Source organism: Triplophysa rosa, linkage group LG1 (assembly GCF_024868665.1).
Source record: "Triplophysa rosa linkage group LG1, Trosa_1v2, whole genome shotgun sequence".
Classification (NCBI taxonomy): domain Eukaryota; kingdom Metazoa; phylum Chordata; class Actinopteri; order Cypriniformes; family Nemacheilidae; genus Triplophysa; species Triplophysa rosa.
This window is the reverse complement of record NC_079890.1, coordinates 39944597-40005745: the sequence shown is the minus strand read 5'-3', so window position 1 is coordinate 40005745 and position 61149 is coordinate 39944597. Positions and strand designations below refer to the sequence as shown.

Genomic DNA, 61149 nt, shown 5'->3' with positions numbered 1-61149 from the left:
GTGTGTGTGCATGTTTGTGTGTGTGTGCGCGTGTGTGCATGTTTGTTTGTTTGTGTGTGTGTGCGCGTGTGTGTATGTCTGTGTGTTTGTGTATGTGTGTGAGTGTGCATGTGTGTCTTTGTGCCTGTGCGTGTTTGTTGACCCGATGCGTCATATAATGCGTGTACACAGTGGTATGACAGCGATGAGGACGGCTTGTTGAGCGCCGATGACCTGTCCGCTCTGATGGGGGTGCTGCTGGGCGTGCCTCAGTATGACATCACAGAGATGTACAGCGCACTGACCAGCAGAGGGCGACCAACAGAGGGTAACATTCCTTCAGTTCATTATCGCAATATATGGGTGTTTGAAAAGAGATTTTCAGCATTGCATTCTAAGTGTAAATGTATCTCCCAAAGCTTCTCTTCAACACATACTGATGACGCATCCGGTTTATCGTACACTCCTGACAGACTATCTGCGCTTCAACGGACTCACGACAGCCGACGGAAACCACAACGGTATTGTGAACGGAAAGAACAAGGGCTTTTATAACGGCCATAAGACTACCAATCATCTCCTGAAGTGAGATGTTATGAAGTCTTTCGTGAATGTTTGCACATGTTGTTAGTATTGGTTCAGTCATGTATTTTCACATGACGAGAACACGCATCCATGCAGGACATACGAGTCTGTATGTCATTTATTATTTGACTGGTATTCCTGTTGAAGATATTGTGAACGTATCACTACTGTATGTGCCTTGAAGCATAAATCTGTATTTTTTTAAATGGCGTTTGAAGGATTTGTATGTACAGTATATTTAATTGTTTTATTTTAAGCTATGTTCACTAGAAAACCAAGAAACTTTGTACCACCAAAGAAATCAAGCGACATATTACATTTTATACTTGAAATATTAAAATTTCTAAATAATAATCTGATGTTTCCTTTGGTCCTTTCTTATTTTATATAATTTATTCAAATGATACAAATGTGTATCAAATGTAAGTATTGGCCAATAAATAATAAATAACCATATTTTTATATGTAATACTTGAACCCCCTTTTGCAGGTGAGTCTCATCTGTGATTTCAACCTTTAAATGAGTGTAACTCTGGAATGCTTTGGTCTAGCCGCCGTGGTCTACGTCTTGTTTTAAAGAAGACATTTTATAGTTTATTTTAGAAGTGTCAGCAGTGGACAAATATCATAACAAAGTTGTAATGGTTTGTCTATTAAAAAAAATGTTTTATTTACCAAAAATCTTTTTAAAAAATTGCCAGAATATTCAAGCCACACTTCTAACCAAGTTGTTTCAAATTTCAAGATGATATAATACAAAATAATGTTTCTTTGATACTTTTAACCGCTATACCACCAATGGCCAGTAGGTGTCTTGTTTACACTCCATTGGTTTTCTGCATACTCCTTTACAAATGAATAAATGACTGCCACTACAGCAGCGTTTTGTGTGTGTGTTCATACGTGAGCTTTCCAATGACATAGGTTGTTGGGTTTTTTTAGATTTACAATAATACATTTGTTATAAATATAACGCTACGAAATAGGTCCGCCTGTATGCATGTCAGTGAAGATTAATAAAATTACTATTACTGCATCATTTCTGTCGCAAAAATTGATCTTATACTTCAAATAATATAATACTTTGGTAACACTTTACATTAAGGTACCCTTTATAAAGCATTTATAAATGTGTTCATTAATGATGAATAAGTCGTTTACAAATGCATTATAAAGCAGTTATAACTGCATGAATAAAAAAAAGAGCGATTCTAATGAAATACCTGACAAAAACATGTTATAAATGCTTAATAAATGTATTTATTCATTATTTATTTGACTCGAAATCAGATTCATTATTATCTTGATGTTGTTTGCAATATAGGCCGTCAGACTGGACACTGTAGGGTGTTTAGGTGGTTTTCTTATACCTGCTCACTATTTGTCAGGTATTTCATTAGAATCCACCTTTTTGTTCATGCCGTTATAACTGCTTTATAATGCATTTGTAAATGACTTATTCATCATTAATGAACACATTTATAAGTGCTTCATAAAGGGTACTTTAATGTTAAGTGTTACCAATACATCAAAATAATAAACGTGCTTCAAATATAAGTATTGACTTTGAATATCTTAAAATGAAAGAGCATTATACTTGTCACATCATTTATTGCTTCATGGGAAGATTTCTGATGTTTTTATCTGATGTCGCGTGTGACCTGCTGCTGGTGCCTCCTCACAGTCTGGTGTAGTTTTGTGCGGTTAGTGAAGCTCTTCGCTCTGTGAGCTGTGAGAACATCTGAATCCATCATGTTCACTCGAGGTGTTTGTCTCATGCGCCTGTTCGGCTCAGGCTTTCTTTTCACTCCTTTCAAGATTTTCTCTCCGTCAGGTATGTTGCCGGTCACCTGGCGCACGTTCTGTAAGGTGTGAAACAACAGTTTGAGTAAACTATTCCTTTCGTCAACCACGTGTTCTCAGAGAAATGATTCAGGCAACGAATGTTATATTCTGATAAAGACATGACAGAATATGCACAGACCTCTCTCTCACGCGCTGTGTTTTGGCGTTTGGAGAACAGAGAGCTCATGTTCGTCGTCTCTATCTCTCGTCCAACCTGAACGAGCACACAGATCTTTAGAAATACAGCAAGCGTAAAAACGGACTGTGATTATAGAGCGTTTCATTGGACGCGTGTGCGTCTGAGCCCCAGTTAACTTCCGGTTTGTGTTCGGCTAGTGTCTGATAATATAACTATTTATATTTTATTTCATTTATGTTCATGCTCATTTGTATTATTACTTTACTTTATAATCCTTGTTTTAAATAAACGATTCGTAGAATTTTGTTGTATATTGATTTTATTAAATGAACGGGTCCTGTAGTTCGGTCGCATTTAAAGAATCCGTACGGTACACTGACATCTAGCGGTTGAGTTTGGTATCGCAGTCTAAAGTCAAAATATTGGCGAGACAAGTTTAGACGAGTGACGCTTCTTCTCAGTTTCTTTTGCTTGTTATCAGAAATAATCTACAGGTGCTCTATTCACTGCAAAAAATGACTTTCTTACTTAGTCTTTTTTTCTTGTTTTCCACTTCCAAAAATAATCTTGAATTAAGGTTGACCTTTTTCTTAATCTATCAAATCAAGATTATTTTTCTTACCCCATTGGCAGATTTTTTGCTTGTTTTAAGCACAAATTCACTGAAATTTCATATGTTTTTACTAAAAACAAGATTTATTTTCTTAGGTCAGTTTGCTCATCAAGAAAATGCTTCTTGATTCAAGAATGTTTAGACATTTTTACCGGAAAAAAAGACTTGGTAAGAAAGTCATTTTTTGCAGTGTTGTTTGTGAATGTGTACCGGAAGTTCAGTTGGGGTCACAAAAGTGCGCACGCGCAGTAACGTTTCTTTATGTTATTAAGATGAAACCGTCTATAAAACCGTTATTAGATGATGAAAATCCATTCAAACATTGGCTGCGATCTTTATCTTTACATGTGTTCTCAAACTCACATTTCCTTCGGATCTAACCTCACAGCTCAATTTAGCAGCATGGAGTAAATCTTCAAGCTAATTATTATGTACAGTGGCATTAATTCATCTTTCCTTTTCTTATTAGTTGTTTGTAATCGCGTGTTTTTGTTGTGTTCACTTCCGTTTCCTTTATATCCGGTGTGTTCATGTGTTTGGGCAGGTGGAAGGGGGTGAGCGACAGGATGGCCAACTTTCTGTTGACCGTACAGCCACGTAGAGCCAAACGGTTTGTTTTGTCTGTTTGAAAATAAATTTGCTATGACGTGTAGAGAAGTGTCTAAGGCCAAGTTGTACTGGAAGCCGATACAGTTCAGTTTCTCTGGCCGAAGAGGTAGCGCACACGTTCTTCAGTGTTCACCTCATTGACCCGTCACTGACCTCTGACCTGTCCTTGACCTCCAGAGCGTCCGTGACCTCTGGGTTCTCCCACAGCCCTAAATGCTGCCCTCTGGGTTTGTTTGTCTGGAAGCGGTGCTGAATGAACCTCCTCTCCTCTTCTTCCAACTTGATAAACCTGAAATCACAAAGCACACGAGTGACAGCGCTCACGTGAGAGGACACGTACCGTTTATGACAACAGGTTTATGAGATTTCCGTCTTCTCACATCTTAGCAGACGTGAAATATTTTTCTCGTTCAGACACTGATGTTTTATCCCACTTGTGAACGGCCATATTCACAGCAGCATCAAACCGAGAGCCTGAATGAAGAACTGTGAGAGAGTCGATCTCATGCCTGCAGAGGAGCGAGACGACAAACACACACTTGACACCGCTGTATCACAACATATCACACACAAATGCCATTTTTACTATTACTGCATGTCATAGAACACCCTTTTTGTTTCCATAAAGAACATCTGAAGAACTCTTTGTGGTGAAACAAGGTTCTTCAGATTATAAAAAGGTAAGAAATTGAAGGTTCTTTAAAGAGCCTTTGTCTGAATGCTTCTTTCGTGAAACCAAATATGCTTCGTCGATGACATATCGCTGCGAAGAACCTTTTAAGCACCTTTCTTTTTAAGAGTGTATTTATTCTTTTCACGTCTGAATGCTGGTCTACGCGGTTAAAACCCTGTAAAACCATCAGTCCAGACCAGACTGGCCAACAGAAATCTGTATATGATGTATGTGATATATGATGGCTCATGCTGGGTTCACACTCGCGGGAAAAGTTCGTTATGCGAGCTGACAAATATTTTCATCTTGTGCGGCAATCGCGCCACCCGATTCGCGTCATTCGCATCTCCTGCTGCGAATTCACGCGTCTTTGCATTGACTTTTTGTGTAATTTACTCGCACAAAACGCTTCCTTCGCGTTTAGTGTGAACCCCCATAAGTTTTTAGGCTCAATCAAATTGGTCGTTTCAACTTACTTTAAAAAATAGAAGATAGCAAATTGAAATTAGTTTGACTGTACATAAACAACATAAGACCGTGCTAGAAAATACTCGATTTCTGAATGCTGTTTTATGACATTAAAGGGACAAAATTCTGTCATCATTTACTCACGTAATGCTTGTAACCAGACAGATTTTGCCCCCCACTGACTCCCATAGTAGGAAAACACACGTGATCATTTTCTTCTGTTGAACACAAAAGAAGATATTTTGAAGAATGTAGGACAGCAAACAGTCTGGGGCACTTTTGACGACCATTGTATGTTCTTCCTACTATGGGAGTCAGTGGGGGCAAAATCTGTCTGGTTACAAGCATTCTTCCAAATATCTTTCTCTGTGTTCATCAGACCAAAGACATTTAGACACATTTGAAAGGACTCGAAGGCGAGTAAACGATGAGAGAAAAAGTCGGGGTTCTGTTCGTGTACTCACATAAAGAAACACGTGAGAGCTTGGACATGAGGACTCCTGGAGTAAAACTCTTTGGCTGTTTCACAGAATCTCTGCCACACGCTGAAGTTCTCATGAAGTGATGCTGATGATGTCATCATGTGTGCGCGCCAGGACTGATCTGTGTCGAGGGATTCTGAAGGACGCTGAGCGTTCGTCGGTTGGTTTGAGTTCAGAACACACAGATGAGGTGGAAACACACGTGAGGGAGTGAAGGGGTACGGCGGGGTGGCTTGATGCATTGGACAGCTGTGATTGGCTTCTAGAGGAGTGTAGTTGATGCTTAGTTGAGATGATGTGTGGTTTGGTTGAGGTACACAGATGAAGTGAGGGGTGTTGGCGCGGGTCACATCGAGCACCAGAGCGGGGCAGTGTGGGGTCAGATGATACGTGACGTACGGCTGATGAGGGGAAGGAAAGATCTCAGACGGGTCTTTTGGAAGATATGGCTGGGGATCTCTGATGGATGGAGACGTTGGAATAGATTGAGCGTGTCCGTGCTTCGCCTCCTGATGTCCTGAGTAAAAGTTGGACGTGTCGACAGGTTTGATGTCACGAGTCTGATCAGAAAGCTGAAAGAACTCAGGAAAACACCCAGCAATAAGATCACTGAGCGTCTCTTCACATGTTGCTGATGGAGCTTCAGACTGATGGAGAGGAACGTCAGTGCAAACCTCCGGAGCGTTTGCTAGAGATGCAGCCGTCTGATTGGAGCGCCACATGACGTCCTCTTCAGTACTGTCAGGAGATCTCAAACGTGAGAGAGATGGAAAAGACATCTCTGACGCCAGGTCTTCACAGGACTGCTCCAGTAAAGACGATGGACATAAACCCTCTTCAGACGTCTGACAGATCTCCAGTGACGGAACGTTTGCCATCTCGACAGAAGGTTCTACACATTTAGAAAAACACGATGACGTTAGGACACCTGAAAAGAAATTCAAGTCCATTGCGGTTACATTGTCTCCTCAAGTGCAAAAATGATGGGTTTCAACTCATGGTTGGATAAAACATTTTAGATTATATTTAAGTACATATTGGACCCAACACTGTTGCACAGAAGATTCTCTGTAGTGACAACAAGAAATATTGTTTTCTCTAAAAACACTTTGACGTAAAGACTGATGTGCAAAGAAACAATTAAATAAAATGTAACTGAATAGCCAAACATTTTCTTTACTATTAAAAAACTTTATAATAGCACCAGCACACAACTTGATTGCAGTATAAAGTGAATTACAGCATGGCCCTTTTCATCGCCTGAGCCCCAGTTCTTCCGGTTTGTGTTTGGCTAGTGTCTAATAATGTAACTATTTATATTTTATTTCATTTATATTCATATTATTTTACGTTATGATCCTGTTATTAAATACATTTTGTTGTATGTTCATTTTATTACATAAACAATTTGTTGACTGAGCCCTGTAGTTCGGTCGCATTTAAAGAAAGTGTGTGCTACACTGACATCTAGCGGTGGCGTTTGGTATCGCAGTCTAAAGTCATAATATTGGAGAGAAAAGTTTAGCCAAGTAACGCTTCTTCTGGGTTTCTTTTGCTTGTTATCGGAAATAATCTAAAGGGCACTGGTTGCGTCCGAAATCGCCTACTTCCATACTATATAGTAGGCGAGAATGAGTATGAGTCACGAGTATGTCCGAAACCTCAGTGTGCAAAAACAGTAGGCGAGAAATACCCGGATGGTCTACTGCTTCCGCCGAGATTGGTGAGTGTGGATCGGATGGACACTTCTATCCCATGATGCCACAGAAGCTGGTCAACGGTCACATTTCAAAAGTAAACCAAATAAATATAGCGGAAAACTTTAAGGCGGACGTCCGTTTTAATGTAAGTGCCAATAAATGAATTTCTGGTGACTAAATTATGTTTGATCAACTCTCACGTGTAGGTCGTTGTTAATACGTCATAGGTCACAGAGCATACGGGTCACATGACAATAAAACATGGCGGACGCAGTGTGTCCGAAATGTATTCATACTACTCCCACTCATACTATATAGAATGTACTGTTTTAACGGCCGATAGGGAGCTACTTATTCACATTCAGTACATACGTCAAAAGTGCGCATGCGCATTAACGTTTGTTTATGTTGTTAAGATGAATTAAACCGTCTATAAAGTTGTATTTAATTTAACAGCATTTCAGTGGTGCGGCATTGTGCAAACTAAAGTATTACGAAGAGCAAGAAATAAATTGAAGATATTAAAAAATACCACTCGACTGATGCAGCGTTTCGAGCCGTTTACATAAAATCAACCGCGCGACATTATAGTAAATGATTATACACAAAATAAAATGAATATGACGAATATGATAAATAGCTTCTCTTTAAAACAGTTCCTTTCATTGTAAACGGTTTTGGATTCGACTCAAATAATTTGATGTGACATTGTTTGTTTTATATATACAGCATTGGGCAATCTAGTAAATCGTGCAGAAATGATGTAAAATAATAAAACATGAAGGTTAAACAAACCTTTTTCAACGCGGACAGATCCAACACAAAACATGCGGATTTAAAACTGAACAAGTTCAAAAACAAACAAACAGCACAGAGCCCTCGTGACAACACAAAAGAAATACTACTATTCAATACTTATTAATGGTAGACATTATGTATAACTTATTTAATTACGCACACGTGTTTTTACATCGATCATGTTGTTTTTTTTACCGTACGGTAGGTGGCAGTCGTTCTTAACGCTTGAGTGTTGAAAGGTTAAAAAAATCTATTTCCCACAATCCTCTGCGTTTTAGCCACACATCCGGTCAGCAGTGTGTTGTGTTCGGCTGTACACGTGTGATTGTAAGTTGCTGTGGTATTTATAAGTTTGTTGTTGGTTTGGATCAGTAGTTTACGCTATTACTTACATTGTAATCTCGTGTGTGACAGCGAGAGCGACGCGATGTTTCTGCAGTTTTATCTGAATGAGAGCGGCGACAGAGTTTATACTCTGAAGGTGAGTCCGGGTAGACTTCTAATTTATCTACTGTAAACAACGCTGTGTACGGTTATCGCGCACATTCATACCGTACAGGTACACTGGCGCCGTGATAATCTCATGCAATACTAGAGTATTGACTACATTCACGTGGCGTGGTATTTATATGGTACTTCAGAGATTACCGTGGTATAGCGTTCGGCGCATGGAATACCGTGATGTGCAACATTTTGAATCGTGTTTCTCTTCTGTCCGTGCAGAAAGTGGACCCGTCCGGTCAGCCCACGAGTTCGGCACACCCGGCCCGTTTCTCTCCCGACGACAAGTTCTCCAGACATCGCGTGACCATCAAGAAACGCTTCGGGCTGCTGTTGACACAACAACCACGACCTGTGCTCTAAACACAACAATGGGCCTTTATTACCCATTAACATTCTGTGTCTTTCATGCCTATTGTTTAAAGTGTGCCATCATTTGTAGATAGTCAAATGTGTTTTTCTTTTCAGCGTACCACGAACCTTCATGTAAAGTAAAATGTCTTGTTTTGGGTCTTTGAATTATTAAAGATGGTAAAAAAGATAAATAAAACGTGTGTTTCATGAAGGTTTTCCTGAAAATTCTGAACTACAAAAACAGGGAACTAGATTTCCCACAATGCACGTGGCCTAGCGCACGCTGTGACGTGACGGAACGCGGCTGTCGGGTGTGCGTATTCCTCCGCAGACAGTTAAACGTTTTGATTTGGTTCGATACCGGAGCAGACAAACGTGCCGAACGGTCAAACCGGCAACCAGAGGACCAGGAACCGCAGTCTGGAGGTAAAAACACTCCTGAACTCATGAAAATCTGACGATGACGGCGATCGCGTGTAAACGAGGAGGCTGGTTTATACTGGTTTACATAAACGCGCGCGCGTTTATTCACTGACAAACATCTGCATGTGCGCTGAGGCGACCCGGTTTATAGTTTATTGGCAAATGTGGCCCATTTGGCTCGTTACCCAGTGTGCGTGTGTGTGGTTATAATTGGCTTAATGGAGACACTCAGGTGTGTATTTGTGTGTTTGACAGAAAAGGTGCGTTGGACTTTGACGCTTCGCAGCTCGATCGACGTGTGACATCGAAATATCGCGAGAGCACTCCCAAAGCACATAGTTCTCGCGATGCTTCAAAGTAATAGTGCGATCGGGCTGCGCAGCTCCGCGTGAACTCGAGCACGCTTCAAAGTGTCGCAGGATGATCTTGTGCAAAATACACTACAGTCATGATATTATGCGGCTTTGTACATTTTACGATACTGAATAATGACCATATTCACGCGCTGTGGTACTTTTATAACACTGTGTGGTATAAGAAGCTCGTGAGCCGGTTAGCCAAGCATCGTTTAAGGGATTGTGATCTCAAAACCGTTTGATCGGTCTAACTAGACAACATTTCTGGTCACTATAGTCACCGACCTAGTCTGAAGGATGTTTATCATCAGTATCTAGAGATCAAGTTAGTGTTCCTCCACAGATCTGGGTCTCTTTACACTTTATCTGCCTGTATGTGTTTAGGAAGTGACGTGATTGACAGCTGTCAGAGAGTGGAATGATCGCCTGTCTGTCAGTCAGTTCGCAGGTGTTATCTGTTTCTTTTGCTCCAGTGTACATGTTGTGTTTGATGAAGCTCTCTCTTGTTCAGGGCTGGATGAAGTAGTAGTTGGTCTCTAAACCATCTTGACCAGTGGGTCCTTCAGCCGGTCACTGGTGTAAACTGGTTTATAACCAGCTAGAACCATGTAAACCAGTCACCAATAGAAGCCTGATATTTTTAAATGTTTGTTCTGTGTGCGAATTTTTCTGTGTTTTGTCTTTTCTGCTTAAGATTGTTGCATATGTCATTGACCACAGTCTGTGTCCGTCAGGGTTGTTTCGTTTAGAATAACAGTAGAAGGAACGTCTATTTCACATGAGTCCGATGGTTTCATTACGGGCAGACGAAGGAAATGTCCTGTTCTGCCAAAGCCTTTGCTGACTAGACAGAAACCAGGTTCATGACACGCAAGATGGTATACGTAACTCTTTTTGAGGAACATTTGCTGTATAATTTGTCAAACTTGTGCCAAAAACCAACTCCAAGAGTTCACAGCTACCTCTACACAAGTTCATCAGCAACAACTTGCACTAAATTTCATTGAATCTTGACGATTTATGTCAACCGTTAATTCATTAATCACAGATTCATTTGAACCCTTTCCAGCTTCACTCTGCCGTCTCCATGGCGACGTGCCGGCAGCATCCTCGCCGCCTCGCATCCTCAGCTGATTGTTGACAGGTCATCGCCTCGGGATCCTTGAAGCTTCACGCTGGCGGAACCCCAGCAGCAGCCTGCGGCGCAGGAGGCCACGGCATCGTCCGTGCGCTTCACCGTAACGCCCATCAAAGCCGAGGATCTCCCAGACACGTCGCCGGACGTCAGCTCGAGCTCCAGCGGCAGGGTTCGATTCGGCTCCAGGGAGAGTGTGTATCGGAGCGAGGCGTACAGCGAAGCGTCCGGAGGGTTCACCACATCCGCAGGGGCCGACACGCCGGACCGCAGCAGCACGGAACGCGGTGAGTTTTCATGGTGCTGTTTTAATCTTGTTTTTTTTCTGATCTCAGCCGACACACACACACACAAAGTGGAACATCATAATGTAAAACAGGAAGTTCCTCGCAGTAGTCGCAGCATTCTGACACACACACACATTCACACAATTATTTGGAACGTAATTCTTGCCTGTATGTGGATGTATGTTGTGTGTGTGGGGGGGGCAATGAATCACCCTCAAAATACGAGTGTAGGGAGACAAAGAGAGAGTTTGTAACTGTTTATAAAATGTTAATAGGTGTGGTGGTTTGAGGTTTGTGTGTCCCAGGAAGTTGGCCCTTGTGTGTTTGTGTTGAGGAAGTGAAATTGTGTGTGTTCGGGGTGTTACTGGTGGTCATGTGACACTAGGGCTATCATCAGCTTTTCTCTACACCACGGCCAAATGAATTCACGAAAACAATATTATTACAGTACCATCAAAATTTATGTAGGAAATAACAACGCAATGTAACAATTTATTTTTAAGTTGTGTTTTGCTTTCATTTTTACCATATCTTTATGAAGTTTAACATGCTGAAAAGTTCAAGACTTAGTCACCCGTCATCGCTTCATCCCACCTTCCCTGTGCTACAGACATTTCTAGAACTTTCTGACAGTGACAATTGGAAATTAATTGTCAAAATATGTGAAAATTTGTACAGTTTTTGTTTATTTGCAATATGCCGATATATCGTAATAACTAATATGCTCAAAATGTACTTGAGCTAAATATACACGAAAACATAGATGCTACAAGAAAATAAATATTTCCTCAATAATTAGCGCCGCACAATTGTACAAGAACTATAAAAACGTCAGGCGAAACAACCATTTGTTACACTGTAATGGCCAATGAATCACCCTCAAAATACGAGTGTAGGGAGTAGACATGTGCCGGTATCAAATTTCCATGCTGCGATTAATTGATTAAGGTTTCGTTTAAGGTTTCGTCGCGGTAAGCGGTATCATCGCAGTATTCAATTCTATGAGAAATGCAGGTTGAAAATATAAACCAACTTCAGTGTTTTCCTCTTGATAACAACTTTATTTTAAATAATAAAGAGAACCTCAAACATTTAAATATAAATAAAACAACACACAGTAATGATGTATAAAGTGAGTTTATTCAAACAGAATAAAGTGCAAACCGCAAAAGAACAACTTTTGTTAACTGCTTTTAAATATACTTATGTCTGTACAATGCTAGTACTACAATTCATGTTATTATTATTATTATTGTTTGAATGCCAAGCCAGTGTGTTAACTATTATAGCAAGCTAAACATTTATAAACAGCAAATTCACTCGCACTTTGAGACAGTGTATGACTTTATTGCGTTCCATCAACGTATAATTAAAATAATTATTCTGCCACACTGTCAAATTTCATTACTCGGCTTACTTTTAACCCAAAATATTTCCAAACCTCAGACTTCACCCTTTTAGAAGGGGGATAAACCGTCGGCAGCGCTCCTCCTTCCGACATGCTTCCTCTCCGTGTGGTACTGTTTACATCAGAGTGCGCACGCGTCTTTTGCTCAGCAGAACACACACACACACACACACACACACACAGGCTTTGGTTGACTATCCCCGTGGGGACAGTCCATAGGCGTAATGTTTTTATACTGTACAAACTGTATATTCTATCCCCTATCCCTAACCCTATCCCTAAACCTAAAGATCATAGAACACTTTTTGCATTTTTAGATTTGTAAAAAATATTGTTTTGTACAATTTATAAGCTTTTGTGCCCATGAGGACCTCAATTTTGGTCCCCACGGTGACATGAGTCCCCATGTGTTGGTGTGTATTCATGTTTAGGTCCCCACCGGGATATACAAACATGAACACACACACACACACACACACATAAGCATCTCCACATGGGGAACGGGATAGTTTAGATCAGAGTGCGCATTCCTACGCAGCATACACGCAGTGTACTTTTATCCAAAAAATAAAGAAATACGCATTCTAAAAATCAAAATGCTGATCTATAGATTTTCACGGTATTTGAAAGTGCCCGCGATAACAACATCACACGAATCCATTACCGCGGTTAATCGCATTACCAAATATCGGCACGTGTAGTAGGGAGACAAAGAGGGAGTTTGTAACTGTTTGTAAAAGGGATGTAAAAGTGCCAAACACAATATCAATAATCACAGTTCTTATAGGTCCCATTCCCTGTGATTCCACTTTTCAACCTTTAGTTTGTGTGTAGTGTTGCTGTTAGAGCATAAATAATACCTGCAAAATGATAAAGCTCAAAGTTCAGTGCCAAGCGAGATATTGTCTTTAACAGAATTCACATTTCAAGGACTACAGAGAACGGCTGGAATCGGACTACAGCCCTTCACTTCCCAGGTATTCAGTTTCTGAAAAACCTCCGCCCAAAGGAATACGCCAACAAAGAGAAGAGGAAGAGCCGCTGGAGTAGTGTTTGGTTCTCAGAGATTGTAATCATTTGACTGAGCTACGCGCTAAACTACTTTCACTTTCATCACAGTCCTACAGCTGGTCATGAGAGTTCAGTGACACACATTCTCAGAGAACCAACGCTCAAATAACAGCTTCATGACTTTAACATCGGCTGTGAAAGCTGTTCTGTGTAACACACTGATATTGTGTGTGTGTGCGCATACCTCTAAAACACTTCTATGAAGCGTCCTGCCTGCAAATGTCTCCTGGTCCATCTGCTTGTTTTATTATCCAACCCGGGTCCGATATAAAAGGCAAAACTAACGCTAAACTAAGGCTCAAACTAGCGGTTTGATGCCAATCGGTCCGGTGTCACATCCCTCGCCATAGTAGAAAACAGGGGTGAAACATGGGAGTCCTCGCCATAGTAGGAAAAACAATCACGATCTCTAACAAAGATAGACGTTTGCACATGCACTAGCAGACCTCCGTTACACTTCGATGGATCCGCATGTGTTTAACTGATGAAGTGAAGTTGACGCCATTGTTACTGTTTATTGCTAAAAGACAAAGTTTATGAATACACGACACCGACCAATCACAAGAAGCAGAAGCTCACTGATATGGTGTGGGTGGGACATCTTCAGACACGCTCTCTAAGTGAAGAACCAATCACGACAGACTGGGTCAGCTTTACCAATCAGAGCGTTCCGGAAGGAGGGACTTCATAGAAACCGGAAGAAATCCAATGGTTTTGTGAGAAGAGGGACAGCGGTGAACAATAGACTATGAACAGATATGTGAAATATAAAGCGTTTTTGAAACTATAAACATGAACATCCACTGTTAAACCCCCAGAAAACGTCATTAACAGCAAAGAATGGCTCCTTTAATGTCACAATTATTGTCAATAATGATATGTTGTGACACAGTTGTGAAAACTCTTGTGTTTGTGTATCAGGTGACGTGAAGCTTTCCAGCGTTTACATCAATAACTCTCACGCTGCGGATGATGATGATTTCTACGACAGGAATCTCGCTCTCTTTGAGGTTTGCTCTTACACTTCTTGAATGTTTCTCGTCTGAATCTCACATATCAGCCCGACAGAGAAAGAACAAATGTGATGATCTTCATGTTCCCAATGCACACCATCATCTCTCTTTATCTTGTGACGTATGAAGGTGAAACATCAGCTGTATGAGAATGATTTCATGAACAGCCGTGTCTCTCTCTCTCTGTAGGAAGAGATGGACACTCGTCCCAAAGTGTCATCTCTGCTCAGTCGTCTGGCGAACTACACAAACCTCACGCAGGGCGCCAGAGAGCACGAGGAGGCAGAGAACATTGGCGAGAAACGCAAGGCCAGCAAGGTGACACGCACACACAATGTCAGCTATTACAGTAACACACTGTGACACACAAACATGAGTTGTGTCCAGAAGGTCCGTGAGATGTCAGGTGTGGTCTTCCTTCAGCGACTGTAGCCATCTGAACGTACTCTTTACAAAAAGGCAATCCCAGAATGCATTGCCACAATGTTGCCGTGTTGATTAAAAACAAACTTGTATGTAAATGTAATTATCAGTGTGTGAAGCCATCACAACTCATTCACATTCCTCTGAGAGTCGCACGAGGTCACACTTCAGCGTGGAGGTGCGAGTGCGTGTGTTTTTGAAGGGTGGCTTGTGTTTGCTGTCAGTCTCCTCAGATGGGCACCTTTATGGGCGTCTACCTGCCCTGCCTGCAGAACATCTTTGGAGTGATTCTCTTCCTCAGGCTGACGTGGGTCGTGGGTACAGCAGGAGTCCTGCAGGCGCTGTGCATCGTCTTCATGTGCTGCTGTTGTGTGAGTCACATCTGTTTGTTGAGGAAAGCCTTCACGAGACACGAGCCAATACAACACACTGGGCTCATGGCGCAATACAATGGTACCATCACCATATTGAAAGAAATGTAAAACGTGAAATTGAAATGGCAGATTTCAAAGTTTTTTGTTGCACATAGAGCTTGCTAGAAGATGACGTTAAGCTTTCTGTATGTGTAAACCAATCAAACGTCATGGTTTGTTAAAGTACTCAGCGCATGTTTGTGTGTGAACAGACGATGCTGACAGCGATCTCTATGAGTGCCATAGCTACTAACGGAGTTGTGCCAGGTAACGCTTCACTCTCTACTTTCTCTTTTCTGATCACTTCACAACTGCTGTCACATCCTGGAGAACTGTGGCTTTGTGTTTAGTTTATGACATGTGATATTTGAAGAACGCAGTTCTGTCCCAAACCCAAGAAGTTTAGCAAGAGTGGTTCTGCTGTAGTCATGGTAACATAGTGAGTGACTAACACTTTCTCTCTCTCTCTCTGTCTCCCGTCCTCCAGCGGGGGGGTCGTATTTTATGATCTCCCGTTCTCTGGGTCCGGAGTTTGGGGGGGCTGTGGGCTCATGTTTCTATTTGGGTACGACCTTCGCTGGGTCCATGTACATCCTCGGTGCCATCGAGATTTTACTGGTGCGAGTAACTTCATCTTCATCACCGTCATCTCCATCAGATTTCCTCTGTTAAAGCTCATGTCAGAGACTGAACAATGTTTACATTTGCTTTACACAACAATAGAACACATCAAACGTTTGTGCATATTTCATTTAAAGAAAGACAATTAGCTTAAGCGCACTTTTACCTTTGCTCTTTATAGTTGTACATCGCTCCTGGGGCCGCCATCTTTGATTCTAACGGTCAAGACGGCGGGGCGGCCATGTTGAATAACATGCGCATCTACGGTTCCATCTTCTTAGTGTTGATGTCGCTGCTGGTGTTCGTGGGAGTCAAATACGTCAACAAGCTGGCGTCCGTTTTTCTGGCGTGCGTTATTATTTCCATTCTGTCCATCTACACTGGAGCGCTGGTGTCCGCCTTCAAGCCACCGGATTTCCCGTGAGTAGTTTATTCCACGTTCACTTTGACGAGCAGTTTCTGAGCTGCGTGGACACATTTCCTGTGAAAACAGGAAGTTAAGAGCTCATCATTTTCTGTTTCCATTAGTCTCGAAGGTTTTACGATGATACGCGTATTGTTGATTTTCAACATGAATTAAAGTCGGCATGAAATTGAAAAGGATGGTTCTGATGGTTTTACAAAGCGGTGAAGTATTTGTGATAAATGATTTATCCGTGCACATCATTATTTTTTACAAATTCATTTGCACTTGTCATCTTTAAACAAACACGTTAAGCTCCTCCCCCTCTGGAAATGACCTCACTTCACTTCTGGTCACGAGGGCGGGGCTGCAATGACTGACAGATCTTTAGCCTTTTAACGACCCAATCAGTCGTCGGTTGGTCAAATCAAGTCCCGCCCTACATGTTTTCCTCATTTCAGAAGTCGTTTCTCTCTATATACTGTATACAGTATATATATGTGTGTGTGACGATACGGAAACAAAGACAATCGCTACTTCTGTTTCATGCCGACTTTTAGATGATACGTGTTTCAGTTTTACCAGCTGTATTTCCGTCTCTTACACGAATGTGTGACGTATGCTTCACTTGCAGTGTTTGTATGTTGGGGGAACGAAGCATCTCTCAGCTCAAACTGAACAAAAGCCCGTGTGCTAAAACGCAGCGAATTCCGACGGTGCCTGTTAACATGTCCTCCAGCGACACGTTCAACATCAGCGAGGCTCCGCCCATTACCCCGTCGGTGGAGAAGACGACGGAGCTCTGGTCGCAGTTCTGTACGGGCTGGGAGTTCAACGCCACGTGCGATGAGTATTTTGTCCATAATAACTTCACACAGATACAGGGAATCCCTGGACTGGCTAGCGGCAGGATGGCAGGTAAACACATTCTGCACAGGCGCAAGCGCGACAGCTGCGTTCAGACGTGACTTGACTGGTGTTTGCTCTGTCCGTGTGTTCAGAGAACATCTGGAGTTCGTACTCCAGTAAAGGTGACGTCACAGAGCGTGCCTCTCATCCCAGCACCCACGGTCCTGCGGAGTCCAGTAGGCATCCGTACGTGTTTGCTGACATCACCACCTCCTTCACGCTGTTGGTGGGAATATTCTTTCCTTCCGTGACTGGTAATCCTCACTTTCTGTCCTTTGTGTTGATCAGTGATGTGTTGGAGGTACTACGAAGGAGCGAAGTCAATCACGAGTCGTTATTTGATCGGATTGTGTTTTGTTTCCGTGCGTCAGGAATCATGGCCGGCTCGAACAGGTCCGGAGATCTGAAGGACGCTCAGCGGTCTATTCCCATCGGGACCATTCTGGCCATCCTCACCACGTCTGTCGTCTGTATCCTTACACACTGCTTCTCCAAAGCATCTGTGAGCTTCTCTGTCTGTTTACATTGAGTCATTCAGCAGTGTTTGATGTGCGATGGCGTTTCCTGAATGCGAGCTTCATCAGATCTCAGCTGTGTGGTGTTGTTTGGAGCCTGCGTGGAGGGGGTCGTGCTCCGGGACAAGTGAGTCTCGTCCTTCCGTTAGTTCTGTTCTTTCCTGTCGAGGTCTGACGTTTTCTCGCTCTGTGATTGTGTCTGTCAGGTTTGGCGACTCCGTGAAAGGAAATCTTGTGGTGGGCACGCTGTCATGGCCGTCGCCGTGGGTCATCGTCATCGGTTCTTTCTTCTCGACGTGCGGCGCTGGGCTTCAGTCGCTGACAGGAGCTCCTCGACTGCTGCAGGCCATCGCTAAAGACAACATCATTCCCTTCCTGCGGGTGAGAGCGCGCAATCAACTTCCAGTTAGCGTTTGGGATCTGTCAGCAGCCGTGTCGCTCAGACAGCTGTTACTCTTCTTCAGAAGATCAAAATCTTTTATTGGAATAAAAACAGAAAGAGAAAGACAAGGAAAAGAAACGTATTAATGGTGTAGGTGTCCTGTGTCTGTTTTAAATGCGGTGGTGTGGGTTTATTGTGATGTGTTTGTCGCTGCAGGTGTTTGGTCACGCTAAGGCGAATGGAGAACCCACATGGGCTCTGTTACTCACCGCTGTACTGGCTGAACTGGGAATCCTCATCGCTTCACTGGATCTGGTTGCTCCGATACTCTCAATGTAAGTGTGTGTGTGCGATGTCTGTATTGTGATGTTCGCTCATAATGTCTGTGTTGAATACAGTTTCTGTTACCTGACTGATTGAAAAGACTTCCTGTGCTTGATATTTTCATCCCTAAACCGAAAGTTCGGTCATCGCCCTCAAGTTGTTCCAAATCTGTATAAATGTCATTGATTGTTCTGTTGAACACAAAGAAAGATATCTGAGAAAGTGTTAGCCGTTTTCAGTTCTGGGACATCGTTCACTACCGTAGTAGAAAAAATGATTGTACTTATTTTTGATTTTGTTCTGTTTAACGCAAACTGAGATATTTTGAAGAATTGAGGAAAAGAAAACAGATCAAGGGCACTTTTGACTACCATTTTAATCTGACCTACTGTGCTAGTCAATGATGTCCCAGAAAAGTCAGTTGCTAACATTCTTCCAAATATCTTTCTTTGTGTTCAGCGTAACAAATCAATTTATACATGATTGGAACAACAGAATTGTCACATTTTTAAGTGAACTATCGCCTTAAAACTCATCCTTGCTCATCAAAATCACATTTTTAAGGATTTGTTCTTGTGAAAAGGGTTTCTTAATGACTGAAAATAGGTTGACTGTAGCTCTGCACCCTTGCTTCATTTAGCATTCACAGATTCATGAATATGCACATTTTTCACGGCCTCCACTTAGTCACACCAGCTTGGACTACATAATCCGTGCTGATGTAATTGTAACAACAAGCTCGCGACGTAAAAACGAAAGGTTTTTAAGATCGTCTTTGGTAATCTGACTGACTGATGGATGTGCACATGATTAAAACATCACACACACACAACATGACAAATTCTCATCTGCAGTCTGTGTGTTGCTTACGACACGGCTGGTGTGACATTATAAACATGAATCAAGTACTCACTGAGTGATGAAGTCTGTGTGTTGTCACTCATCCTCAGTGTTTCTCTCTGGCTGTAGGTTTTTCTTGATGTGTTACCTGTTTGTGAATTTGGCTTGTGCTCTCCAGACGCTCCTCAGAACTCCAAACTGGAGACCTCGATTTTCATATTACCACTGGTAAAACACAAACACGTTTGCCACTATCATAGAAAGTTCTACATTGAATTAACCCATATCTCTTCTGCTGTGAAGTATTGAAATGACTGTAATTTCTCTAAAACCTCTGGGTATGTCTGATGATGATGTCATTTCCTTTCGCTCTCAGGACGTTGTCATTTCTAGGAATGACCATCTGCCTGGCTCTCATGTTCATATCGTCATGGTACTACGCTATCGTTGCCATGCTGATCGCCGGAATGATCTACAAGTACATCGAGTATCACGGGTATGTTGCCATGGGTCCCTGAACACAGATTTGAGCTCGTGTGTGCGCTCTGAGGTTATTCATACGAGTGATTAAACATCTCGCACGTTTAGTGCTCATCCTGCAACATTCTGACCGATGAAACCTCAGATAAGGGATTTGGGACACTATCGTTTATTTCTGAATTCTTGGCTAGATATACAGGTATATGTTGTCCTAAAGGGCTTTGTGTGTGTGTTTCAGAGCAGAGAAGGAGTGGGGCGACGGCATCAGGGGTCTCTCTCTCAGCGCAGCTAGATTCGCTCTGCTGAGACTGGAGGAAGGACCACCACACACCAAGAACTGGAGGTACACAAACGCACACAGACAGACAACACGTTGAGCTCCAGGAATGTCACGCGTTACGCTCCGCTCTTCTCACAGGCCTCAGCTGTTGGTTCTGCTGAAGTTGGATGAAGACGCTCACGTCAAATCTCCACGTTTACTGACGTTTGCCTCTCAGCTGAAAGCAGGAAAAGGTTTAACCATCGTGGGAACGGTCATAACGGGAAACTTTCTTCAGACGTACGGCGAGTCTCTCGCAGCTGAGCAGGTCTCTTGTTCCGCACACACAGTCATCAAGTCATGGCAGCTTTTCATGACATATACTGTACGTAGACGTATATCCAGAGTGACTGATGTTTCACTGATCACAGAGCAAAAAACGACAGCCACGATAGATAGTTGCATGAGTATAAGCTCAGTGTTGTCCCTCCTCATGTCTCTGCATCGTGTCTGTGTTATCCTCGGCTTCTGCTTTTACAGCGAGAGCAGAAGTCACAAGAGAGATTTGAAAGAATGTCAGTAACCGAGCAGATCTCGTCCCCCATTGACAGCCATAGTAGGGAAAAGAAATACTATGGGAGTCAATGGGGCACGAGATCTGCTCGGTTACTGACATCAAAAAGCTAATCACTGGAACCCAAAGTCCAATGATAAATAAATGGAGGGAGGGCCAGATCTCCTCTGACGTGTCCCAGCTGCACTCGGTGACTTATACTGTCGATGTAAAGAACGTACCGTGTCTCTCTGCGTGTCTGTAGACTCTGAAGCATCTGATGGAGAAAGAGCGCGTGAAGGGTTTCGTACAGTGTATCGTGGCACAGAAGCCTCGCGAGGGCATCAGTCACATGATTCAGTCCAGTGGTCTGGGCGGCATGCGGCACAACACTGTGGTTATGGGCTGGCCTCTCGCCTGGAGGCAGAGCGAAGATCCACAGAGCTGGAAAACCTTCATCAGTGAGTTTCTGCGGTTATCAACTATTTCATCATTCCACTCAACATTATTATGAGTTTATCATTCAAATCTCCATTAGACTCCAGATGCGTCATTGTCATTTATTTATATATACTGTTCTCACTCTTCTTTTGTTTTGAAGTGTATTCGTATGTAATAAGGAATCTGGGTTTGGTTTCACATGAAATGATAAGGTACTATTAGTCATGACACTCACAGGAGAACATTTTCTTCCAGAACAAAGTTTCTTGATGTCGTCTGTTACCGAAAGACTGCACAGATTGTGTTCGTTATCTTATGACGACATCATCGTGCGTCTGATGTCACGAAGCAGCATAACTTCAGATCCAGCCGTCTAGTTTGAGGTTTTCAGATACGTTGTGTTGCTCACAGGTTGTTTTTGTTTTGCCCGCTCCGTGTTTCTTCTCTCCAGACATGGTACGAGTCACCACCACCGCTCATTTGGCTCTGCTCGTGCCGAAAAACATCTCTCTGTTTCCAAGCAACAGCGAGGTGTGGACGGAGGGCTACATCGACGTGTGGTGGATCGTTCACGACGGCGGCATGCTCATGCTCCTGCCCTTTCTGCTCAGACAACACAAGGTGTGCCTTAAAGATCCGTCTCACTCTCCTGCTGTCGGTCGTGTCGCTGTGCTAATGATGCTGTCTGTGTCAGGTGTGGCGCAAGTGCGGTATGCGTATCTTCACCGTGGCACAAATGGAGGACAACTCCATTCAGATGAAGAAGGACCTGGCCACCTTCCTCTATCATCTGCGTATAGAAGCTGAGGTGGAGGTGGTGGAGATGGTAAACATCCGATTCAATGCACGCACACGTACTTTTGAGCGTCAGATCATGTGACATGTGACCGTCGATCTCTGCAGCATAACAGCGATATCAGCGCCTACACGTACGAGAGAACGCTGATGATGGAGCAGAGATCTCAAATGCTTCGCCAGATGCGTCTGTCCAAATCAGATCGTGAGAAAGAGGTGAGTGACGTGATGTTGATATAACGGTGAATGCTCTGAACTTCAGGACCTCATGTGTCTTTTTATCTCGACTTTAAAGCGAGTTCGCTGGAGTTTTGACGACGTGAGTCCAAGCGTTCATTCATTCGTTCGTTCTAGCTTCTGGAACGTCCAGCGCTGTTGTCCTGTTATAGAGAGAGAGCTTGTGTATTTGTGTATAGTGAGTATTTTTGTCTGCATTGTTTCTGAAACCCCAGGTTTAGATGCTAGCGGTCTGTAGCATGTGTATAAACTGCAGCAGAGAACGCCTTTACATTCTGCTCAACTAGATTCTCCAAAGCTGTACACGTCTGAGCCGAACACTTTCTTCACACCAAGACTCACAAAGATGAGGGGCAGATTCAGATGTGCTGTGATTAGCTGGAGTTTTCGTGAAGGTTTTGTGTTTGTGTGTGTAGGCGCAGCTGGTTAAAGACAGGAACTCTATGCTGCGTCTGACAAGCATCGGCTCAGATGATGACGACGACACAGACGCTGCCGAGAAGAGCGTGGATAACAAGCGCGTTCACATGACCTGGACGAAAGACAAAGCCCTTCAGATGCTGAGCAACACTCAAACCAACACGGCTTCATGCTGCAGCACGCCGGAGGGCTTCAGAGACATGCTGAACATACGACCGTGAGTTGCACCACTTAAGTGCGCTTTTTACTTCTGCGTCAGACCTACGCCGTAGCCCTCAATGCGATGCGGACCGCAAGCGCTGTGATTGGTCTGCTCGAAACCCCTCCCTTCCGAGGGGTCAAAAAACTCTGCTCGAAACCCCTCCCTTCCGAGGGGTCAAAAAACCCCGCGATAGCGTCGGTTTTATTCATATACACATAAAAAATGGACTGTTTACTTGCCACTATCACTGCTAAATGCGTCTCAAACAGCGTACACAACAAACCGCTTCTTCTTCGGCTCTTGTCTTGGTTACACAAGCAACACGCCTGTGGACACGGACACCTACTGGCCATGGCCTGTCAAGGCGGACAATGACGCACAAGTATAAACAAATAATGGCACGTTGGTCTGACGCAGAAGTAAAAATCCGCCTTTACACAGCAAAATAATCATTTCATACATTCAACTAGTGCTTACAAAAATGTACAAAACAAGTTTGATTTTTTTCAGTTTCGTTAGTTACTATTTAGTTTTGTTGTGTAATGGAATCTACCATTGTTGGATTTCGAGTAAAGTCTAACCCTTATTTATTCAAGCTATTAAAGTGAATGATGTGAAAAGCTCAGTTTAATCACGAGACACTGTCAGATTGATTTAACACACGACGTCAGTATGAACACAAGTTTGATGGTCTCGGTCAGTTCCGAATGGGATTTATTGTGTGATTTGTGTGTTTCAGAGATCATTCTAATGTACGCCGCATGCACACAGCTGTAAAACTCAATGAGGTTATTGTCAATAAATCCCATGATGCTCGGCTGGTCCTCCTCAACATGCCCGGACCTCCTAAGAACCCGGATGGAGATGAGAACTGTATCCTTTGACATTGACTTGATTTAAAGACGTCCTGAATATACTTCTCATGTTAAACGTTCCCCTGCTGTCTCAATTGAAATAATATTACATCAGTCTTCAAATGATCTAATAAAGAAACGGAGACTTATTTTATTTAGTGCCTGACAATGTCTGACATGCTCATATAAAGAAAGTTACATATATTCTCATTCTTAAGTAGTTTCTGATGTGAAAGAGTTTCATGAGTAAACTGAGGATTTATGTGAAAGGACTGTATTTCTTGACTCGGAGGTCTCACAGACATGGAGTTTCTGGAGGTCTTAACTGAGGGGCTGGAGCGCGTCCTGTTGGTCAGGGGTGGAGGAAGTGAGGTCATCACCATCTACTCCTGAGTGAGACGTAAATCCGCTGAGATGAGCGAGTATTACAAAATGAAGAGTGGCCAACTACACTTTTTTATTTTGGTTTTGGTTCAAATTTGTTTTTATTATCATTGACTCAAGAGAATTTCGTCCACACTGTTCTGCTTTGATTTTAGTCTGACCAAAAACAGTGTTTGATTTTCCATATTTGGCAATGTGTGTGTCTGTTCGTGTACGAGCACTTACATTCTCGTGTGTCGTGAAGGCAGAAGTGTGATAAACTTGACCAGTGGATCACAGTGCAGTAGAGAGAGAGAGAGAGAGTTCCACAGACTGACTCAGGGTTTAAGCTTAATGCGGGACGGTGTGTGTGTGTGTGTGTGCGTGTGTGTGTGTGTGTGTGCGTGTGTGTGTGTGTGTGTGTGTGTGTGTGTGTGTGTGTCTTCAGGAGAGTTCTGTTTATGGTTGAGCAACGTGTTAGAGGATTAGTTCACCCAACATGTTTATCATTTACTTGACCTCACACCACTCCAGAATGAAACTTTTCTTTCACATGACATGAACAGTCAAGAAATGAATATTGGAGTGACGTGAGGATGAGAAAACGGTTTTAGTTTTAGTGGGAACTGTTTCTTTAAATGATGTTGGCGTTGTGTACGCGATCCCTCTTGTTTCATATGTTCTGCATGGAGAATTTGGATTGAGAATCAACATTTTAGACAATGCAGTAGCAATAGCTGTTTGACATTCAGCCTGTGTAAGACCAATAATTGAACCATTCATCGCTCGGATGTTTTTAAATGTACACACAGGTTTTCATTGGTTTTCTCATCTGAAACACTGCTTTGCATATCCTCAATTCCTCAAATGATTGTAGTTTTGAGCTTTGCCTTATTTGTGCGAGTTTGAGTTCTCAGATGTAGTGGAGGATATTTATATTATCCTTTTATTTTTTACTTTTTCAATGATTGCTTGTATGTCTATGTGCAGTGATTGCTGCTCATTTTGTAAAAACAAATGGTTTTTTTTGTTGGAAATCCCAAGTGTCATCTGCTGTTTCTATCACAAATAAAACGAACGAAGAGAAATCTCGTTTAACAATCTGTCTGGAAAACAGTTTAACAGGACAACCACAATGAGTCAAATAGCACCTAATCGTTTCTATGCAAAAATAACAGAAGATTAGTTTCAAAGCAAATGACAGAAACATTGGCTAATAAATGTGGTTTAAAATATCACAAAAATGTATATAAATATTATGTTTCATATTTAAGATTTAGAACATTTAGGCCCGGTTTCACAGACAAGGCTTAAGGCTAGTCCTAGACTAAAATGAACGTGTGACCTGTCTTAACTCAATATAACTCACCCAGAAATATCTTAAAATATCTCAGTGCCATTGTTTTGTCTCCAGATGCACACCAGTAATTTATCCTTCAGGTATTTTTATAAAAGCGACATAAATAACTTAATTCAACTAAGGCATAGTCCTGGACTCCTGGCTTAAGCTAAACCGTGTCTGTGAAACCGGGGCTTAAAGGTAAAATTCACGAAATACTGAGTCAACAATTGAAGACTTTATTTGAAAAAACAAAACAGATACCTCCATATTTCTCGTTTTATTGTGTTAGTTAGCTGTATCTATTTTTTTAGTTTTTATTACCTAACTGCAGTTTGCTTGATATTACTATTTATAAAACGGTCAGTTCTGGTCCTTGATTCTGATTGGCTGAGCGGAGTTCTAAGCCGTTATAAAATACCTCAATATATAACGGCTGACCGCACCACATAGCCTAAATATCATTTTATTTACTTTATTTTATGAAACCTTGCTAAGCATATGGAATAACCGTTTTATAAAAGCAATAAGCCCCGCGAAGCAGTGGGTTACAGTGCATTTTATAACAGCTACAGGGGTTTTCATGACTCCGCTTCGCGTCGTGCCACAACGCCCTTAGCTGTTATAAAATGCACTGTAACCCACTGCTTCGCGGGGCTTATTGCTTTAATATAAGCACAATAAAACAATTGCAAAGGAACTCTTCAGTTATTAACGAAGACAATAAGCCAAATCACGGCTTCACAAGTGTAACTTAATAATATCACTTGTTCATTTTCAATGTCTAACTTTTAATATTATAAGGAGTTTTAAACTAGTGATGTTAGCTGTGACACCAAAGCTCCGATGCTTGTGTCAAAAAATGAAGCGATTTTGCGATTTTCAGTGAAGCTTAGTATCGATGCTTGATTCGTTCTATCAAAACCACGTGACCAATGACGTCCGAAGCTTCGTTTCACAGGAATGACTGCTTCGTACTTTGATTTAAAAAAAGGTTTGAAAATTCGCGACACAGGCCACGCCCTCATGGGTTTCTACAGCTACAGATTTACTGTAATCGTATGCATGTGCATGTGTATGTTTGTGTGCATGCACCTGCATTTATTTACTTCCTCTGTTCATGAATTTGACTTGTTTACAAACAGGAAAAATGTCCACATCCACAATACAAAATGCTATGTTTATTGTTACCAAGTATGCGAAACAGATTGTTGTCATGTACTTAATATACTGATTTATTAATTTACTAGTCTACCCATGCATTCGTTCATTCATTTATTAAATCATTATTGATTCTAAAATTAATGCGTCGGTCCATTGTGAAACATTTTGCACACAGCGCATTCCAACACTTTCACCAGCAGAGGTCATAGTCGAGCTCTGATTCAAAAAGCTTCAAGTAATGAACCTTTCTCCGATACAATTTTGTTGAAAGCTTCAGTGGTTCAGAAAGCTTCACTTCGCCATCTGTTCCTCCGTTCACATGAAAATGTGACCTTTCCAATATGGCGGCGACGCTAGCACACGATTCAGCGGCCGATGCGTCACCGGCGACTTTCGTAAGGGGCGGGGCGCGCCGTTGCGTCACTGCCGCTCATCTACGCCACCCGGAAGTTCGGGTGCCATGATTGGTTAGATGTTTGATTTTATTCCGCGAGAATCGCTTTGATCGGACACATACATACAGAGAGAAGAGTCGTGTGGTTTACAGGGCGGTATGGAGGTAAGAAGACGCCGTTGGCAGTAGAACTGGTTAATGTGTGTAGAACCCCCCATACACACACCCCAGTGAAACTCAAAAATCTCCCAATTTAAGAATCTACTTACAGTCCCAACGCACGCCTGTCACTTTAAATGACCAAACACGTCTGATTTCATAGATGCAGAACCACTGAACTAATGTAACGTCGATGCACAGGTCGGCCGTGTCATCTGCATTTAAGTTAAAAGATGACTTACTGATACAATGAAAGACTTTATATTGATATATATGTATACTGACCGATAACTTCATTTACATAAAGGGAATAAACACGCCATGGTTTTTAAATGACGACAACACAAGTGTTTACTATGTCGTCGTCATATGGGCTACTTAAAAATTCTTCTCAAAGGGCCTCGGGTCGTACCATTATGGCGTGTGGCGGGGGTTCCGAAGTGTTTCGAGTTAATAAAACATTCGTGTCTGTACCGGTTTGATCGTGTTTGTGGCATTGAGACATTTTTGTGGCAGTTTTCTTTCCCGTGTCTAACACAAACCACTCGTGAAATATGAGATCGATCAGATTCTTGAGCTCCCCTCAACGCGTTGTCCTGAAGTCCAGCATCCACAGATCCGAGCTCCGTGCGGACCGGTCGCCAGACCAGACCAGACCAGACAGAAACGCGACTCACGTTTTCGACGCTCTTTCAGTTGTCTTCACAAGAACGTCTAGCTGCGTAGTGTTTTGTCTGTGAACGCATGGCGCATTTCCCACGTGCTGTCGTTCAGATCGATGTAGATCGGAGCCGCTGTGATCAGACGGGACTGGGTTGGTTTTCACGTCGTCTTTGCGCAGTATGTATTTTTGGAAGCGTTGTTAAGGTGAAGTGCGAGTGTCTGATCGCTACCGCAGTGCGCGTCAGGTCGGATCTAGAGGAGCGTCTGACAGATGACGTGTAGCTCTTCAGTTCACAATCACAGCTCTGCAATCTTCTGTCGTTCGTGATGGATCTGAATTTTTACGCGGATTTATCGGACGGAACGGGGCGGTCCGATGAGCCGGAGTTTCTGGATGCTCAGGCGTTTCAGAAGGTGACAGGAACACTAAAGCGTCAGATATGTGAACCCTGCACACAATGACAGCATCGGATGATAATGTATATGTGCACGTGTGAGTGAAGGTTGTGTAGCACCTCATGTGATTGTGTGTTTGTGTCGATCAGTTCCCGGGAGGCGGTGAGAACTACCTGACCATCAGCGGAGAGGGACATCACTTTCTGTCATCAGCGGAGGTAACACACACACACACACACACACACACTGTTCGTGGCATGACTTGAATGTGCTCATAACAGCTGTGGATGTCCCTGTAGCCCTTTCACACGCCCAACCTGGGCGATGAGGAGTTTGAGATCCCGCCCATATCTCTGGACCCCGACTCTACGCTGGGCGTCTCTCACTTCGGAGAGCTGGGTGATGCTGGTCCATCGTCCGGCGTGCCCGGGAACGCCGTGGTCGGCGGGAACGATCCTTCTTTCGCCTCTATGTTTGTGAACGCGCCCTCGCAGGGCCTGGAGCATCTTGGTCTGATGAGTCAGCAGGGGGCCGGACCCATGCTCGGATCCACGCTGGGAATGGTAGCACTTCAGTCGGACTCGATATACAAGGACATCTGACCCACGCAATGTTTGATTTGGCTTTTTCTAACAGGTCGCTGTGGTTTTTACCTGCGTTCTCTCTCCGCAGGATCTCGGCCATCCCATTGGTTCGCAGTTCAGTAGCTCTTCGCCGATGACCATTGACGTCTCGCTGGGTGACATGAACCACGGCCTATTGGGGCACAACCAACTGACCACCATCGACCAATCAGAACTCAGCGCTCAGCTCGGGTTGAGTCTGGGTGGCGGTGCCATCCTGCCACGCCCACAGTCACCTGACCAGCCGCTGTCCGACGCCGGCTCGCCGTCCGATTCGCTGCAGGACGATGACATGGACGATTTCAGACAAGTGGGTGTCGTTTCGTTTCACTTCGGTTCTGTTGTTGTCTCGATGTGTACGATTGGTGGTTAGTTGGCCACGCCCCTTAAATGTGTCGTTTCCTCTGTAAACGTGTGATGGCTCCTCTCCTCTGTTTCCCCCCCGTCTGGCTCAGAAGAGCGTGCTGGTGGATTCACCCGTCTCTCTCTCCGTGTCCTCGGGCGTGGTCTCTCTCTCGCCCTCTCTGCCGGATCCGCCCGTGGCTCCGGCGTCCTCCGGCGCTCCTGTGAGGAAAGGTGTGGGAGGAGGCGGGAAAAAGGGCAAGAAGAAGAAAGACCCGAACGAGCCGCAGAAGCCCGTGTCGGCCTACGCCCTGTTCTTCAGAGACACGCAGGCCGCCATCAAGGGTCAGAATCCGAACGCTACGTTCGGAGAGGTGTCGAAGATCGTCGCCTCCATGTGGGATAGTTTGGGGGAGGAGCAGAAACAGGTAGACGCACCCCTGATGAAGAACAACTTACACCGGATGGGATGCCATTGATGTCTTGACTTTGTTTGTTTGAACTTCTTCAGGTGTACAAGAGGAAGACCGAAGCCGCCAAGAAGGAATATCTGAAAGCACTGGCTGCTTATGAGGCCGGTCAGCTGTCACAGGTCAGTGCTGCTCGTGCACGTGTGTGAGGTCAGACAGACACCTGAAGTGCATTCTGGGACAGTTTACATCATGTGTCACAGCTAGTGCTTGATTGATATGCCTGTGTGGATGCAGGAAACATCGTCATAGCGACTAATCGCATCCAGAATAAAAGTTTGTCTTTACCTAGTATATGTCTGTCTCTGTATTTATAAACACAAAGCCATACATGCATATATTTCCTAAATGTACACATGTATGTGTTTATATATACAAAATAAATACATACCGGTCAGACGTTTAGGATCGCTTGAAAAAAATGTTTCTTGTGATCTTAAAAGTCTGTTTATGTGAAGGTGTGTTTCAATGTCGAAATCACTTTTGTAGACAAAATATAATTGTGCCTGTCAACATATTCATTTATTTGATCAGAACACCTCTCTTTTTTTTATTCAAAAATATCTTTTTGAAATGGATGATTTGGACCAAATGATAAATGAAAAGCAGTCAATACGAGTCCAGGTGGAAGCATCCGGGTATTTCTCGCCTACTGTTTTATGCATACTGAGGTTAGTGACTCATACTTATTTTCGCCTACTATACTGTATACGTTGTATGGAAGTAGGCGATTTCAGACGCACGGATAGAGTTCATTTATTTAGTCACAACATAACTCCCGCAGCTACATTTGTGTGATTTCATGGTTTTGATATTATTCTAAACGGTGAAAAAATATGACTAAAGAGTGATCCTAAGCTTTAGACCGCTAGTGTATATTATGTGTAAATAAACTTTTATTCTGGATGCCCATCAGATGTACATTAGTGAATAGCAACTGTGTAAATAATTATCTGGAGGATTTTATTTGGACTGTTAAGTTTATTTCGTTTTATTTATTTAAAAAAGCCTTGCTCTTGCCGTGATCACAGCCATAGATGAAAGGAAAGAACAAAGGCATGGTTTAAGGTTTGGAACTCTTCGTTTAATGTGACTTGTGCACAAGTGAAACAGAATATCTAACACGAACAATGTAAGTGAGAGGTGATTTTATTAATCAAGGGTAATGATGTTGTGTGTATGACATCATCACTCGAGATGAGCACATGAATTATAAATATGAATTATTTGTTATAAATATGAACTGGTCTCGGTATGAGCTGATGTCATTGCTTTTGTTTACAGCAGGCAACTATTGAAGTGCTAGATGCTGCACCTCCGTCCCCTCCCGCAGCCCCCGAACCCACGCTGACCCCCACCCCGATACGCTCGTCTCGCATCCCACAGTTTGCCCCGGACAACAACACCATCACCAACATCTGCACGTCCAACATCATCATAGACCTGCCGCAGGTCACCACACGCTCGCGCACGGGGGCGCACAAACCCGCAGCGACGTCCTCTGCCGCGCCCGCCCCGCCCATCGTTAGCAAAATAGTCGTTCCCAAACAGCAGGCGCAGTCCTCGCCTCCGACTGCTCGCCAACCTCCCCCCCTCCAACAGATGCAGAACACCCCCCCACCCCCTCGTCTCCAGCAGATGTTACATTCCCCGGCCCCGCCCCCTCTCCAGGCTAAACCGCGCGGGGGTGCCGGCACGGGACAAGTCACCGCAGCGGCGCCGCCACCACCTCCTCTGAAAATCAAGATAGTCCCCGCCCCCGTGCAGACGGATGTGAGCACACCCATCATAGTGACGACTCCTGATGCCACACCGACCGCAGCGGAGGAGCTGCGGTCCACCGCCATCGTGGCGGCTTTGTCACCGTCGGCAACGGAGGAGGCGGCCGAAGAGGGGGTGAGTGCAAAAGTTGTCAACACATGTGTGTTCAGAACTACTTCAGAAAATTCATTTTTTACTCATTTGCTGGATGAATATGATGAAGAGTTATTGGTGAGGTCATGTGACGTGCATGCGCGTGTTTGTTTTTCAGATGGAGGTGGAGTTGAATGTTTCTCCGGGTCCAGACGCGACTCCGTCAGACGCTCCCAGTGTGTGCATCCGTGCCGGCTGTAACAACCCCCCCATCCACAGTAAAGACTGGGACAGAGAGTACTGCAGTAATGAGTGTGTGGCCACGCACTGCAGGTACACACACACACTAAGAGTGTAAATAAATCCAAATCATCATGAACCAGATTTTTAGCTCATTTTACATAGTTAAGTGATAGACTTGTTGCGATAGTCGGTGTCACCGGCGATACACAGTGTCCACCCGCCTACCAATTACATCACTTGTCCACCGCTGCACCGAACCCCACCATCATTTAGAATTTTTATAGTAATAAATCACTTAGTTTCGTTAAAGACCACACTACAATTGCGCGTCTGCTGTATTGAGCGCAAGCGGAACGGGAGCACGAGTCAGATCGTATTCATCATGTGAGGAGAGGGAAGTGAGCTGACTGACAAGACCGTGGCGGAGGCTTTTCTGTCAAAGAACATGGAATAGAACCTTCCCATTTATATATTTTTTTCTTTTCATATTTCTCTCTCGTCTGTTTCTTATTTATGTCATTGTTATTTTTTGCAGTTTTGTGTGTTTTTATTGGCCACATCTTCGACCACCCCCTGGTGTCACCGGTACTACCAGTGTTTTACACGTCTATTAAAGAGTCAATATTTTGTGATTTTTAAGGTCCTACTTTGGTTTATGGAGTGTCCAACAACAAGCTTACGTACATACACGCTGTAAAAACACTTTCCTTTTCTAATAATAGGCCGTTATTGTTACCTCACTTCTTGACTGACTCTCAAATCATTTGTTCGGCGATTCATCTGTCTGATCCCCTCCTTTCTGTCAGCCTACTCTGATCTGATTGGTCAGATGGTCTAGTCTGCTGTGATTGGCAGTGTCGCAAATGGAACGTAGGCGGGCTATAGGGCTGAACGATTAATTGCATTTGTTTGTGCATAATTATGGGGATGTACAGTTTGATGCGACCCTGCTCGGAGCTGATCAGTACCATCTGATCAGCTTGCTTGTAGTCAATGTGTCTCATGTACAGCTGCTTTGTAACAATGAAAAATTGTAAAAGCGCTATATAAAAATAAAAAATAAAGTTGAGTTGAGTACCATCTGAAAAGCATTAAAATGCATGGAAATGCGCGGCACGTGGCTTTCTCCCTTTCCCCAAAGTGCTCGGGACGGAAGATTGCTCTCTCGTGGTGACTGGCTGCGAGTGAAGAGAAGGAGTTGCATCTGATTCGAGTCGCAACTGCGTCGCTCTATTTCAGCGTGCTTGCCGCGCGTCTGTATTTGAACCATGAGCCACGGCTGAAGAGCGCGTTGCACCACATGCACGCCACGACTGCGCCTGTCTTCTTCTTCAGAAGATAAGTTGCTTCAAAAAAGAATCGCATATTAAATCGCAATATTGGTAAAAATATTGGCATTACATGGATTGAAGCAAATCTGACCCGGAACTGAAATTAGAACGACGGACGACATGTTCGCATGATTCAGAGTCGACTCCTTTTTTCTCAAGCCAGTAACTTTGTTATTCGTTCACGTTCGGCTTCACAACTCGGCAGACTGCTGACATTCACACACAGCAACATCACACACCGCATGACATGTCATTTTAAGGACATTGTGATAGTTACTCTTTAACCGGTGGAAAATGTCATCACCGTCACATCCCTATTGAAGGAAACAATAGAAAACATGCATGAAGTAAATAGAGTCCATTCTGATTTCATCTCGACTCAAAACATCAAAATGTCAATATTAAAAGCATTGAGGTGTTTTGTGGCTGTTTATGAGTTCCCAGTGCACGCTGTATTTCCAGGAAAAAAGACGTCATTCTTCATAAAAATATTCATTCTTCTTTAGCTGATGTCACAGATTTTTCGACCACCTCAAACAGAGACACTCGTCACACATCACACTCAAATCCTTTCTGCATACGTAAATGAACTGGTTGAATATTCTGTATCGGAGTCAAACAGGATGGAGTTTTTCTGCCGCGCGTCCATCTTTTGCTCATATCAGCGTGTGTTTGTCTTCATCTGCAGGGATGTGTTCATGGCCTGGTGTGCCATCAGAGGACAAAACTCAACCACTGTGACATAAACACGTGACAGACAGACGTGAGATGTGAGTGATGTATCAGAACCACACCGTAACCTGGAGTGAAACTACATCAACTTCAGCTGGACTAACGTCAGGTTTATGACATCACGACGTCATCTGAAACACTGTCGAGCGGAAACCGACGCAACGCACAGGCTTATACTGAGAAAGGCAAACGGGGATTTCCATGCGAGTTTACGCTGAAAAACATTTGAAATGTTCATGTTTTATAATGACGTAAATTGTGTATGTGATCTGCAGTGTCGGTGTGTTTCACTGGAACATTTAAAGGTACACAAACATCAATGCATGACACGTGCATTACAACTAGGGCTGGGTGATATACCTCCAATTGAATATTTCCGGATCTGTCTCCGTTTCCATGATGCTACATTGTTCGTTCTTGTCGGCGATTCATCTATCATGGACTCCCGTGGCTCTTTTCACACCTGTGTGAGAGGTGGAGTAAAATAGACTATTGGCGTCGTCTTTGGCACATTGATATTTTTACAATTATTTCAAAATCAATTCATGATATTCTAGCATTTAATGTCTTCAGCACATCATCTAATATTTGATATATTGCCCAGTCTTAATTACAACAGACTCAAGAGCAGAAGCAAGCGCGCGTGTGTGCACTAGATGCCGCATTCAAGCACTCCAGGCACGTAGACGTGTCCGCCATCTTGGAACAGTCCACTGACGTCACTCACAGTTGACTCGAATGCCCTATCGCTGCGCAGCCATGGCTGTGAAAACCACAGAGATTTAAATTCCCCCAAAATGGAGTAACCTTTCGTTGTTATCGTGTGTTAGTGTAGCAGGTATAATGTTTGAGTTTACACAACAAAAAATATGTTTTCATAATCATACAGACAGCTTGAGCTTGAGTGTTAACGGACCGGTTCCAATATGGCGGACAACCTACATATAGCGGCCCATAGAAATGGATGCTAATTCTAATTTATGTTTCTAATTTATATCTATGCGTGCGTGCGTGAGTGCGTGAGTGAGTGAGTGAGTGTTAAATTAACTAATAATAGAAAGACTGTTTCAACAGAAAAATATCATTTTCGTGTTTGATTTGTTATATTTTAGTTGAATTAAGGGTGTGATCAGGGCTTCCAGAAATGAATCATGGTGACTATAGTTTCTGAACAAATACTTTTACAAAAATGTCAAGTTTCTGACACTGTACGTGTGAATTGATTTGACTGTAGTAACACTAACTGTACAAATTATTATATTTTAAAATCTAGGGAACTGTGGTTACCAAGGTTATTTTTAAGGTGTTTTATTATCTTGCAAAAGCGTTACGTTGAAATACAACTTATTCCAAAAATACTGTTGACGCTGTGGCATGTGAATAACTGGAAACAGATTTTATACTGGTTTAAAAAACATACTTTGATTAACTGCCTGTTAATATATGATATTATGTATATTTGCTTTTCCATTTTTTTCCTCATTTCGCGTTATTTTTGGAAACTATGCGTTTTGTTATTATTAAGATGAGCTGAGATGTGTGAGATGAGTGAAAAATACAAACACAAACCAACAAACAAATGTAAATGGGTGTCTTCTGTGTCCTTCATTGGTGAAAACAATACAAGTAATGATGGAACTCTTTACTGTGTATATGAAAAGTTTGGTTCCAAAATGAGATAACTGTTTTTTATGATGTTATGATGGTTTTATTGTGTATTAGTTAGCTGTAATCTTTGAGTTATTATAGCTTAAATCGAAACAGACCAACTGAAGGTTTGGTTGATATTAATTGGAATGCACAATAAAAACGTGTGATTTTTGAGTTATCTCATTTTGGAATGTTAGTTAGTTTTTTTCTTGAATCATGCAGAATAGCTTTGGTCTTAACCTCACTCCTTGCTATATTAGCAAATGTGCACATTTTGATGAGTAACAGAATAAATGCAACAAAAAAAGCTGGAGTTCTGTCTTCATTCTCCATACATATATTTTTAAGTTTGACTTAATAATGCATGATGACTGACCCGAAAAACAGTCAACCCTGTTACCTGTGTAAAACACACAGCTTTAGATCAACTGTAATGAGACGGCATGTTCTATAGATGAGTGCAGTGCTGTGCACCTCAACCATTCTGACTTTTGACCCCTTGTCCACAACATTTGTCAACATTCCTTTATTTTAAAGGCGCAGTTCTTGAAAATCAGCGGCCACTAGCGTTGTATTATAGTGTTGCAACGAATCTCTGAGTCATTTGCCCACCCCTCCCTTTCGAATGACGAACGACGGTGGCTGCAACAGTAAAAAAAGATGTCGTCTACTGAGACAGCGGATAGCAGTGATACAAGCAGGTAAGGCAATATATTAACGTCATTAATCATTTAATATGTATTCTATTGCGAAAGTTACTGTTACAATTCTATAATTAGATATATTTCTTGCGTGCTATCTAGTACACGCTGAGAGTAGTGAAGTAACTAAAGTTAGCTAATCGTAAATAGCAACGCTGTTCAAAGCGTTTGATCTGACAGCGACATAGGCAGTTAGGTGTAAGTTAGTAGACGTTTGTCTCCCCCTTTGTAAAGTCAGGAACAACCGGAGTACGTACCGCAGGGACGGAAAAACATGATTATTCAGAGGTTATATGGCCATTTGTATAAAATGCTAACGTTACCGTTTCAACAAAACAGTTGTTTGGTAAACATTGAAAAAGTGGAAACATTGAAAATGTTGAATTATCTTACCAGTCTAGCAGAAAACAGGCAACTTTGGCATCGCCTTGAACACATTTGTCTCTCAACAGTGCCTTCCATCTGGTAATAGATACACCGATGTTTATCCTGGATTTCTGCCGCCGTTCGTCTCAAATTCGTCTGGCAGCATCACGTTTGCGCTTCTTTGACGACGGAGATTCACGCTCTGTCGGCTCTTGTGCACAATACGTATGGTCCTCCATTTTATCAAAACTTCTAAGACAGAACAATCAGTTGCTTCAGCTGGACGACGACTACTCCTCCTCCTCTCCGTACTACGACTTACTACTTTGTGCGTCTTCAACTCAGTGATATTCTAAGGTAATAAAAACATAACTTTTCATTACGTAAGGTTTTTATACACATCTAAAGACACAGTTTGGTATGTTATATTGCATTTCTGTTAATAGATCATACAAAACATCCCGCACTGTACCTTTAACGTAGACCAGTTAAACCTTTATTAGTTTTGCATTTATTTTTCATGTTTTACACTCTTGATGTTTACTGTATTTATGATTAGTTTATATATCTTATTGTCAGTATATTATTTCGTTGGTCTGTCTGTTTTTATTTTCTCTTTTATTGGATTTGATTGATGTTGTGTGATGTGCTGTACATCGTATGTTTCATACATATAATATCAAATGTCACTGTTTATTTATGTCTGTAGTCACAGAGTGTGATGACCATCAGAAATAAAAGCCTCAAACAATGTGGATCAATACTAGACTGATAACAGTTCCCTTAAAATAGTAACAAAACCTTTAAAAAACAAGACGCTTCACTTGGTCAGAGCGCGCTCGCTGTAACCCACGTGCTCCGACACAGTTGCGCGCTTTCCAATGACACGAGATGGCGGGAAAAAGTCATGAACGCTATGTGACGCACGCATCGAGGCGGGAAAAAAAACTCCTCACGTGGGATTTTATTGGGCGGAAACTGCTTGACGTAACCGTCGGGGCGGGAATTTATGCGTGAGAGGAAAACGCAGGCAAACAAAGGCTATAATAGACTACTAAATAAATAAATAAATAAATATTATTTATGGTTAGTAAACGGATATCACATATCTTTGACATGCAGTGCAGTTCAGCGCGGCATTCACTGGACGTTCACGAGACACGCCTGTCATATCAAATCAATAACAATTCGTTCTTCAGTAAGACGCACTTTTAAAATGGCAGCATAAATAAATGCATATATGGTTGAGAAAATGCATAATGACCTTCGACAAATGCACATAGTTTATAAGAAATGAAAAAATGAGTACATAAATTAACATAAGAGTATATACATATTAATTAAAACAAATAAGATAAAAACAAATAAATGAAATGCATGAATGTTTTATAGGCTGGAAGTACAATATGAAGTAGGAGGGAGGGGCTAAATATCAGACATGCGTGTTTTATATATTCACGCATTACGTTCTGCATCGGACTCTACAGCGCTTACACACAACAACATATTTTATAAGGAATATTTGTGTTTTTGTTAAGACAACTTTAATATATATACATGTATACTGAGCTTTTTTTGATTGAGTTTGTTGTTGTATCTAACGTGTAGTGTGTGTGCGCGCGCGCGCGCGCCTGCTCCTTTAACAGTTTGATTGTATGCGAGTGTGTGTGTGTTGATGTGATATTATGGCGGTGAATCTGGATAAAGACGCCTTTTACCGCCGCATCAAGCGATTCTACGGCAACTGGAAGGTACGAAGCTCTCACTCTGTGTCATAAACACCACGAGCATGTGTTATATGTGATATAATATCTGCTCACGTATGAGTTTCTGTGTTTATATGCGTGTATGTGAGATGCTGAAGAGAATCAAACACATGCACACTTCAGGCCTCATTTCCATACAGCCGTTAAATGAACACCCGCTTTAACGGCTTCGTGTCTATTTGACAGCTCGTGTTGTGATTCACTTGATATTTTAATCACACGTGTGATGTTCGTGATGATTTTAATAACGTCATGTGCGATTAGCATCGGCGGCTAGCCTGCGTTAGCATGTTGGCGCGAGCTGCTTTCACGCCGTTTCTCATCGATCATCATTTGAGCATTTTCTCGTCAGGAAAATAAAAAGACTTTCGCGTCTAGTTGTGCGTTTTCGGATGTTGTCACGTAAGTTTGAGTTTGATGTGAGTGTGTTGTTGTGTGCTAGCTCACATTACAGCAGACTTCGTCTGTGTTTAAATGGTTGTACTTGAAAATAAAAGTTAAGGCATAAGATGGCATGGCTGAGGAGAGAATATTGCTTTTAAAGGGTTTTATCATTAACGCGACGACTTATTTGAGAAGAATACTCTGTAATGTAGCCTATATGTGTATGCAGTTTTGTTTTTAGCCGTTTTGTCTCATTTTTATTAACTGTTGCTCGTTAACTATTATGATGACCATATATGATACCTAAACTGCAACAAACTTGACCTTAAACAAGCATGAGAACATGTCCCACGCTGTTGTATACTGTAGATGTACTTCAATAAGTTTTGTTCATGTGTACTACAGTACTCCGTCATATAAACTATAGTGAATAATGGTCTACTTTCATATTTACTTTAGTATGCTTCAAAACCAGGAATTGTACTTCAGTTTACTGTAGCACACTCCATCTGTTTGACGTCTGCGATACATAGTGGAGACGTCTTTACGTCTGTAGTACATCTCCTAAATCCTCTGCTGTGTAAAAACATCTGCTAAACATCTTGGAGAGAGCGGATTTACATCCATTCTAAATCATACACATCAGCAGATGAGCAAACAATGTCTTGCAGATGTAAATGCAGACGTCTGCCAGATGTATGTGCGCTTTCATAGCAGAGTGACAGCGACACTGTGTGTTTCTCTCACAGAAAGGTGAAGATGAGTTTGGGAAGGTGGACGCTATCATGGTGTCTGTGGGCGTGGATGAAGAAATCGTCTACGCCAAATCCACAGCCCTTCAGGTGAATGACATTCATCAGCACGGAACACGTCACGGAGCGTGTTTAACGCTTCACATGTGATGCGCATGTCATGTGTTCTGTTCCCACAGACGTGGCTGTTTGGATACGAGCTCACAGACACTATAATGGTCTTCTGCGAGACGAAGATCGTGTTCTTGGCCAGTAAGAAGAAAGTCGAGTTCCTCAAGCAGGTGGTGGTCACCAAAGGCAACGAGAACGCCAATGGAGTTCCTCCCATCACACTGCTGGTCAGGGAGAAGGTACTGCCGTGTCTTACTGTATATGTGTTGCCTAGCAACAGTAAACGTTAAGTTCTGATGCTGTTGTAATGGGAGGAGTGTCTGTGCGCTCCCAGGGTTGTGTGGATGAGTCGTGGATATGGTTTGGTTTAACGACACCGTGTGAACGTGGCGCACTTTTGTTTCCGTCTCTCACACTGACAGAGCGAGAGCAACAAGGCAAACTTTGAGAAGATGATGGAAGCCATCCGTGGCAGTAAAGAAGGCAAGGCGGTGGGTGTGTTCATCAAGGATAAGTTCCCCGGAGAATACATGAAGAGCTGGAGCGACATGATCACGGCCGATGGCCTGGAGCGGGTCAGTGACGCTTGAATCACTTCTTCAAGTCTCTTTTAGCAATGAACCACAATGTTTGTGAAACAAATTTACCCAGTCTTAACCAGCGTCCAGGTTTATTACGTCTCGGTCTCAAAAATCAAAACATCAAATCAATCTCTATATCAAAAATAACGTCTGTACAATTCTTGGAAGACTACTGTAATAACAACCTGTTGACATTTATTCTCTCAGACTATTCAAGCACATCAAGGATAATTATAGAAAACATATCAAGTAGAGCTGCACAATTCTGGATAAATTGAGTATCACGATTCTTTTGTTACAAATAGAGATTGCGATTCTTTTACGATTCTAAAAGTAATACGTCATTTACTAGAGGTTTATTTAGGTAAGTAACTTTGCTTCAAAATGATTACATATTTTATGGTTAACCAACAGTAAGTATAGTGAGAGAATTTCTGCAACGAATACCAGCACAGGTAAACTATAGTGGTTAAAGTCCCAGTGAAATGAAAAATTACAAACCCTATTTTTTCATGAAATATTGCAGCGTTTATTGTAAACATTTTATCAATGTGGCTCATTCTCTTTTTCAAATTCGTGTGCCTTCATAATCTTCACTTAAAATCTGAAAATGCACTTCCGCCCTGAAATGACGTAAACTTGACGGCTTGGGCGGAGCATCAGTTAACTCCTCCCCTTCAACTGTCAGTCTAATTTCAAAATCAATGCAACAGCTGTTTTTACACATCCAATCAAATTGTTTGTGATGTCGTTTCATTCCTAATGATGATCATGCTTTCTACTTTAGCGGTTGCACCAGCACAGAACGAAGCGTTATGATTTTAGTCAGAGGTGTATGGTAATAGACTAGACATATGCCCGGTTAACCGAAAATAAATATCACGTGATTTATGCACAACTTGTGAGTGAAGTACGGTAAAATGATGCTGCTTCCGAAAGCCAGAGGGCGCTCTCGTGCAGAAACTCCAAATACGCACTGCAGAAGAAGACCATAACACAAGTAGTTCTAGGAAATGCGTAAGGACATGTTTTTATCACTGTTACTCAAGCCTCCTCAGGTATTTTCATGATAATAAATTTATAATGATCGTGTTTGACGGGTGTTGCTTTTTCAAATGCACGTTATAAGCGACTCAAACTCGCACTGCTTTTAGATCGAGCAGCATTTCCTACTGATCCCAGAGCCATGCTTCACGCACAAGCTACGCATCAATAAAATAATCGATACCTTGCATTATCGCAGCCAGCTCGGTTTCAGCAGGATTTGGTGGTAACCGCAGTTAACCGGGCACATGTCTATAATAGACACACGAGAATCCTTGATTTTCATGAATGAGAATCGCGATCTTTTAATGATTAATCATGCAGCTCTAACAGAAAGATGCGCTTTACACAGTTTTAAATGATAGAAAAACAAACTTTATGACTTGCTGTGTTTTGATTTGATGTTATCCTCGACTACACGGTTGCTTATTCATGTGTGTGTTGTGTTGGTCAGGTGGACATCAGTACGGTTGTGGCGTACACTATGGCGGTGAAGGAGGACGGAGAGTTGGCGCTCATGAAGAAGGCCTCAGCCATCACCAGTGACGTCTTCACCAAGTTCTTCAAGGAGCGAGTGATGGAGATCGTGGACGCGGACGAGGTTTGTTGCCCGATATTCACGCGGTCGCTTTGACCGATGGCACATGAAAACCGGCCGGACTGCGTGCAGTCATCATAAACAATCCAGAGACTTGATGTGATGTATAGAGCCGTGTTTCTCCTCACTATCCGTTCCATGTCTGTAACAGAAAGTGAAACACAGTCGTCTGGCGGAGTCTGTGGAGAAGGCCATCGAGGAGAGGAAGTATTTAGGCGGCGTCGACCCCTCCACGGTGGAGATGTGCTACCCACCCATCATTCAGAGCGGAGGAATTTACAGTCTCAAATTCAGCGTCGTCAGGTGAGTATTGAAGTAACCATGACAACATCCTTCAGTAGATTTAATGATGATGATGATGATGATGTTTACAGTGATCGGTTCTGCTTTATCTCAGTGATAAGAATCCCATGCACTTTGGAGCCATAACTTGTGCGATGGGCATCCGTTACAAGTCCTACTGCTCGAATCTGGTGCGGACGCTCATGGTGGACCCGCCACAGGAAATGCAGGACAATTACAACTTCCTGTTACAGGTGGAGGAGGAGCTCCTCAAAGAGCTGAAACACGGTGAGCACAATAAAGAGCGTGATTGTGTGTGTGTATGAAGTGTATTTGAATGAGTCTTATGATGTGCAGGTGTGAAGCTCTGTGACGCCTACAGCACTGTCCTGGAGTTTGTCAAGAAAGAGAAACCAGAACTGGTCAACAAGCTCACCAAAAACATCGGGTACGTCAAGTCTGCGAGTGTTTGTGTGCTGCGTAGTCCTGTCACGATGGCAACTTTTAGTTAGACACAACATTCATACTGGCGTGTGTAAATGATGTTTGGGGTGTAAAGAATCGACACAATAAATAACACAAGGCACTGGCTATGTGCTGCAGGTTCGCCATGGGGATTGAGTTCAGAGAAGGATCTCTCGTCCTGAAAGCAAAAAACCAATACAGACTCAAAAGAGGTACGTGCGAATTCTTTGGCAATAAAACTGTCTGGTTTTATCCACATCATCAAACATGAATTTCGCACAATTTAAAATTGTCCAAATTCATCTTGCATTTTGTTCAAATCCAACTACAGAATAGCGCGAATGGTTTTCAGTGTTAACGTTAAAGCAGTCGTTCACTTCAACATCAGTCCCCGTTGGAATAAAAAATACTACGGAAAGTAAATGTGGACATATTTTTGTAGTAAACGACTGCTTTAACGTGTGTTGTTTGTAGGCATGTAACGATTTGCTCTGCTCACGATGCGATTCACGATACTGATCTCGCCAGACGATTTATTTTCAAAAATGAGTTGAGAAATTAGAAATGAACAACTTGCCTTTTATTATTTCTCAAATGCTGCACGTTTCTTTTAAAATAAAAATATATTTTGTGTCAAACAACAAAACTAAACTTCAATTTTAAAACAAATTCCAAATCAAATAAGTGAATACAAAAGACTTTGTGCTTTTCTTAGATTTTTTTACATTAAGAAATGGCAGCATATCCACGTTTTCAAAGTTTGCATTAAAAACAGCGGCCCCTGCTGTTCAAAACATATACTGCGATTCAAACAACATCTCAACCCAAGTACACATGTCTGCAGACCAGATCGAGGCGTGTCTAACCCTAGGGAGGGGTTACCCGTGTCGCTCCCTCAAGCCTTTTCATTGGTTAGTGGCAAAGTAACCACGTTGACGTCACGGTAAACAGGAAATGGGCAATTCCATGAAAATGTCAACACTACTATGAAAAAATAGTTTTTACCAAAGGTTTTTACTATCCGAACAGCACAGATATCAACATTTCGTCGCCTGACATTTTGGTCAAAATTAAATTATTCACATATTCTTATTCTGTGACAACTTATTTACATTATGCCATGTTTGTTTTCTTAAATGTGTACATCTTGGGACCTTTTTTAAGAAAACAAAAGGGTTCTATCTACAAGAGAATTATAATTTGGTGCCATAAGGTTCTATCTGCAATAGCCAATCAGCACTTTGAATGCACTCAAGAGGACCAATCAGGATAAGCTTTCTTTGTCATGTGACCGGACTCCTCAGTGACGGGAATATCTGAGGACACAGTACAACACAAACCAATGTTTAAAAGAATCCTCAAGGTTGACTGTTTTATTGATACTCTTGTCAACGAGAGCAGCTCAAACGACAGTATTTTTTGTTTTGTTGAGGAGATAATTTTTTTACATTTATAGACGCAAGACTACCCAGCAGCGCTAGCTTCCTAATACCTGTGTTTACATAGACTCTCATAATGCAGTTAATGCCAAATAGTCAACAACATCAAGAGTCTTGATTACAACAATAAACATTGTGTTTTCAGCCATACTCATCTCTAAAAAACCATGTAAACGGACTTTTTTTACACATTATTATACCCTAATTTCATGTTTTAACAAAAGTTATAAGTAAATAGTTTGTTGCTTGAAAATGTGTTGCTTTAATGAATGTTTTGCAGATAGAACCATATCATTCTAAACTGAAAGTGATTTTTCAGAATCAGAAGGTTCTATCTGCGTTTGACCTGTTCCAAACATCCCCATTTACACATTTCAGAAAATGTTGATATTGTATATTTGGAATACATTAAAGCAACAATGAGCAACTTTTTTACCTTAAAATAACGTCTCTAAAATTATTTAAGTGGTAAGTCAACTTTTAACTGGACGAATTTTATCCCCTGCTTTACGGCATACGTCACGTTTTACTCGTAGCCTGGGAGAAGTTAGCCAACAGCAGAGCTAACAGTAAGACAAAATGAACCAAAACATCACCACGGCAAAGCCAGCCAAAAAAAACCAAAAAGGGTTTTGTCGGAGGAAGCAAAGAAAAGAAAGCGAGAGAGTGATCGGACACGAGGCCGGTCACGAATCAATATCGGACGGGCTTACACTCGGTGGCGCGAGCAGCAAGAGGCAACTGGTTGCAAAACGGATAGAGACCTAGCGGTCTCCAGGAGCCTAGCGGTCTCCAGGAGCCGGACCTAGCGGTCCGGCTCCTGGATTTGTAAGTGTTACTTGTACATTTTTTGTTATTGTCCTGTACTTTTGAACGTATTCGTTATTAGTCTGTGTCATTGGCGCGCCACCGGTTCACACTTTATAATCGTAAGGTAGCTGAGAGATAATATATGGTTGCCGGTGTCGATAGCTAGCATGTTGTCGTGTCTCGTCATGAATGTGTGTAGTGCTTGTAAATGAAGACTATAAAAACAATAAATGTGTTGTGGTAAAAAGTAGCAGATTCTTTAGGTCAGACCAGTAAACCACGTAAATGTTGAACAGTTCAGTCGTTGAGTAGGCTAATGTTGTCGTTATATATATATAAACATGCTATGCGCTGTTTTCATAGCGTATCTGGGTCCGCCGGGTCCATCGGCTTTGTAAACAAACTCGCGTGTATTGAGCTGCCAGCAGGAAATCTTTGCGACAGTTTTTACGACACTGCATACAGACAATTCCGCTTATCAACCACATGGGGCAACAGTGAGCAAAAGTGGCTTGTTGTCGCTTTAAAGTGGCAGGCCGTAAGAATGGGCTCTTTGTCGCCATCTCTGTTTGTAATTGCTACTGCAGGTGATGTGCAGAGATATTTTCTTTAGGTGAGTTGTGATTCGGCACTTCTCAACTGCGCGGATGAGTCTGATGTTTTGAGTCGTACGTCACGTGTGGCCTGTGACAGTGCACCGGTGAGAATCTTCACTGTACATCAGTAGCGCATAATAAACATAACAGATAACATGGCAGATGATATAACACGAAACAAATAAGAACATAAACAGACCCAAATAGCGCAAAACAGCCGGTTTGGCCAGGAGTCTCCTGTTTTGTTATTTCTCATGGAAACTCCCGTAACGCGAACCGGACAGAAGATCATCGAACGTGACGGCAGGTCTCAAATGCTGACAGTACGGTCATATATCATTCTACACCATACAACTATATATATACATAAACTATCCGCAAAGCCTTGCCATCATGTCTGGGAAATAAGTCTAAATTTGAGTAAAATCACAGGCTTCACTTCCCGTGCGTGTGCGCCACATGAAACACAGATGTGGGGAGGGCATTTCTAAATCACACAAGGTCCCCAGATAATGCTAATCCTGTCCAAATAGGGCTTAAGTTACATTTATCATAATAAACATTGCAAAGAGAGAAAGAACAACCGATGAAACGGTGTAACGTTACGCGTCTGTAACACAGCAAGTGCGCTACGGTTTTTTGTGTTGTCTATTGAAATGTATAAATGTCTTACCTGTTCTGTTCAGAAGAAATAATCCATGTCTGCCGATATTAATTCTTGTTTTCACACCAGTCGTATCACATTCCATTTTTCTTTGTAAACTCTCATCACTTCGTATTTCTTGGTTTAAAAATGTCTGTGTACAATGCTACCCGTCACCCGCAGCATCCACATGCGGGCAAGCAGCCGGATCCTCTTCGTTCTGTGTATGAATGTGACGAAATGACGCACAGACGAAAGACACCATATAAGGATCTCAGGGAAAGTCGACCCGACAGGGCAAATTACAAACCATTATTACAAGCATTCCGTGGTGAATCCAGCAAGGGTAGTGACACAGTTTTAAACACCGTTCTTTCATGTACTTGCTCAATAATTGGTTTTAGTTCATTTTTACTCAAAAGAACTTGCGGACTGCCGCTTTAAGGGTCTCTGTCTTTTTCATGTATAAAAGAGATTTCTTCCTCATATCATTTTGGCTATATGAAGTGCAAAAACTTTAAAGCTCAATATCTCAAAACTACTCGGACTGCAGATAGAACCTTATCATTCCAAGGCGACAGTTTAGTGATTCAAACACCGATGTGAGGTGTCTCTTCAAGTTATCATAGCATATGTTTTCTTTTTAGTGCATGATTTTTCATACTCTGATAAGTGCCATTTTCAGGATTGTCACATCCATAACGGTGCATATTCCTCATTAGGGGTGGGAATCTTTTGGTACCTCACTATTCAATTCATATCGATACTTGGGGTCACGATTTGATTAAAAATCGATTCACGGTTTTTCGATTTTTTTTATAACTATTTCTCAAAATTAGATGTGATATATGTTTAGCCCCTTAACTGGCGCCGTCCCGTATCCGGGACAGCTGATTTACTTAGAGATTTTGCATGTGAATTCTTATCTTATTGTGACAAACATTATATCATTGGAAAGTCTCTAGAAAACATATTTCATCACCGTTTAATAGAATAATGTGTGTAGGAAGAGTAATTGTTTCTTTTTTTAAAAGAGTGGGCTTAAAAAGGTTTATGTCCCTTCCCTTCTCACAGTATAGTTTCATACAAATTTATTGTTTTTATTTTGTTTCTGTGCTTGTGTAATTTTTCATTGTCTGTTAATTGGAAAAGTAAAAAAAGCATCTCAATGTCTGTTGTGGTCAAATTTCAGATCAAGTGTTAAAACCAATGGAAAGCATATGGCCCCCTAGTGGACTCACAGACGCATCAAAATTTGATTTATCAAGACCAAACTTGATACAACAATTGGTGATCCTTGAGACTTTGACTTATGAAATTTTGGGGCTGATCCGTAATTATTTTAAATGTATTTTTTATAAAAGAAAAACAAAGCTTTTATAGTTTTTTTATTACAATAAACATAAACAATCACTTACCTTTTTTTGTGCTAATTTTCTTCTTTCAAAAAGAATTCATGAGTTACAGCCATTTTAGTGCCAACAGAGGGTTTTCACGTGTAGGCTCAAAAAGGGCTGCGCCGGTGAAGAGGTTAGATTTGATTCCTATTCGAGTCTTTACGTTTAGTGTTCTCAAATTACTTCACCTTCGCTTTACAAAGCTTGCATGTTGCATACGACTTGTCAAGCTCCTTCTTACCATAGAGTTGATCAAATCCGAAGTATTTCCAAAAACTTGCCCTCGCTAAAAATGGGACGGGTGTATTTCTTTTAGCCCAGCCATCACTGTTGCTGAGCTTAAGGTGTGCGGTCTCTCGACTGTCCGGGTGCCGCACCGCTCTCGCAAAAAAGTTCCGCCTTTTTTGTTCCGACAACATCCCCAATTGTTATTTTAACTAGAAAATCGATTTTTGTAAATCTGTGAATCGATAAGAATCGCTAGAGGACTGAATTGTGAATCGATTTTTTCACCCACCCCTATTCCTCATAAATGAACACATGAAATTTGTTCTATTTGATTGAACTATTTGATGTTCTGTGAATAGGTAACAAAAGCATTCTCTTGAGTGTTTTTATGTCACATCCATAATGCTGGAATTGCCCAAATGCAGTAGTACAGTAAATCATTTAATTACTTCTAACTTAATTTATACTGAAACACCGGAGTCGCGTGGACAATTTTACCATGTCTATAAGCACTTTCAGCGCTTTGAAGATTGGTTGCGTTGCAATCTAAGGAGGAGTCAGAAAGCTTCCAAAACTACCTTCATTTGTGTTTTAGGGAAAATTGAAGGTCCTACAGATGTTAAACTGCTTGAGGGTAATTAATGGCAGAATTTTCATTTTTGGGTGGAGTTACCCTTTAAGGTGCATTACCACGGACCAGAGTGTAAATGTCGTTACTTTGCCACTAACCAATGAAAAGGCTTGTGGGCGGAGCAACTCATGTAGCCCCTCCTCGATCTGCAGACAGGGGCTTCTCTCTCAACCAGCTGGAATCACATAATCACATATTATAATCGATTTCAACCGGCTCACAGTGAGTCGTTACGTCCCTAGTTTGACAACTGTTGTGTGTGTAGGAATGGTTTTCAGCGTCAGTCTGGGATTTTCTGATATGATCAACAAAGAGGGAAAGAAGGATGAGCAGAAGAAATATGCGCTCTTCATTGGAGACACGGTACAGATCAATGAGGTGAGAGAGATGCGTTCTAGCTTCTGCCGAGCTCTGTCTGCTGTTTCTTTTCCTGAACTAAAACTTGTGTTGCGTGTCACAGGACGATCAAGCCACCGTTCTCACACCCGTCAAAAAGAAGATCAAAAACGTGGGAATTTTCCTCAAGGTATTTCAATCCGTCTGTAATTTCATATGAATTTGTGCCGTTTGACTTTTTCTGTTCGTGTTGAATTTCTCGTGAAGGTATGGACTCTGTTTCTCTTGTGTGCGTCTACAGAACGATGATGAAGATGATGATGAGGAGGATGAAGATAACGCAGAGGAGCTGTTGGGTAAAGGAGCTCGCGGCGCCGCCCTGCTGACAGACAGAACCAGAGTATGTGCGCTTTCCCTTTTTTACATTTATAAGAAGTGTAAGAAACATCACTCTGAATATTGTGTGTTCGATCGCTGCACTCTGATTGGTTAGAATGAGATGACGGCAGAGGAGAAGAGGCGGGCCCATCAGAAAGAACTGGCCAATCAGATGAACGAGGAGGCCAAGCGTCGTCTGACGGAGCAGAAGGGAGGACAGCAGATTCAGAAGTATGTTATTTCGGTTTCATGTGTACTTTATTTCATTGTCATTTCTATTTGTTGTATTTTAACGTGTCTTTGCTCATATCTTACGCTGTTATAAACACCATAGCAACAGAGACGTGAAACATAACCCTGTGTCGCCCTCCCTAGAGCCCGCAAGTCAAACGTGTCGTATAAAAACGTGTCCCAGATGCCCCGGGAAAAGGACATCAGAGATATGAAGATCTACATCGATAAGAAATACGAGACTGTCATAATGCCCGTGTTTGGCATCGCAACACCTTTTCACATCGCAACCATCAAGGTAAGACGAAACACTGAATCGGTTTTCATTTGCCTGAAAGCATATTTATTCACAATATCTATCTTCAGTTATTGATCGTAAATGTCAGATATCAGCTGATTTATTGACCCGTCACTCTGTTTTGGCTTAAAAACACCAACACTGAACCTCTCTGCTTGTGTCTGTGTGTGTGTGTTCCTGTCTGCGTGCGCGTCTGCGTGTGTCTGCGTGCCCGTCTGCGTGCCTGTGTGTGCGTGTGTCTGCGTGCCCGTGTGTGCGTGTGCCTGTCTGCGCGTGTGTGCACGTGTGCGTCTGCGTGCCCATGTGTGCGTGTGCCTGTCTGCGTGCGTGCGTGCCTGTCTGCGCGTGTGCGTCTGCGTGCCCGTGTTCCTGTCTGCGTGTGTGCGTGCACCCATCTGTGTGTGTGTGTGCGTGCGCTCGTCTGCGTGTGTGCACTTGTGTCTGTATGTGTTTGTGCGTGCGTGCAGAACATCAGTATGTCTGTTGAAGGAGACTACACGTACCTGAGGATAAACTTCTTTGTACCGGGCAGCTCGCTGGGACGTCACGAGGGAAACATCTTCCCCAATCCAGAGGCCACGTTTGTCAAAGAGATGTAAGATGAGCTCAGCAGGATTTCTGCTTTACAGGGATAGTTGGCAAAAATTGTGTCATCATTTATGCTCCCACATGTGTTTGTACACCCGTACGTGACTCTTTCTTCGCTGGAACACAAAAGATGATATTTTGAGAAATGCTGTTGTTTGATTATGAACATTCTTCAGCAGATCTTATTTTGTGTTGTGGATGAGAATGAAGCTCATACAGGTTTGACATGAGGGGAGTATAAGGACATAGTTTTGAAGTAATCTCTCTGAACTGTTCTCTGTGTACTTGTGTAATATATCTGGTGTGAGTTTGTTATTTTCTGCCTGTGTTTCTCCGGCAGTACGTACCGCGCGTCCAACCTGAAATCCCCCGGCGATCACTCCGTCCCCTCCACCAACCTGCAGAACGCCTTCCGTATCATAAAGGAGGTGCAGAAGCGCTACAAGACCCGCGAGGCCGAGGAGAAGGAGAAAGAGGGCATCGTGAAACAGGACTCGCTCGTCATCAACCTAAACCGCAGCAACCCCAAACTCAAAGACCTCTACATCCGGCCCAACATCGCCCAGAAGAGGATGCAGGGCTCGCTGGAGGCGCACACCAACGGTCTGTCTGACATTCCTTTACCAAGCCTTGCGGCTGACGTGATGTTCTGGAAATGATTCCTCGTGTCTCTCTCTCCAGGGTTCCGCTTCACGTCAGTGCGCGGAGACAAGGTGGACATCCTGTACAACAACATCAAGCACGCCATTTTCCAGCCCTGCGACGGCGAGATGATCATCGTCCTGCACTTCCACCTCAAGAACGCCATCATGTTCGGCAAGAAGCGACACACGGACGTGCAGTTCTACACGGAGGTGGGCGAGATCACCACGGATCTGGGCAAACACCAGCACATGCACGACCGCGACGACCTCTACGCCGAGCAGATGGAGCGAGAAATGAGACACAAACTCAAGTCTGCCTTCAAAAACTTCATCGAGAAGGTGGAGTCGCTGACCAAAGAGGAGCTGGAGTTTGAGGTTCCGTTCAGAGACCTCGGGTGAGTGTGTGTCAAGAGCATACACAGCTGTATGTGTATCTGCACGCTTTGACTGGTGTTGGTGTTGTAGGTTTCAGGGCGCCCCCTACAGGAGCACCTGTCTGCTGCAGCCCACGTCCAGCGCCCTCTGTAACGTCACTGAATGGGTGAGACGCACTTCACCTGTACTCCCTCTCATCCCTTGTGCCTCTCTCTCTCTCTCTCTCTCTCTCTCTCTCTCTGGTTCCGTCTCACCTCTCGCTCTCTCAAGATTCAAGACTCAAAGAAGCTTTATTGGCATGATAAAACAAATGTTTACATTTCCAAAGCGCAGGAAAATTAAATATAAACATGCACAAATACAGATTAAGATCAAAATCAAATAAAAGTATCTATATACATCTCAATATAAAGAGAAAAAGAGCAAAGTATTGATGACAGTTCTCAGTGAGGGTGACAGGATCCTGTCATATAGTGTCAGTTTGTGTCAATGTTGTGTTATCAGGGGTTTTCCTGCACAGAGAACTGGGAGGCGGCCGCCTCAGGCTCTCGCCAAAACTGTGTTGTGAGTCTTCAGAAGAAATGCTGCGTGCATTTAACAGACATGCAGTCATTTGTAACTGCAGTGGCGACATTAGGCCACAGTGGAGGCGCTGTTTTGTATTCAGCACACTGAGGCGGCTGTGTGTTTTCTTAAGTTAACATGACGTACATCATTGTATAGCCTACGTGTGTGTGTACAAGATCAGGATGGCACCACCTCCGCCTCATTTTGAGCCAGGAACAACCCTGTTGTGTTGTGCTGGTTGTTCTTTGGTAGTGGCAGGACTTGAGCTTCATGAGTTTTCTCCCAGTATGTATGAAACCTTTTGTTGAAACTGGTTAAAGTCTGTGTGGAAGTTTGTAAACTGGGGGAAGAATGTTTCTGTGAAGTGTGAATAGTTTGGACATGAGATGAAAAACACTTGATTGTGTGTGCAGTGTGGACACAGTCGCTCTTCTCTTGGTGTCCGTGTGTGTGTGTGTGTGTGTGTGTCTGCCCGTCTCTACTCACTCACTCACTCTGTCTCACTCACTCTGTCTGGTTCCATCTCACCTGTCTCTCTCTCTCTCTCTCTCGTAGCCTCCGTTCGTGGTGACCCTGGATGAGTTGGAGTTGGTTCATTTCGAGCGAGTTCAGTTTCACCTGAAGAACTTCGACGTCGTCATCGTTTACAAGGACTACAACAAGAAAGTCACCATGATCAACGCCGTGCCCGTCAACTCCCTCGACCCAATCAAAGAATGGCTCAAGTAAGCTCCGCCCCCCAAACTCAACAGATCTGCGCCGTCTCATGTTTAATGTTGTGTTTTAACTGTGCACACATGCGTGACGAAAGAGGTGAAGAGCTTCAATTTAAAGATACCGTAGTGTGATATTGTGTGTGCTTACGGGATTGACCAAGTGTTTTACATCAAACAGTAAGGTGACATTCAAACAAAGGCTACAGTCTAAAATCTCTCGGTCTGTCTCCAGCTCGTGTGATATCAAGTACACAGAAGGCGTTCAGTCTTTGAACTGGACGAAGATCATGAAGACTATTGTTGATGACCCTGAAGGGTTCTTCGAGCAGGGCGGCTGGTCCTTCCTCGACCCGGAGAGCGAGGTGAGACCTCTCCACTGACACTCTTGTGATGTCATAAGTGTCTATACACGTCTTCCACGGTTGTTTTTGAGCGTTTCTGTTGTTGACGTGTCAGGGAAGCGGAGCCGAGGAAGATTCGGAGTCAGAGATTGAGGACGAGACCTTTAACCCTTCAGCTGATGAAGAGGAGGAGGAAGAGGAGGACAGTGATGAAGATTACTCCTCAGAAACAGAAGACTCGGGTAACGGCTCAACATTTCAAGCAGGATCATCGGTTCAGGGATTCTTTTAAAGGGAAACTTCACCCCAAAATGAGAATTCTGTCATCATTTCCTCGCCTTCGAGTCGTTCCAAATGTGTCTAAATGTCTTGGTTCTGATGAACGCAGAGAAAGATATTTGGAAGAATGCTTATGACCAAACGGATCTTGCCCCCCATTGACTCCCATAGTAGTAAAAAATACTTTATCGTTTTTTTGTTCTGTTGAACTCAAGAGATATTTTGAAGAATGTAGGACCGCAAACAGTTCTGGGCACTTTTTCCTACTATGGGAGTCAATGGGGGGCAAGATCCGTTTGGTCATAAGCATTCTTCCAAATATCTTTCTCTGCGTTCATCAGAACAAAGACATTTAGACACATTTGGAACGACTCGAAGGTGAGGAAATGATGACAGAATTCTCATTTTGGGGTGAAGTATCCCTTTCAAGACGCTCTCTTTTTTTCATCAGAGTTGTGAACTTTTTTAATCGACTTGCTTTTTAGGGTAAATAAATGATTTTAAGGCTTCATGATATTGAAGACAAAGGTGATGCGTTGTTTAATAATGCCGTTTACACACAATACAGCAAGGCTTCAGGTTTGTAGAAACAATCGGACTATGCCAGTCTCTCTGTCACCCGCATCCATGTGGAATCTTGCAGAACATCTGTTTTCACAGTTTGATATTTGACGTTTGTGATATTTCAGATTACAGCGCATCTCTCGGCAGTGAGGAGGAGAGCGGGAAAGATTGGGATGAGCTGGAGGAAGAGGCCCGGAAAGGTCAGGACGAAACTCATCTGAATTCGATCATTAATGGTGTTTCATGTGTTTTAAAGCTGCAACCGTAACCTTTTTTTACCGAACCAAAAATATGTTATTGAACAAGTACTTTATCAGTTTTGAACACTGAACAACCTTAACAAAAATAAAAAGCTTACAATAACAATTTATACGTCGAGTTGTCAAGTCAGATTTTGTGGGAAATGTCGGTTGTTTTTCAACATGTAAAGATAAATGCATAACCTGCAGCTTTACACTGAGATGGGCACAATATTTTTAAAATATTTTTTCATTACACAGTATTTCTTTTAAGCGGTTTTATGTTACCTGAAGTTGATTTTCATCCATTCTTTGTGTTAGCGGATCGAGAGAGTCAGTATGAGGATGTAGAGGAAACGGCAAGCTCGAACAGGAAGAGGAAGGGCCGTTCATCAGCCCCGCCCCCCAGCAGCAAGAAGAAGAGGCGACATTAGATATCACACACACTGCCAAATCAATTTCCCACAATCCTCTTTTATTTGCCCTCCCGTGTCTTCCACACACACACACATGCGCTGGGGTTGGTGTATATAGCGTTGGTTAGTGCTGATGAGTGTTTTACAGTAGTGGAAGAATCCAGCGCTCACACGTCTGTATTTACTGCTTTCCTTCATTGCGCTAAGTTTCATCACGAGTGTGTTTGTGTGTGTGTGTGGAACGCTTTTCTACAGCAGTAAATGTGGTACATGTTAAGAGTGTTAGATCAGACTCTTCATCTGAATGAATGGACAGGTCCTGTTCATGTGCTTTTATATTAGTGCATATTGATTGTTTCGTTTCTTTGTTCTATCATTTGAGGGGACAAACGCACTCTGTGTAAACTTTTGTTTTCTTTAATACGTCTTCGCTCATTCTGGCTTGGTAGTCTTGTATTGTTTAATCATAAATTGTTTTTTTTTAATAAAAGTTCAAGGAAATAAAGCTTCAGGTCTGGACAGTTTCTTATTGTTAGTCAGGCATGGGGCGATAGTATTGCAAGAGCGATTCGATTTTTAAATATGCTTTTTTCTTAGATTATGTAAAATGAAAAATGTCTTTATCATCCCTGATAGCACATATCTATTTTAAAGGAGTCTATTGATGTCTGCATTTACATCTGCAAAATGTATTTTCTGATTGTTTGCTTATCGGCAATAAGTCTGCTCCGTCACATGTCCTGCAGACATCTAGATGATGTTTATGATGTTGAATGTAGCCCATGTCAAACTGCCTTTTCTGAGACGTTTGTCAGATGTTCTTACACAGCAGATGTTTTCCAGATCTTTAGCAGACATCTAACAGACGTATCTGTGCTATAGGAATTCAAAGTCCCAGTTAGGGATGTAACGATTCACTCAGCTCACGATGCGATTCACGTTACTGATCTCACCCTACGATTTATTCATGGTTTATTTTTACAAAATGAGTTGAGATTAATTAGAAATGAACAACTGCCCTTTTATTATTTCTCAAATGCTGCACATTTCTTTGGAAAATGTCAAATAACAAAACTAAACTGCAATTTAAAAAAATTTCCAAATCAAATAAAAACGGAGTCAAACGTCTCTTTAAAATAAACAAGAGCTTTTCTTGGACTTTTGTATTTTTAAGAAATATCAGCATATCCACATTTTCCAAGTTTGCAGTAAACACAGCGGCCCCTGCTGTTCAAAACATGTACTGCGATTCAAATCTCTCAACCGGCTTGAATCATGGCTTATACAGTATAAGCGATTTTCAACCGGATCACGGTGAATCGTTACATCTCTAGTCCCAGTGAACCGGAAGTTGCGATCGTTTTTACTTCTGTATTTTGACGCGTTTCTGATTGAAATGAGAAAAATAAAAGGTGTGGCTTTTGTCTTTCTCTGCGATTTGATTGGATGTGTAAAAACAGCCGTTGCATGTTGAAATGGAACTGGCAGCAGACTGACAGTTGAAGGGGAGGAGTTAACGGATGCTCCGCCCAAGCTGTCTAACATATTTCATCTCAAAATGGATAGTCGTTACAGGAAGGAAGTGCTTTTTCAGATTTCAATTGAAGATTATGAGGGCACACAAATTTTAAAAAGAGAATGAGCCACATTGATCAACTATTTACTATAAACGCTGCAATATTTCATGAAAAAATAAGCATTGTTCATTTTAATTTCACTGGGAATTTAGGAATTAATCAAATGTTTGCTTGCAAGCGTGATGACACGTATTTACTAACAGGAGTGAAAATCAAGTTTCAGTGGAGTTCCCCACCATCCGTTATCTGCATTATTAGCTGTTTCCTTATAATATGGTAATGGTTTTTAAGTTACAGATTTCTCGTGTTAGATTTATAAAGTCACAATTATAGCGCTTTAGAGAGGGATGAAGAAGAAGAATCACCTTCTTTAAAATCTCTTTCATCGCTTCAGGACCATTGACGTCATTCTGAGTTGATTTCACTCTCACGATCTGTGTGTGGTCTTCCTCTACAGAGGACAAAACAAGGATCGATCAACCTTGGAAGTAAATCAGGGTGAATCTTCAAAGTTTTCAAAAGTTTACAATCATAGCCAAATCTTGACCAAGATTCTTAGTCATTGAGAAACTGTCTAATCTGAGCGAATTTGTTGAAATATGTTTTGTGTATTATGAGCGCCGGTAAAATGATGGCAGCATTTTGACAGGGAGGCTTTTGTAAGGTTACGCTGAAACTAGAATCAATTCAGCTTGACAAACAAAACCATGTGTATTGATCATTTCATGAGCACCACTGACGGTCAAAGTCATCAGATCTGAACCTGAGGTCCGCTACAGTCCAATCCAACCCGCTGCTGCTCCTGAAGACTTGAGAGCTGATTCTAGTTTAGACACGAGTACTGACTGAGTGTAAAACAACGATGACAGAGTTTAATATCGAGCTTTTCATATCGGTGTCGCGGCACAGTCGATCGATTTATGACATCAAAGGATCACAAGAGATATTTTGAAGAATGTCAATAAAAACATAACATTGAACCCCATTGACTTCCATTGTTTTCATCCACATGAGGCTGAATAAACGATGACAGAATTTTCATTTTCCGCTGAACTACTTCTTCAGCTATATTCGTACCCTGTTTGCTACAGTTCTTTGGTTATGTGTTATTGTAGATGAACCATACAGTCGACAAGAATGTGTCTATATACCACACAAACCTTCAAAAACACTTAAAAATAAAGATGCTTTAAAGGTTCTTCACAGCGATGCCACAGAAGAACCAGCTTCGGTCAAAGCCTCTTTAAAGAACCATCTCTTTCTTACTTGTTTAATAATCTGAAGAACCCTTTTTCACCACAAAGAACCAAAGGTTCTTCGGATGTTCTTCAAAGGTTCTTTATGGAACCAAACAGTTCTTCTGTGGCATCGAAGAACGTTTTGAAGCACCTCTCTTTAAGGGTGATTAAACTCTTGTGGAAAATGTGGAACTGAATACATAATTGACGTTCTTGTGACATTTTCTTCCTTTTGAGTGTATTAAACTGATTATCTTTGAGTATCTTCAAGGATTAAGCAGCACTTATTTCTGTCTGTTTTAACATTAACACAACACCAGAGACCAGAGAAGATTTCTGCACATTCTAGACAATTGCTGAAGAAATGTCTTGTTAATATTTGAGATCAACACAGCAAAAAGTTCACTTTAGTCTTTTATACAAAGTGACGCTGTTGATAAAAGAACAATCGTGTTGAGAATGATTCTATGAGCAAATGTCTGCTTTTCTTCTGTCTGTAAATCAATAAAACACATCAGATAAACACTCCTGCGCTTGAGTTTCATTACAATATATCCCCCCCAAAAAGCCCACCAAAACACAAGATTCTAGTCAAATTGATTTATGATTATCATAGAGCAGATAAATAAGAAGCTCAGGGGCCCGTTTCAGAAAGGAGGTTTAGTGAAAACTCTGAGTATATTAACCCTGAAATGAGGGAAACTCTGGGTTTTGTGTTTCAGAATGTGAGGTATGTCAAACCTGAGAAAGCGGGGTAACTCAAGCCCGTTTCTGAAGGAGAGGTCACTTATACTCGGAGTCAGTAACCATAGTGAGCCTAACCTGGTTGGGAGCAGGTTTTCTTTGGTAAACCCAGAGTTTCTTTCCATCTCCTCCCCCTTTTAAAGCACAAGTGCTGTACCTCATTCATTAATACAGTCATTCATGGCACACATTTTGATCACACAGAGACCATCTCACTGACTTATATGTCATATGTGCTTTTATAGAGGATTCATGAAGACGCTGCATTCATTCATTGGGATGTTCTTTGATTTCAGGAGAGCAATTTAGGAACCGAGTGGAATTTAGTCATTTCCTGTGCATTTATATTCAAACTCTACCGTTCTTCTTTACAGTGAATTAGATATATCAAAATATATCATCCATCCTTACATCAATAACATCAGCCACCGTATGTGTCTTACGTCAGAGCATAATTTTCTATGGATGATGAGAAATGACTTAATAAAGTGTATAAATAAAGTGCATGAATAAAGAAATGAATAAATACAGACATACATGCAGAAATGAAGCGATAAAAAATAAATGTTGACGTGCAGCCATTCCACCTGAAATCTGCTCAGATCAGGGTTCGAACCGGCGATCAGTCTGACTTTACACGAGACTCTGACGCCCTACAGGTGTCCTAGACACCATGACGTCTCATTTGCGTAACTAGAGAACTCATGGCAAGTGAGAACAGACGATTTTTTTATTATTTCTGTTTTATTTCTGTTGTTTCATTCATTTCATGATTAATTTGTTTGTTTATTGGTACATTTATTAATTGTCATTTTCAGGACATCCGTAAATCCACTGCATGCAGAGCGGAAAGTGTTCCTCACTCTCAAGTGCTTTCTGCCGCCATGTTGCATTTTTGGCGCCGTTGCCATGGTGAATCATAATATCGGAGCTCCATTGATGATGGCTTTTTATAGTCGTGGTGCACACACTTAACCCTGAGTAAGCCTACACAGAGTACATTGAACTAACTCAAATCAGCTGTTCTGAAACCAAAAACTCAAAGTTTCTCATTTCTAAGTAAACCAACTCAGAGTTCAAGGTTTAACCTAGAGTTGGTTGAACCTCCTTATTGAAACGGGCCCCTTGAAAGAGAATGATAATGAATTTATGATAACCATTTCAGTTTAATTCAGTTCAAGTTAATTACATAACATACATTTACATATGATTATGAATGTTTGATTAGGTCAAGATCAATGTCAACTTTATTTGTACCCGGAGGTAGACTTGTTTTGCAGTGTGAGTTCACATATAAAGACATCACAAACATTAAACATAAAGAAAAAAATTTAAGAATCGCTGAAACCTGCATGGATTAGGAACATCATACAACAATATAAAAATAAATACATACACGCATTCAATACAAAGACCCATAATTACCTAAACCTGTCCTTATTCAACAGAGTAATGGCTGCAGACACAACGCTGTTTTTATACCGCTTTGTTCTACAGTACGGGACTGCAAGTCTACATCCAGATGGTAAAAGTTGGAATTCATTGTTCAGGGGATGAGAGTCATCGTTTAAAATTGAATTAGTCACACGCTGTAACTGTGTAATATACAGGGATGCTAAACTACACTGTGGCTCCCCAATCAATTTACTAGAGTTTGACTCAGTGAGTTTCTATTCTTAACAGACAGGTTTCCAAACCAAGATACCAGAGAGAATATTAAAAGTGATTCAATAAACGCAGAATAGAATAACATCATAATGGTTTTGTCAATGTGAAAATGAGCCAGTTTCCTTAAACAGTAAAGCCGCTGATGCCTCCTTTTACACAGTGCTTCACAATTAGCTTCAAAGATCAATTTTGAGTCAATGATGGTTCCAAGGTAATTATAGGCTTGCACAGATTCTATTCTCTAACCCTTAATAAATGTAGTTTCATGTGGTTGGGCCGTTTTCCTGAAGTCAAGTATCATATCTTTTGTCTTAGATAAGTTGAGTTGAAGATAAGACTCTTCACGCCACTTTATGAAGTGGCTAGTCTCGTTGCTATTAAGTGCACTAACATTAACAGTGTCGTCTGCATATTTTAAAATGGTCCTGTTTTCCCACTTACTCTGACACATATTTGTGTAAAGAATGAATAATTATGATTATGAATGACTGAAAAACAGTTTTTATCCCCAAGCAGTTAGATGCTTAAATACATAATCACTTACACAAACCAAACTCAACTGTGCAATACAAACTCCTATAAAGGTGCAATAGCAGAGAACATATATGTGACCCTGGATCACAAAACCAGTCTTAAGTAGCACGGGAAACATTTTTAGTAAAAGCCCAAAATACACTGTATGGGTCAAAATGATTGATTTTTCTTTTATGCCAAAAATCATTAGGATATTAAGTAAAGATCATGTTCCCTGCAAATATTTTGTAAATTTCCTACCTTAAATATATAAAAACGTTATTTTTGTGAGTGGATGGCCTGCTTCAGCGCCTCTGATGGACAACTTTAAAGGCGATTTTCTCAATGTTTCGATTTTTTTGCACCCTCAGATTCCAGAGATATAAACGTCTGTATCTCCGCCATATATTGTCCTATCCTTAACAACTCATACATCAATAGAAAGCTTAATTATTCAGCTTTCAGATGATGTAAAAATCTCAATTTTGAAAAATTGACCCATAAGACCCATGTTGTCCAGGGTCACATATTATGTTGCCAGTAGACCCAGATAGTCCGATTAGAGACTAACACCAGATGGTAGGGTGTAGGTGTGTGGTTTTCTATAATATAAAACATAATAAAGGCATATAAACAATAACAACAAATAACCACAATGAATATAAACCACTAGACATTTCAAGCAGTACTTTTTACACTATGAGTAGAGAAAAAAGTGAAGAGTGTGCTCTTATATGGGCTGATAGCGCCAGTAAAACTCAAACAGTGCGCAACTGAAATACTCCATATTAGTGCAGGTGCGGTAACCATGGCAATGGACAGAACCGCTCAGCCTGCTGCGTCCATAAGCACGCGCTCACACGTCATGATCGTGATCAGATATAACAATAAAACTAAAATGGCACATTCATATTGTCATCTGCACCGACTAAGAATGATGAAACACTCATGTCACGCTGTGATGACCGTAAACACAGCTCATCCTCATGAAAGTCATGTTACAATATAAACATTTGTGAAACTGACCTGATAAGAGCAGAAAGAGTAAAAGAATCCTCATGATGACCACCGCTGTCCGTCCGTCTGCAGCTCCAAGATCTCTCTGAGCTTTCATTAACATGTTGTTGACGTGTGTGTGTGTGTGTGTGTGAACATGTCTGGTTTATTATCTCCGTGGGGACAGTCCATGTTTTTATACTGTACAAACTGTATATTCTATCCCCTAACCCTATCCCTAAACCTAAAGATCATAGAACACTTTTTGCATTTTTAGATTTGTAAAAACTATTGTTCTGTACAATTTATTAGCTTTTGTGCCCATGAGGACCTCAATTTTGGTCCCCACAGTGACACGAGTCCCCATGTGTTAAAAGCACATTCACCAAGTGCGACGTGCATCTGGCCCCTCTT

At 42.0% G+C, this 61149-nt stretch overlaps 4 protein-coding genes across 8 annotated transcripts; 3 read left to right on the top strand and 1 right to left on the bottom strand.

The window, feature by feature from the left end:
• Positions 1-3740: 3740 nt before the first annotated feature.
• On the bottom strand, positions 3741-6271 carry LOC130551391 (uncharacterized). Its single transcript, XM_057328965.1, has 2 exons — positions 5376-6271; positions 3741-4059 (listed from the first exon to the last, which is right to left on the bottom strand). Exons 1-2 carry the CDS (start codon positions 6269-6271, stop codon positions 3900-3902), a joined length of 1056 nt encoding a protein of 351 aa, XP_057184948.1. The 3' UTR covers positions 3741-3899.
• A 4421-nt stretch (positions 6272-10692) lies between these two features.
• Positions 10693-25009, top strand: LOC130553605 (solute carrier family 12 member 6-like). The gene is made up of 24 exons (XM_057332707.1): positions 10693-10947; positions 14348-14436; positions 14629-14757; positions 15087-15233; positions 15488-15542; positions 15763-15893; positions 16078-16316; positions 16934-17217; positions 17301-17462; positions 17580-17678; positions 17793-17850; positions 17930-18104; positions 18322-18440; positions 19399-19497; positions 19646-19765; positions 19988-20092; positions 20168-20336; positions 20827-21022; positions 21454-21623; positions 21697-21828; positions 21906-22013; positions 22451-22671; positions 23396-23529; positions 23812-25009. Exons 3-24 carry the CDS (start codon positions 14635-14637, stop codon positions 23901-23903), a joined length of 3138 nt encoding a protein of 1045 aa, XP_057188690.1. The 5' UTR covers positions 10693-10947; positions 14348-14436; positions 14629-14634; the 3' UTR covers positions 23904-25009.
• Positions 25010-26781: 1772 nt separating this feature from the next.
• Positions 26782-35529, top strand: tox4b (TOX high mobility group box family member 4 b). Of its 5 annotated transcripts, none has more exons than XM_057334309.1 (9): positions 26782-26935; positions 28138-28206; positions 28288-28551; positions 28661-28921; positions 29067-29381; positions 29465-29545; positions 30708-31319; positions 31456-31610; positions 33540-35529. In XM_057334309.1, exons 1-9 carry the CDS (start codon positions 26930-26932, stop codon positions 33595-33597), a joined length of 1821 nt encoding a protein of 606 aa, XP_057190292.1. In that variant the 5' UTR covers positions 26782-26929; the 3' UTR covers positions 33598-35529. The 5 variants fall into 5 exon arrangements, with proteins under 5 accessions (XP_057190292.1, XP_057190216.1, XP_057190055.1 ...); XM_057334233.1 differs by lacking the exon at positions 26782-26935 and adding an exon at positions 26942-28006 and having other exon boundaries at positions 29070-29381; positions 30711-31319; XM_057334072.1 differs by lacking the exon at positions 26782-26935 and adding an exon at positions 26942-28006 and having other exon boundaries at positions 29070-29381.
• A 2218-nt stretch (positions 35530-37747) lies between these two features.
• supt16h (SPT16 homolog, facilitates chromatin remodeling subunit) lies at positions 37748-54504 on the top strand. Its single transcript, XM_057332467.1, has 23 exons — positions 37748-38051; positions 39200-39292; positions 39382-39552; positions 39736-39888; positions 41393-41539; positions 41688-41839; positions 41934-42106; positions 42176-42266; positions 42422-42495; positions 48293-48405; positions 48488-48553; positions 48665-48763; positions 48857-48972; positions 49117-49270; positions 49738-49865; positions 50199-50461; positions 50540-50897; positions 50968-51043; positions 52000-52169; positions 52393-52522; positions 52617-52743; positions 53470-53544; positions 53905-54504. The coding sequence occupies exons 1-23, from the start codon at positions 37986-37988 to the stop codon at positions 54015-54017; spliced, it is 3108 nt and encodes a 1035-aa protein (XP_057188450.1). The 5' UTR covers positions 37748-37985; the 3' UTR covers positions 54018-54504.
• The last annotated feature ends 6645 nt before the right edge of the window (positions 54505-61149 follow it).

Excerpts from the sequence above, each read along its gene's own strand:
- supt16h (XM_057332467.1), top strand. The coding sequence starts at position 37,986 with ATGGCGGTGAATCTGGATAAAGACGCCTTTTACCGCCGCATCAAGCGA. Across the intron at positions 38,052-39,199 it reads GATTCTACGGCAACTGGAAG|AAAGGTGAAGATGAGTTTGG; the intron begins GTACGAAGCTCT and ends TTTCTCTCACAG. Across the intron at positions 51,044-51,999 it reads TCTGTAACGTCACTGAATGG|CCTCCGTTCGTGGTGACCCT; the intron begins GTGAGACGCACT and ends TCTCTCTCGTAG.
- LOC130551391 (XM_057328965.1), bottom strand. The coding sequence starts at position 6,271 with ATGGCAAACGTTCCGTCACTGGAGATCTGTCAGACGTCTGAAGAGGGT. Across the intron at positions 4,060-5,375 it reads GCTCTCACGTGTTTCTTTAT|GTTTATCAAGTTGGAAGAAG; the intron begins GTGAGTACACGA and ends TTGTGATTTCAG.
- tox4b (XM_057333990.1), top strand. The coding sequence starts at position 27,920 with ATGGATCTGAATTTTTACGCGGATTTATCGGACGGAACGGGGCGGTCC. Across the intron at positions 28,007-28,137 it reads ATGCTCAGGCGTTTCAGAAG|TTCCCGGGAGGCGGTGAGAA; the intron begins GTGACAGGAACA and ends TGTGTCGATCAG. Across the intron at positions 31,320-31,455 it reads AGGAGGCGGCCGAAGAGGGG|ATGGAGGTGGAGTTGAATGT; the intron begins GTGAGTGCAAAA and ends TTTGTTTTTCAG.
- LOC130553605 (XM_057332707.1), top strand. The coding sequence starts at position 14,635 with ATGGACACTCGTCCCAAAGTGTCATCTCTGCTCAGTCGTCTGGCGAAC. Across the intron at positions 15,894-16,077 it reads GTGCCATCGAGATTTTACTG|TTGTACATCGCTCCTGGGGC; the intron begins GTGCGAGTAACT and ends TGCTCTTTATAG. Across the intron at positions 21,829-21,905 it reads AGGTGGAGGTGGTGGAGATG|CATAACAGCGATATCAGCGC; the intron begins GTAAACATCCGA and ends CGATCTCTGCAG.